This window comes from Armigeres subalbatus, chromosome 1 (genome assembly GCF_024139115.2).
Source record: "Armigeres subalbatus isolate Guangzhou_Male chromosome 1, GZ_Asu_2, whole genome shotgun sequence".
NCBI lineage: Eukaryota > Metazoa > Arthropoda > Insecta > Diptera > Culicidae > Armigeres > Armigeres subalbatus.
Window position 1 is genome coordinate 278,365,672 of NC_085139.1, and position 72,089 is coordinate 278,437,760.

Below are 72,089 nucleotides of genomic sequence, written 5' to 3' on the forward strand. Positions count from 1 at the left end.
CCAACGTAAGAGCATCGCAGATCGTCTTTACTTGCAAAAGAAGTTGCTGACCCTCCGCCATACTGGTGGTTGTTTACAAGATCATTTTCTGATGTTCGAGCGCATCGTCCGAGACTACAAGTCGACCGGCACGAAACTGGAGGAGATCGACATTGTGTACTGCCTTCTGCTCACGCTGAGTGGTCAATCGCGTGAACCGAAAGTCGATGCCGCCGCGTTCAGTGGTAGTGGTGCGGGTAGTGCGAAGCAGCACAAGAAGAAGAAGAACACCAAGTGGAAGTGCTTCGGGTGCAATCGCGAAGGGCACAAAATCGCCGACTGCCCGGAGAAGAACAACGAGAAGAAGAAGGAATCGAAGGAAACCAGTGCGCACCTGGGAAAGGGCGAAAAGAGTGTTTGCTTCCTCGGTGGCGAGTGCGGTGAAATTCCAAAAACGAGCTGGATAATCGACTCTGGATCGTCGGAGCATCTGACGAACGATCGGGAACTGTTGGAAAAGCTTTTTCCAATGAAGCGACCGATGTACATTTCAGTTGCGAAGGAGGACGAAAGAGTCGCCAAGGAGTACGGTAACGTAAACGTGTTTACCGTAGCAAGGGGTAAGTCGATACCAGTTACACTGAAAAACGTTCTCTACATTCCGGAAGCGCTAGTGAATTTGTTGTCGGTTCGAATAATGGAAATGGCCGGATTGAAAGTTGTTTTCGTGGATGGTGTCGTGACGATCGAAGACGATTCGGAAGTGATCGCGATCGGGGAGCGCCGTGGAAAACTTTATGAGCTCGATTTCCATTGTGAAAGGCCGATCGAATCGGTGCTCTATTCGTGTGGTCGAGTGCCAAAAGAACTTGAACTGTGGCACCGCAGGTACGGGCACCTCAGTGCGAAGAACTTGAAAGTGCTGATGGACAATGACATGGTCGACGGGATGAGAGCGAAACTAAAGCATCCCGGTAGTGAATTCATTTGCGAACCATGGCTCGCCGGTAAAAAACGCGTAAACCGTTTTCAGCGCGCGAAGGCAGAAAATCGAAGCGGGTTCTAGAACTCATCCATTCGGACGTTTGTGGCCCTGTGACGCCGGTGGGCATTCATGGCGAACGGTATTTCGTGACCGTCGTCGACGACTTTAGTCGTGTCACTGTCGTGTTTGTCATGAACTCGAAGGATGAGGTGTTGGACAGTTTCAAAGAATACCAAGCGATCGCGAGTGCGAAATTCGGTACGCGTATTTCCCGATTGCGTTGCGATAACGGTAGCGAGTATATCAGTCGAGAGTTCAAGATTTTCTGCAAACAGAAGGGGATCCAAATCGAGTGGACCGTCCCCTATTCCCCCGAGCAGAACGGCGTGAGCGAGCGAATGAACCGTACGCTCGTAGAAAAGGTTCGTCCCATGCTCGGCGACAGCGGTATCGGTAAGGAGTTTTGGGGTCCTGCGATCCAGGCAGCAGCGTACATGGTGAAGCTCTACCCGCGTGGTGGGCGATCAGGAAACCCCGTACGAAGTCTGGGAAGGCTGGAAGCAGGAAGAAGCTGGATGCGAAGTCCTGCAAAGGGTTTTTCGTCGGCTACGCTTCCTGTGGCTATCGTATATGGGACCCGGAGCACAAGAAGATCGTTGTGGCGCGAGACGTCGTTTTCGTGGAAGACACGAAGGCAAGCACTTCGGAAGTGGATCCAAAGCCCAAGTGCAGTTCCGACAAATTTCCGATCCGAGTGATTCCGAACGATTCCGATGCGGAAAGTGATGCAGAGGACGAAGCTGGTTCCGAGAATTCAAGCGACAATTCGGATGGACCGGATGAAGATTCAGTTGGGTCCGGTGGAGAATCGGATGAAGGCACTATGCAAGAAAGTTTCGATACCTGTGCCGACGAAACGTATCGTGAAGAAGCGCAAGCAGAAGAGCAAGCGGAAGCAGAGTCGCTGGGGCATCGATCCGGACGGAACCGGAAGCCACCAGCATGGCATCAAGAGTACGAAATGAACTACACGGGATTTGCGCTCAACACAACGAGTTTCGTCGACAACTTGCCAACTTCGCTAGCGGAAGCAAAGAAGCAGCCGGACTGGGAGCGGTGGAAAGCCGCCGTCTGCGATGAGATGGATTCACTCGAGCAGAACCATACGTGGACGCTAGTCAAGCTACCTTAAGGACGGGCACCGATTACGTGCAAGTGGCTGTTTAAAGTGCAACACGGCGAAGGTGACGGAGGAGATCGCTACAAAGCGCGGCTCGTAGCGCGTGTATTCAGCCAGAAAGCAGGATTTGACTACGCTGAATCTATTCTCCGGTTGTGCAGTTGGACACCGTGCGAGTCGTTCTGGCAGTTGCGAACGAACAGCGGATGGCAGTACATCAAATGGATGTTAAAACTGCCGTCCTGAACGGTCATTTGGAGGAAGAGATTTATATGACTCAACCGGAGGGCTTCTAGCGTGGCAAGCATCTGGTGTGCTGCCTTAACCGGTCGCTTTACGGCCTGAAACAGGCATCGAGAGCTTGGAATGCAAGATTCCACAGTTTCGTCGAGCGATTGGGATTTCGTCGGAGCCTCAGCGACCCGTGCCTCTACGTGAAGGGAACCAAATCATCCTGGTGCTGTACGTAGACGACTTGCTCGTTGTCGGTCGTCAACTCAAGGCGGTGGAAGCAGTAAAGCGATGCCTCTCAAGCGAGTTCGAGATGTCGGACTTAGGCGAAATACGAACGTTTCTCGGCATGAGGATTAACCGGGATGTTGAAAGAAGGTGTCTCCGGATTAGCTAGCGAGGATTTCTGGAGAATCTGCTCCATCGTTTCGACATGCATGACATGCGGTTGAAGCAGGGAGAAGAAGCCGAGCGTACTGACAAACCGTACCGAGAGTTAATCGGTTGTCTCACGTACGTGACGTTGACGTCCAGACCAGACTTGTGTGCGGCAGTTAGCTACCTGAGCCAGTTCCAGAGCTGCCCTACGGAACTTCACTGGGTACATGCGAAGAGAGTGCTACGCTACATCAAGGGAACGCTGGACCTAGGTTTGGTATTGTCTGCAAAAGAATCGGAGCCGGTGATCGAAGCATTCGCCGATGCGGATTGGGCGAATGACTCGATCGACAGGGATACGTCTTCCGAGTATGCGGTTCAAGTGTCAGCTGGTTGACCAGGAAGCAGTCGAACATTTTGCTGTCGTCGATGGAAGCGGAGTTGATGGCACTGAGCACGGCTGTATGTCACGGAATATGGCTAGTGCGTCTCCTGAAGGATTTGGCGATTGAACCGGATTGTCCGGTCGTGTACCACGAAGACAATCAGTCCACGATTCGGGTGGTCGAAGACGAGCGGGATACCGGCCGTCTGAAGCACGTAGACGTCAAGCATCGGTTCGTCCGTGAGGATATTCAGCGGGGGCTTATAGCAGTCCGCTACACCCCCACCGGTGAACAGGTCGCCGACATCATGACTAAAGGTTTGCCGGTAAGTGCGTTCCAGAAGCATCGGGCCAACCTGGGGTTGGCATGTTCCGGACATTGAGCGGGGGTGTTAGGATAGGCAATATCCGAACCCTCTACGTTCGACCTAAGTGGCCGAACCCCCTAGCGATGAGCTGTCACCCACGTGCAACCGTGCGCGTTCAATAAAAAAAATAGAATCCACTTTGCATTACCACGTGTTAAATTGATCTGAATAAACAAGTCGTTATTTCTCATTAATTCCCGTGTTCCGCGTCTTAGTTCCGGTATCACTGCCTTCCTAAATCCCATTAAAAAATGTGTATAAACATACAAACAAGGTTTGAGGCATGGTGCATCGACTTTTCATAATAAAATTAATTTGGCAAACTCCATCGGTTCTTTAAACTGTCTATATTTTCGGAATGTCCGTTGTAATAATTTTCTAGCACAACGATTCTCAACCTTTTCTACCTTCGAACTTTGTACTCATTGAGGTACCTGTGCGGCCCCAAATGGCCGGAGCGATTCGTTATGACAGCAGCTCTTCGTGGGTGCGTGTGCACTAGACTGGCCCAGATTACTATGGGGAGAAAAAAATGTTGTCGAATTCCACGGGGCACCCCCCAGAATTGTGTCTTTGGGTGAGAAAATCAATCTCTGAAAATTTCAGCTCAATCGCTTATTGCATAAGCTGGCGCATTTGATTTGAAGTTTGTATGGGGATTTCAGCCAAAATGTATAGGAAAATACACCTCCGTCACTCATTCGATCTGGAAATTGGTTCTGATTGCTCGATTGACCTCAGAATTGCAAAAACGGCAGTTGATATGCTACAGAACAATTTCACAGAACATTTCATGATGATTAAATGAACTTTTATATAATTTTCGGCTGATTTATTAGGAGCTGTTTTGTGTATTTTTGGGTTTTTTGATCGAATCGCATCAGCCAAAACCTTCCAGACACGCTTTGTAATTTTCAAACTACAATCCATTTTCCAGCGGTCTTCCAGACGCGTTTTGTGATTTTCAAACCACAATCCATTTTCCAGCGGTCTTCCAGACGCGCTTTGTGATTTTCCAGACCACAATCCATTTTCCAGCGGTCTCCCAGACACGCTTTGTGATTTTCCAAACCACAATCCATTTTCCAGCGGTCTTCCAGACACGCTTTGTGATTTTCCAAACCACAATCCATTTTCCAGCGGTCTTCCAGACGCGCTTTGTGATTTTCCAAACCACAATCCATTTTCCAGCGGTCGTCCAGACACGCTTTGTGATTGTCCAAATGACCGGAGCGAACTGTTATGACAGCAGCTCTCCGTGGGTGCGTGTGCACGCCACGGAGGTCAGAGCAGAAGAGGCCGAGTCATGGCTTGCTGCGCACTATTCGACACGCTGAGGTGTTAATGTATAATTACACGCTGATGGTAACTTACTCAAACCCCACATTTCCCTCCTTCTCTCATTAAAAAAAGTAAAAAAATCCTCTAGCATAGAACGCAATGATTTTTTTAAAGTTATTTACGCGAGACAAAGATGAACATATTGTTTTTGGGAAACCGATAACTTCCTTTGAAAACTGAACTCCAAAATAAACTTGTCTGATCATCGTGGCTTTCAATCGCAGAACAACGAAATGCAAGTCAATAGGTTGTATAGTTTAAATAAAATCCAACTATCAGCTTCATATATAGTAATACCAGCAAGCTGACCTTCAACATATCGATGTTGAACTTGCTAACAACCACTTAGAACATGTGTTCCCAAACTGTGGGCCGCGACTCCTAGAGAGGTCGTGGGCTGATCAATTATGGGTTGCGAAAGACGAGTCTTGATTCATACTTTTGTCCCTATTTTGTCCCACAAATCTATCACAGCCATTAGATTTGGATCTATGTAGTGAATAGAGGACAATAAATTTTGAGATTTTGTCAAATACAATAGAATCCAAACAATTTAAATCCAATCCAAATTCAATCCATTTCCAATAAAAAACCAAGCCACATTCAATCCAATTCCAATCAACATCCAATTCTAATCCAATCTAAAAACAATCCAAATCCAATCCAAATCCATTCTACATTCAATCCAAATCCGTTCCAAACCATTCCAAACCCAATCAAATCAAAATCTAATCCAAATTCGATCCAAATCCTATCTAAATCCGTTCTAAATCCAAATCAAATCAAATGCAATCCTAATCCAAATCTAATTCAAAACCAATCCAGTCTAAATCCAATCCAATTCCAACCAAAACCTAATCCGAATTCGTTTCAAATCCATTCCAAATCCAATTCAAATTCATTCCCATCAAATCCAAATCTAATCCAACCAAAATCTAATCCAAATTCCATCTAAATCCGTTCGAATTCCAAATCATTTCCAATCCATTCAAGGTAATATAATGATGGGAGGGATATGAAGCAATTCATAATGGTTTGTTCAATCTAACGCGAACTCATTTTCATCCATATTCTAAAAGTCTAAAATTCTATGCGTCGCAAGCAATATGCGATTCTGCTTGGTGGGTCGCATGTATAAGTAGTTTGGGAACATCTGGCCTAGGATATGATATCTATCTAAAATTTCGCAGTGATATCATACTTAAATGAGATAGCATCAGTATATACCTAAATTTTAGACTTATGTTAACCAGTACCAGTACAATAACTCCAAACTTATGACTTTGTGAATGCTGGCAACGATTTTGAGCTTCGTGAAGGTTGGATATCTCATCCAACGGGTAATTCCGCTACGACTACTAAGTCAGTAAAATCCAAAATAAACTTCAAGATAATATATTAAGCCTTTCAAACAACTTTGTAGCATACGATAGATCTCCATATCTCTCAGATTTCGTTAGAACTAGCTTAACTGGTAGTCTCATGTACACTAAAGTCGCCAAGTTATACATTTCAAACTAAATTTATTTTAACCAAAATCAATACTTCCATGACCCACCTTGGGATTTTGTAGATTGTCAGCCCTTTTCTCGGCAGTCTCCCAAACGCGCCTTGTGATATTGCAAACCACAATCTATTTTCCAGCGGTCTTCCAGGCGCGCTTTGTGGTTTTCCAAACCACAATCCATTGTCCAACGGTCATCCAGAAGCGCTTTGTGATTTTCCAAACCACAATCCATTTTCCAGCGGTCATCCAGACACGCTTTGTGATTTTACAAACCACAATCCATTTTCCAGCGATCTTCCATGCGCGCTTTGTGATTTTCAAAACCACAATCCATTTTCCAGCGGTCTTCCAGACATGCTTTGTGATTTTCCAAACCACAATCCATTTTCCAGCGGTTTTCCAGACACGCTTTGTGGTTTTCCAAACCACAATCCATTTTCCAGCGGTCTTCCGGACATGCTTTGTGATTTTCCAAACCACAATCCATTTTCCAGCGGTCTTCCAGGCGCGCTTTGTGATTTTCCAAACCACAATCCATTTTCCATCAGCGGTCTTCCAGACACGCTTTGTGATTTTCCAAACCACAATCCATTTTCCAGCGGTCTTCCAGACAAGCTTTGTGATTTTTAAAACCACAAACCATTTTCCAGCGGTCTTGAAACACCCTCTTTATAATTATTCAAACCACAATCCATTTTGCAGCGTTCTTCCAGACGCGCTTTTTAGGAATACAAACCCATTGCCTTGTGTTTTTTTAATCATCAAACATTTTAACACATTAGCACATTAATAAATTGAATTCAACTCACCTTTTGAAATAAACGTCAGGATCAAACAAATAACCTGGCAGGATCGCCAAAATGTGCGGCCCCAAATGGCCGAAGCGATTCGTTATGACAGCAGCTCTTCGTGGGTGCGTGTGCACGCCACGGAGGTCTGACCAGAAGAGGCCGAGTCATGGCTTGCTGCGCACTGTTCGACACGCTGAGGTGTTAATGTATAATCACACGCTGATGGTAACTTACTCAAACTCCACAGTACCCCTTCATTATAAGTTCAACTTATAAGATATATGAAAAGGGGAACTAAAACTTTTCAATTCAAATAAAGTTTACTGTTGACAGCCACGCGTCGTCCAGTGCACACGTGCCTGCGTGCGTTATCCACGTTACTTTTTTCAGTTCTATCCCGCGACCAAGTCAGGGTGTCTTCGCAGCTGAGGTGTGTGATACGCTAAAATTACGGTGATCTTCGGTGTTCCGGTGTGTTGGGATCTTCTGTGAAAGAAAAGAGGTCCAAACGGGAAAAAAAAGATACTTCTGGCAGCGTGAAGGCTCCCGACTGGATATTTAAGGTTAAATTGCGCCTGTGGTAGTGTTTGTGATAGACACAGGGAAAAGAGACAAAAAAGGGGATACCGTCACAAGTCCGCACTCTTCAGTCTGCAGTTACTGTAAACCAAAGACACAAAGGTAGGTGGAATTTTTTCACACTTTTCCCTACTGGCCGGCCAGCATCATGCTGGTACCTGGCCGACCACCCCCACCAGGGGACCCAGGGGGACCTGGAAGTGGTCAGAGCGGGCTTGGAAGCAAACTGCTAGGTGATTTCACCGGGCCGCTGCTTCCCAGTTTTATGGATCCAGAAGGTATTGCTGGGCAGTTACAGTACCTACGAATGGAAGCCACCAGCGGATCGTTACCGCAAGATCCGTTTTTATTACGCTTGTCTGTGGAGAAAGCTTTAGGTGGCCCCATATTCGGGGCTTTCAAGGAGAATCGAGGGACCTCCTATGTCCTTAAGGTCCGGAGCCAAGAGCAAGTCAATCGACTGCTCCGTATGAATAAGCTACAGGACAATACGTCAATCCGGATTAGCGAACACTCATCTTTAAATCAGAGGAAGTGCGTTGTCAGCAATCAGGACGTCATTGGGCTAGGCGATGATTATCTCCAGGAACAGCTTGCAGCACAAGGCGTGAAGGAGGTACGGAGGATTACGCGACGAACTCCGGAAGGAACACGCACAAATACGGCCAGTATTATTTTGACCATCCGAGGAACAGTCATCCCGGAGTACATCTCCTTCGGATGGACAAGATGCAAAACTAGGCACTTCTACCCATCACCAATGCAGTGTTTTCGCTGCTGGGAGTATGGACATACTAGCAAGCGATGTACAAATCCTATCCGCATCTGTGGCAGGTGCTGCAAAGACCATCCGAGCGATCAAGAGCAAAGCAACATAGAAGATCAAATTGGAAATAGCATAATCACAAAGGATGCTATAACTAGGACCCCTTGTACGGAAGATCCCTACTGCAAACACTGCAAATCCGGTGACCATCCAGTGTCGAGCCGGAAATGCCCCGTCTACGAAAAAGAGGTGACCATCCAGCGCATCAGAGTCGACAATGACGTATCGTACCCTCAAGCGTGCCGAGAATTCGAAGCTCGTCAAAGTGCCAGCACCAATAGTGCCACATTTTCCGGAATTGTCAACGCTAGCAAAGACGATGAAATTCATGGGCTCAGGAACGCCATCAAGAAGCTCCGTACGGACTCGGACGCCAAGGACAAGCGGATGGCGGAAATGGAACAAGCTCTTCAGAACCGCTCCGTCGTCGGTCGTATCGAGACAGTGAAGGAACACGGAACAATCGGTGAACTAGTAAAGCAGGTATCCAGTCTCACCCAAACTGTTAAGAAGCTGCAGGAATCTTTGTTGAACAGAGACACCTTGATTGCCGAGCAGAACAAAACCATCGCAGAGCTTAGGGCCAGTGGTTTCATCCATGGCAACTTATCTCAGGAAAAGCTTGATATCACCCCATCGGTAGCCTCATCGCTATTCTCGCCCATCAACTGTTCCGAAGACACTAACATCCCCAATACATCGAAGAACACCTCAAGCTGGATCACCGACCTGAATAGTGATCGCCAAAAAGAATGGTCCTCAAAAACGACGGAAGATATTATCAGTGACAATATCTCGGACGACAGCATGAACTCAGAGAAATCTCGAAACTCCAAACTGTCTAATGCGACCCGAAATTCCATTCCCTCAAAAAGACCCCTTACTAACTCTGACAGTGGCGAATCATTGATTATCAAACCAAAGACGACATCTCGCAAACGAGGAGGAAAAAAAGGAAGGTAAAAAAAAACTAACTCCTCTCAGTCCTACCCCCGAAAACGACAAATCTACATTATGCAAAACAACCTTCAACACCATTTTCACTCCAAAAACCACCACTAAAGAAGACATCGCATCAAGTGCGAAGCCGACTGAGCGGATGAGTCCCCAGAATACCAATTCCAAAAAAGAAGCAGTGGATCCCTTGGGTAGCCGGGGCCTCGTCAGAGAGGGCGTGAAAATAAAAATAAAAGGACCATTACCACCTGATACTCCTCAATCTCGGAGTACCACGGATCAACAAATTCAGACTATGAACATCGATAAGCTAGAGAATCCTTCGAAGAACGACATGGCAGGAAAAAAAACCCGAGGCGCAACGTTTACAGAAGTTGCCGTCAGCTGCTTAATCCTTTAAACCCTAGGCCCCAAGTATCCTTCTTTCCTTCCCTAGGACTGGAGGCTACAAACTCTGTCCTGTATGACCAACTTCATCAAATTCGTTACGGTCCCTCTGCCGTTATTACCTCAGGTTGTTCACACTCTTCCTTTGGGACACCTATGCTTTTGGAAGGAAGCCTTCCGCCACCTTCTATAGGTGATTGGTCTTGTTCGCCAAATCCTTCCACTCAAATTCCGGCTCTTTCTTCTGTTGGGACACCCTTGCCTGTAGCGGGTGGTCTAGTGCCGCCTTCCACCGGTGGGGCTCTGTTTTGTTCGGTCAATTCCTTCCTTATAGATCACTGCCCAAATCATAACTCCCCACAATTACCTTCTTCGATTCCTGGGATCTTACCAATGACGAGTGTTACATTACCATCATCCACTGGTGAGTTTCCATCTCACTCAGCCAATCCAACCTTCGCCATCCAGTGGAACATGAACGGCTTCTTTCATAATCTACCAGATCTGGAACTTCTAATCAGGGATCATCAGCCAACAATTCTGGCTATACAGGAAATACATCGAGCCACCAAGGCATCAATGAACAACTCTCTCGGAAAACGATACCAGTGGATCATCAAAGAGATGAAAAATTCCTATCATTCGGTTGCAATCGGTATATCCGCTGATCTGCCCATAGTAGAGTTGCAGTTAGATACCGACCTTCCAATGGTTGCTGTGAGACTAACCTGGCCATTTCCTATTTCCGTGATATCGTTATATTTGCCGAACGGAAAAATCACGAACCTCTCAGATCAGATAGAACATGTATTAGAGCGAATTCCCAAACCGATTCTTTTGCTTGGAGACGCTAATGCCCACCACACAGCGTGGGGGAGCCGTGCAACCAACGCTCGTGGTTCGATTTTAATCGGTGCTACGAGCTCACACCATATGGCTCTTTTAAATGACGGATCTCCCACTTTCATGCGGAGCAATGTATCCTCCGCCATTGATGTCTCATTCGTCTCATCTTCGGCTGTTAGTCAATTTCTCTGGTCCACTGATGAGAACTCCAGAGGCAGTGATCATGTCCCCATCATGATATCTCTCAGCAAACGAAAAGCCCCGGATACTTCCCGGCGCCCCCGCTGGATCTACGGTGAAGCCAACTGGGTCAACTTTCAGGTGGCAGTGGAAAATGAACTAGACGAACAAAATCCAACTACTATCGACCAATTGACAAACTGCATTATTAACGCTGCGCGAAGTACCATCCCGCGCACCAGCCCTAACCCCGGGAAAAGGGCAACCCACTGGTGGTCAGACGCTACAAAAGTAGCCATTAAAGCACGGCGCAAGGCTTTACGGGCAGTTAAGCGTCTCAAAGACGGGAACCCCAATCGCGAAGCTATCATTGACAATTTTAGAATAAAACGACGAATGCCGGCAAATCGAGATCAAAGTGTGCTGTTTTGCAGAAAAGAAGTATTTTTCTCGTGTCAAAATTTTGCTCCACGAATCGTGGGCCAAAAGCACAATTCGGCTGATGCTTTCAATATAGAAAAATAAGTGGTTTTGTGAACTGAACTACATTGCGTTAGAATCTATGTTAGAAAAAAGTAATTGATATGGTGCTGTGACGACTGATTATTAGTGGTAGCAGATTCTTCTTTATAGCATCGATAAAGATTGCTGCTTCAAAGTTACCTTGGGGAAAGAATTTCGTGTTGGAAATTGGATGTCAACATTGCTGGAATTTCAGTTTGCGGATGACTTCAGGAAAGGATCTTGAAACTGTATATCAGGTTTGAGGCATAAATCATCAGAAGGTGGAACTCCTTATCCAGAGGATCAATTAGGATTGATCTTTCAAGTTTGGAATTGGACGATGCACAAGTATAACAGCAGTTTGTCAAGATAAACGATACGCATGTGCAGCGCACATTAAAAGTGGAGCACAATAGCGGATCGCATCATGGACGCTCTTTCAAGATTATTTCCATTCTCAAGATTATTTTATGCCCTTGAAGTTTCTGGTAGCTGGACATGGATAAATTTGGTGAGATTGTTCCAAAATGTTTTTTTTTTTACAACTTTAATATAATGACTAAAACTAAATACGCGCTGGATTTTGAGATCCGGAAGTTTGCTTATGGATCCATTATCCAATTGATAATGGTAGCATAAACAGGCGGGGCTTATTGTAAGCAAAAGTGACCTCGGACTGGTCATGAAATACCAGGCAGTCTGAAATGGGTCACTGGAGCTGCAATAGAGCTAGCACTTTCTAACTCCCGGATTAAATCTGACTGTAAAACTTTGTAAAACAGACAGCTTTCTTCCATAACATCACTGCCAGACAGTGGGGGTTAGTTTGTACACACACACACACACACACACACACACACACACACACACACACACACACACACACACACACACACACACACACACACACACACACACACACACACACACACACACACACACACACACACACACACACACACACACACACACACACACACACACACACACACACACACACACACACACACACACACACACACACAAAACGACGAATGCCGGCAAATCATTCGGGAGGCGAAGGAGGAATCCTGGAAAGAATTCTTAGACGGAATCCACGAAGACCAGTCGGCCAGTGAGCTCTGGCAAAGGGTTAACGCCATCCATGGCAAAAGAAGGAGCCAAGGCATTGCCTTGCTCATCAACGGGACCACCACCAGAGACCCTAGTGATGTAGCCGAAGCTCTCGGGCAATACTTCCAAGGCCTTTCATCAATCGGAAAATACAGCGCGGATTTCCTTAAAACCCACCCCAACCCAGAATCTGGCATAACATCATTCACCGTGCCCCCGGATACTGGTCAACCATTTAATAATCCTTTCACACTCGGTAAAAGCTAAAGGACGCTCTTCTGGTCCAGACGATATCGGCTATCCGATGCTACGACATTTGGGCCCAATCGGGAAGGCGGTCCTACTGGCCGCTATCAACGCCGAATGGATATCGGGAACTATGCCGGAATCATGGAAACAAGCTCTGGTTGTTCCGATAAAAAAATCTGGTGCTCAAGGAAATGCCCCTCAAGGGTACCGTCCCATCTCGCTGACCAGTTGTACCTGCAAAATCGCCGAACGTATGGTGAACAGACGATTAGTTGAATATCTCACCGCCAACCAAAAACTTGATGACCGACAGCACGGGTTCCGCTCGGGATTTGGTACCGGATCTTACCTTGCAACCCTTGGCCACGCTTTAGATGACGCCGTCAACACTGGTGAACACGCCGAACTCGCCTCCCTCGATCTAGCAAAGGCTTACAACCGGGCCTGGATGCCAGATGTACTACGCAAATTAGTCTCATGGAAAGTATCCGGATTCCGGAAATATCCTTCAGTTTATAAAAAACTTTCTCACAGGCCGCTCTTTCAAGGTACTAGTTGGTGATCACCTTTCCGATCGCAAAACTGAAGAAACTGGAGTTCCTCAAGGATCCGTCATCGCTGTTACTTTATTTCTGATTGCGATGGATGGCATTTTCGGAAACATTCCCAGAGGAATTAGGATCTTCCTCTATGCAGATGACATACTTATTCTGGTTACCGGACGACATCCTAAATCTGCCAGGAGGAAACTACAATCAGCAGTTTCAGCGGTTTACCGTTGGGCTAACGCTGTCGGTTTCGACATAGCGGTGGAAAAATGCGTTAGAACACATATATGTAAAGCAGCCCATCGTCCACCTACCAAACCCATCACCATCAATGGCTGCCCAATTGCCACCCGTAAAACATTTAAAGCCCTCGGGGTCACCCTGGACCGCAATTTAAATTTCCAGAACCATTTTGACGGGGTGAAAAAGAGCTGCAAGACTAGGCTAAACCTTTTACGAATTATTTCAAGCAAAAATACCCGAAGCGGTCGGTATGCTAGACTGCGGGTGGCTGACGCCATTATTACCAGCCGACTATTATATGGGGTCGAAATTTCTTGTAGCGCCGAAGCTGAGATGTTGAAACGACTTAGCCCGACATACAATCAGGCAATTAGACTGTGCTCCGGTCTTCTTCCATCCACTCCTGCCCTCTCCGCCTGCGTGGAGGCTGGAGTACTTCCGTTTAACTACCGAGTCCCATTGGCTATTGGATCGAGAGCCATTGGTTTCCTAGAAAAATCCAGATCGGACGGGTCGACGCCCTTCCTTCTTAGAGAGGCGAACCGATCCGTAAGAACAGTGGCCGGTGCCACGCTCCCCCCGGTGGCAGGACTCCACCGGACCGGTCCTCGGAGCTGGCAGGCCAAACCTATCCGGATTGATCACCATTTTCAAAAGATCTTTAAAAAAGGCGGTCAGCGCATAACCAGATCAACATGCTACCCTAACGATGCAACGAACAGTAAAGTCGTGGTCCAGCAAGCCTGGGCAGAACGTTCACAATCCAAATACCGCCTTGCAGATATCCGCTTCTCGGATGCCTCTAAAGCCGGCGGAAAAGTCGGTATTGGAGTCTCCAAACGATGTGGCGACCAAAGCTTCAGCCTGCCAGACTGCGTGTCAATATTCTCAGCCGAGGCAGCTGCTGCTTTCCAAGCTGCCATCAGCCTCTTCAGTGGCCGCACTTTGATAGTCACAGACTCAGCCAGTGTTATTGCGGCACTTAACTCCCCTACCAACCGTCACCCGTGGATTCAAGCCATCCAAGCCATGGCAGATAATCTGGAAAACTGTCCCATCACGTTCATGTGGGTTCCAGGGCATTGCAACGTACCCGGAAACGAGGCCGCCGATGCTCTCGCGTATATTGGTCATTCAAGCACCCGCCTCACAAGGAACGTTCCCGGCACCGATGCCAAAACTTGGCTAAGAAACATCATAGAGGACGCTTGGGCTAACGAGTGGCATAACAACCGAACGCTATTCACCCGAAAAATAAAAGGGATAACGACTCCCTGGAAGGACCGAACCAATCGAAGGGAGCAGGTGGTACTTTCCAGATTACGGACTGGCCACACCAGAATCTCACACAATTTTGCTGGAGGTCCCAACTTTCGACAAAGCTGCGACACCTGCGGAGGGCCTAATAGTGTGGAACACTTTCTCGCGGAATGCCCAGTCTTCCATCAATCAAGAACAAAATATCAAATCAACAGCATTCGCGACGCCCTTAGAAACGATGAAACCGGTGAGAAAATCCTAATTTCATTCCTGAAAGACACGGTACTCTTTCCATCTATTTAAAACCACAGGTAACACTTGATGGAACCCTATGGAACTATCTGACATCAACGAATGAGACTGAACGAAACTTACGGAAAAACAAATCACTTCCCTCATCCTGGAACATGGACTCTTCCATAACGAGACGAAAATAATTACTTACTTAACTAGAAGACTTGAGGACAAAAATTTCCAGCATTTTTCTATGTATAATTACAGTCATATCTATTTGTAACCACGCTCTTGTAACCGGCGAGGGTGACCCTTAAGGCCCCTTTCCATTTTCTTTAATTCCTCAATGAGGAGAACCAGCCAAGGGCTGAATCCTCTCTAATAAAGAAATATATATATATATATATATAATAAAGTTTATACATCGAACTGCGTACAAGACTTTGAGAAATTTTGGAGGCTTCCAAGTCACATGAAAGGAGGCTTCTGAGCATCTTGAAAGGAAGCTGTCGAGCCTCTTGAAAGAATTCGAAATTCACAAAGTGAAAAACGTTGCCAGCGTTCACGAAGCTATTAGTATTAGGTTCTGCAGCATGACGTCACGAATGAATTCGGTCCTCGTCAAATGAACTTTTTTGACAGTTCAGTAGTACTTTCCACTGACTCCGACGAGGACTCCGACAAAGTTCGAGTTCGTGATTGGTTGGCTGCCCCCGAGTCCAACGCGAAGTACTACTAATCTGTCATCAGTTTGAGGTTAGATACAGACGCTGCAGAACCTAATGGAGTTATTGGCCCACAGTTAAATAACATAAGTCTATAAGTCTAAAAGTCATTCAAGTATGATATCTCAGTGAAATTCTAGAAAAATATCATTTTATAGGCGGATGTTCGGAACTTCAACATCGATATGTCGCAGGTTAGCTCCATGGTGTTACTACACGAAAGTAGACAGAACTTGAAAGAAATATTCCAAGCCTGTTGAAAGAAGGATTTCAAGCCTCTTGAAAGTAGGCTTCCGAGCCTCTTAAAAGGAGGCTTCCGAGCCTCTTGAGGCTTCCAAGCCTATTGAAAGCAGGCTTCCGAGCCACTTGAAAGGAGTCTTTTGAGCCTCTTGAAAGAAGGCTTCCGAGTCTCTTGAAAAGAGGCTTCCGAGCCTCTTAAAAAAAGGCTTCTCGTGAAAGGAAGCTTTTTGAAAAAAGGTTTTCATGTCTCTCAAATATAGGCTTCCGAACCTTTAGATTCAACATTTGTCTCGATCAGGTAGATTACATTGAAATTATCTAATTCATTCTACGTTTTGTCCTTTTAATATTCTGTGCCATCCCTTCATACACTATGCGGGTTAGGGTGGGCAGCATTCAGAAGTCTTTGATTTACTAATTGTCATGCACATGATGCACAAAATAAAGTTAGTTTTAGAATAAAAATTACCATAACATTATTGCTCACGCCAAAAATGAGCTACTTAAAATTGAGTCCGACTCATTTTCATTAAAAACGGGACAACTCAAAATTTGAGTAAAAATTTCAATAAATTGATGATTGCACTTAAACTAGGAATCTGTTTGCCGTAAAATGCACTAAGGTAGAGAGATAAACTTGTTTCCCATCTGCTAAATTTCAAAACTATTTAGAAAAATAATACAGAAAACCAACAGAAGATAAAGTTTTATTCTAAACAAACATCAGATGATAGTAATCTAATTCCCCTTGTCGTAGTCCTCTATGATGAGCGTTTTCTGGCGCCGAAGGCTAACACCGATACTTTCGGACTTCGGATTTGCAGCGAGTACTTCCACTCGTGACACTATCAGATGATCCTCGTTGGTTGGACTCACGCCTCGAACGACATCGAGCTCATCTCCCACCTCCAGGGTTGAACTTTTCTTCAGCAATTTCTTACCGTTGACGCGTATCTTGCTCTCGTAGAATAGGGTTTCCACTTTACTGCAAAAAGTTTAATGATGAAAATTTCTGAAAAATCAAAATGAGTTTTCTTACTTTCTGGCTATACCCAGCCCTGCCTTTAGTAACACATCGGCCCGCATGGAATTTACACTCGTCTTCACCAGCCTCACGTGCTTATCCAATTCCAAGTCTTCAAAATCTTCTGATTTTTCATCATCATCGTCTTCCTCTTCATTCTCCTCTTGCTGGCGAGACTGTTCCTTCCGGTTGGATTTTTTAGATTTCCATCGAACAATCTGCAGATTGGATTGATTGTGTAACGTGATGCTCGAAGCCGAATTGAAACTGACTAAACTGCGCCTTGTTTCTGAATTTCGAACCGACTGCTGTATGCTGCAGTAAGAAGCCAAAGGAAAGCTGTTACGCAGTGAGCGAAAAAGACCCCGATTCATCGTTCCACGGATCAAAAACGACATTTTATCACTGTGCTATCAATTTATTTCCTCCAATAAAAACAAACGAATCACAATCATAATAAAAACAATTTTGACAACTGTAGTAGCACACGCCGGTCTGTCCAAGCAGTGTTCCCATTTTGCATCATTTCCTAAAATCAAGCTTCTTGTTGCAATCGAACTCATGTGCCACATCACAGATGGCGTTCTGTGTGCTGTCGATGCTTTCGGAAAGCTTTCGTTCATCCGGAGCTTCGCGTTCCACCTCAGGCGGCTCTTCTACGGTGTAACACTGTTCCTGATGGTGATCTGCTGGCGCAATGTCCCCGTTCTCAGTTTCGTCGTAAAATTCTTCAATTATAATGGACAGTGGATCGACGGATAGTTCAGGTTCAAGTTCATCCAATTCCGCAATGACTGGGAGGTAGAATATTGAACTGTGAGGCACTCCAAAAATGGGATGAACGGTGAATTCTGTGGGAAGTGCCGATAGCGTCCAGGGGAAACAGTAAAAGATTTCCTCCTGTTGTTCAGGGGAATCATCAGGCTCTTCCTCCATAATTTAGTTGTAAATTCTCGATAGTGATTTGGACTGTTGAATAATTTTGGGCGTTAATTGATCTAAGTTATGACATTCCTGGGTTACTAAGTTTTTGTTACGTTGAAGCAGCCAGGGACATGCTTATTGAAAAAAACATCAAAGCATCGCTTTGAACTTGACTTTTTAGATTTATAATGTATTTCAATAAATTTAGAACAACATAAAATAATATGTATTTGCCCGCTTTCCATTCTATTTCGCATAATTTGCATTCAAACTTTACTCCACTCGGTCTCAAGCATCCAGCCGACTATGCGTCGCTTCATGTTCTCGATGCGATTGCCGGAGCAGTAGTTCAGCGCCTTGTTGTTGAACGGTGGCGAGAGGTGAGCGTGGAAAAACAGCGCGTGGTACATGTAGCCGACCCCAATCATGTACGCAAGCTGCAGAAACGGGATCCGCTTGACGCGGGTTGCCCACTCCGGAAGTGGTTCCGTCGTTTTGAACCAGTGGTCCCAGGACATCTGAATATCAACGAAAGATTTTAATTTAATCTGGAGCAACACAAAGCCATCGAACACTTTACCTCGACAAATTTGGTGAACGCCAGCGTAAACACCTGGTACTTGGGATAGATGAAATACGATGCTCCACTCAGGAAGGCAGCAACTCGATTGTGCATGGGATGATCGCGGCCGTGGTGACGACACAGAAGGCATCCCGTCACTCGGTAGATGCCGATGTAGGCGGCCAGAAAGAACATTAGTTTGAAGCTGAGAATTCGTCGCAAGCCCGGTAGGAAGCGGTTCGGTTGTTTGTACAGGAGTGGAAACTTGGCGATCACTGCCCGGGCAAACTCGATGGTGAATCCCACGAAAGAGTATTTTAGGACGCCCTGGAAGGAATTTAGTCATGTACGCCAATGTTTAGTTGTTAATTTAGAAATAAAATCGGGGTTTCATTCCTAAACAACATGGTTATGTGAGCTGTATATTACTGCTGATTAAATATGAAGACCATGCATGATGGACCCTGATGGACCTTTAACAATTAATGTTTTGCCTTTCTCGTACAACAAAGTTGTACCGAAAGGCTATTATTTCACTCCATAGACGTAACTAGAGTCCCGGTCTAGGGGGGCATGGTCCCAGCTGGTGAGATATATTTTTTAAGGCGATATAGGGCACTGCACGCAAGAGTTCCTTTTTTTATGCAATTGCTGCTCATTTGTCACGTTGTTAACATTACTCAATATGCTAACAATCAAACTGAATATGAGTAATGGTGTGATTGAATCAACACGTGTCTAATTTTCATATTAATTGTGCTAATTATAGACAAATGCGTGGTGTAGAATGAGGATTATTATTCGCGATGCCCTTTAATTGTATCTAGTTTTTTTTAGTTGTTAGTTTTTAAACTATTTATGCACAACGTTTTCTTAATCAGTTTTGCAGTTTTAGGGTATTTTCATTTATGTTTGTATTAGAGGTGGGCATCCCGCTCGTGAACGGTTCAAAAGAACTAGTTCTTCTACACGACTGAGAAAGCGCTCGCTCCTTTTTAACGAACGGTAGTTCTTTCGCTCTTTCCACACAAAGCTTGAAACTGCTTACTGCTGGTAGTTTATTCATTGCGCCACACTAACGAACGAATGAATGAGCGTGGAGCGGGAGCGCAAAAAGAGCTACTTACCCAGCGCAGTCTGACTGAGCCGCGGAAAGGGGTTTTTGAACGAACGAACGAACCAAAAAAAGAGCGTGGAGCGGGAGCGCGCTTTTTACACAGTGCAGATCTGGCTATGCTGAAGAAATGGTTCTTTGAATGAACGAACGAACGAACAGAAATAGGTGCACACGAAATAAGAGAGTGGAGTGCGAGTGTGCAGTCGATGTGTTCCAGAATATCGCCGTTGGGGCAGCAGGGACCATGTCCAAGGGCTTGACGACCCCTCCCCAGCTGTCTGTGAGTCAGGGAGAACTGCTTAGAGCGTGGTGGGATTTAGCAGTGGGCTCTGCTAAAATCCCTCCCAAAAAACCACAAGTGCCCGTAAGCAGACTCTATCAAAGCGACTGTGTGCCGCTTCAAAAGCACAAGCCCAGGGAGTGCCATTGGCACATCAGGATTGATCCCAGTAAGATCCTGATTATGGTATACTGGTTGCATGTTATTGGTCTTGTTTTGGATATTGAGATATTGTGAACGCGAGGGCTGGTAGTCTGGTTATTCTATTCTCTTAGTAAGGCCGGGTGACACCGACCTGAAACGGCGAATGGGCTAATGACCAGGCTGTCTTCCGTCCCCTAAAACCGTGGCTGGCCTTGCAGCACGCGGTACAATTCTGTCGCTCAGCTGGCAGCTGAGTGGGAGTAGGCTCAGATGCTTTTCCCTGACTAGCGCTGATCTGGCTCTGAACACGAAAGTGTCAACCCTCGCATGGCCTCCCTGCATGCCGCAAGGTATGTATAGATAACCATGGGATCGCGAAGGCGACTACACCAGCAGGATTCGACAGCAGCCGCAAGGGGGACCCAATAGACATGAGTAATCCCAATAAAATAAAATCGACGAAGGAAGGAGGTGAGGCGAATGGTGCCGTAAGGAGAACGCTTTCACCAGACGTAGCGGCCTGGAAAGGTCTCCCCAAAGATCGCCGGGGGAAGGCGTTGGTGAAGCCCGTGGAGGATCTGAGGAGGTGCCGGTTGAAGTAAAGATGGACGGCCCTACCCTGACCCGCGTCATCAAATCTGTGATGGCGAACCACGAAGAACGCGGTGGTCACACGATGGAAGTAGTCACGGAGGTATCCAACGTGATTATGTCGTTCCTAGACAACCGGGTTAACTACAGCAAGGACTTGAAACTTGCTGTGCAGGCACTCTGTGCCCTAGTAGTTGAGGCCAAAACGGAGTGGAGGTCCCTACTAGAGGCCAGTAAGGGTGCGGAGAGAGAGCTCCGCAAACTCGTCAAGGAGCGGAAGCAGGCGGATAAGGACAAAGAGGAGGCGGAATTGAAAATTCGTCTCTAATCCGAGGGCAAACGACTTGCGGAGAGCCAGGTCGAGGAACTCCGCATAAGGATGGCTGTAACGGGAGCGACCCCGAAGCTGAGTAAGGTTACGCAGGAGGCGAACCTGAAAGCAGCTGTCGAGAATTCCGCAGCCCCGCAGTCAGCGAAAAGGAAGAAGGTCGAGCAGAAGGATGGCCATCCCAAGCCGGTGAACCCAGTGCCTCCACCAGTGAGGACCACTGAAGCTCGCCGGGAGGAAGATCTACCCTGGAGGGAGGTCGTGAACCCCAAGAAGGCGAGACGACAACGACAGCAGACCGCAGAGAAAGCGGCAGGCGGAGCGATACGCGCCACTGTTAAGAAGGGTAGAGCCCAGAAGAAGACGGGTGAGCCTTCCAATGTCAGTGGTAAGCGTAAAGATAGAGGTGAGGCGATTATCGTCAGTACTGACGACAAGAGCTACGCCGAAGTCTTGAAGGCCATGAGAGTTAATGATAAACTCGCTGGCCTAGGAGAGGATGTCAACTGCATCCGAAGGACGCGGAGAGGCGAGATGATTCTCGTCTTGAAGCGGGATGCTGCTCAGAAGAGTTCTGAGTACAAAAAGTTGACGGAGGAAGTCCTGGGCGATGGGGTTCAAGTAAGAGCCCTATGTCCAGTTTCGAACACCCAGTGCAAGGGCCTGGATGAAGTAACCGAGGCTAGAGACCTGGTCGACGCACTGAGAGATCAGTGCAATATCGAGATCCAGGAATCTGCGGTTCGGTTACGCAAAAGCTTCGTGGGAATGCAGGTTGCCTCATTCCAAGTACCTCAGGCTGAGGCCAAAAAGGTAATGGATAAGGCTAAACTGAAAGTGGGTTGGTCGGTATGTCCGCTAAGTATAAGCCAACCGCTTCAGACCTGTTTCAGGTGTCTTGGCAACGGTCATAAGTCTTATGACTGTAAAGGACCTGATTGCAGTAAGCTATGCCGTAGGTGTGGAGCTGAAGGCCACCAAGCTCGCACCTGTCAGGCTGCACCAAGGTGTCTGATCTGTCCCCCGGGTACAGACAACAGACACCTCACCGGTGTCCAGGCTTGTCCGGCCTCTAGAAGGACCCAGACACGCAGGTAACACAGCTTAACCTGAACCACTGCGAGGCGGCTCAATTGCTGCTACAACAGTCGGTTACTGAGTGTAAAGCTGATGTAGCCTGTGATGATGTGATGATCGATGATAAGCTCAATTTTACGAGCCACGTCGATTATGCATGCCAGCGGGCTTCATTGGCGATAAAATCTTTATCACGAATGATGTCCAACAGATCGGCGGTGCATAGTCAAGTGCGTAGGCTGATAGCTGGCGTAGCATTGTCTATCATCTGTTATGGCGTGCCGGCATGGGCCGTAGCACTAAAAGCCGAGTACAATGTAAAGAAATTGATCAGAGTACACCGGCTGATGTGTTTACGTGTCGCGAGCGCATATCGCACCATATCATATGAGGCGATGTGCGTTATAGCTGGAATGATGCCGATCGACATACTCTTAGAGAAGGATGTGGAGTGCTACAACGATAGGGACTCGGTGCAAGTGCGACGTGTCAAGAGAGCAGCTTCGTTGCTCAAATGGCAAAGAGCATGGGACACCGCAGTCAAAGGTCGTTGGACCCACAGACTGATTCCAGATGTGTCCAACTGGGTTGATAGGAAGCATGGTCAAGTCAACTTCCACCTAACACAGGTGTTGTCTGAACATGGCTGCTTTAAGAAATTCCTACACAGGTTTGGCTTCGCAGATTCTGCGGAGTGTACTGAATGTGTAGGTGAGGTAGAATCGGCAGAGCATATGATGTTCGCATGCCCGCGATTCGAGATAGAACGCAATGCCATGCTGCTTATTAGTGGTATGGATACAACCCCGGACAACTTTGTCGAGAGGATGTGCCGGGAAGAAGCTATATGGAATGCGGTGAACACTCAATAGTCCCCCCCTGATGCATTGCTTAATTGCGGGCCGGGGGTACGGACTGGCGAAAGGGTTTTGGTTTTAGTGGGTCGGGTAAGAGTTACATGACATACCCATCCCCACACTACCTGAGTACCTCCTCAGGTGTCTGGTTGCAGATTTCCTTTTACCCTTGCTCTAGAAAAAAAAAAATGTCGCCGTGGCCCACGGCGCGTTGGGTGCTTAGCGGTAGCTTAAGCGTGAATGTGAGTGTATGCGCGTTTCTGTTTCGTATCGGCAAACAGTTCGAGAGCGGCAACGATGGAAACGGAAACAAATGAACGCTGCAAAGTCGAATGGGAAACAGCGCAATGCGCGCAATTTTAAGTCTTCGATTGTAGCCAGCGTGTGCTGTGCGAGTATATAAGACTAATGCTATGTTTAGACAAGGCAGTGAAGTGAAGAACAAGTCGCTTGAATTGAACGTCTAAACGCCTTCATTCAACTCACTTGAACGGAAAGAAAGTTGTTCAACTTTTGGCAAGTCAATAGAATTCAACTGAATTTCTTAATTGACTTGCCCTGTCAAATCGTAGCATAAATTATTGTAATTTATGACAGCGAATAACAAGAATGAATTTTGTAAGAATAACTTTCCGTCAATGATTATTGGTTGATAAATATGTCCTTCATATTATTTCATCTGTCTAATTTATATATGGGTGAAAGTCAATGGAGACATAAGAAGAGGCAGTAAGACATACAGGCGTTTTTAAAAAGAGTTCTGTTGCACTGCAGCTTATTTAGTAAAATGCGGTAAAATATTATAATTTTATTATGGTAATTAAAATGCATGCGTTGGTACGAAGAAATCTCAACGAAAATAATCTATCTCTAATTGTATTAATACCATAAAGTAAATAACCACTGAACTGAACTAAAAAAATCTATTATATTTCGCTTTATTAAATATACTTTATAAAATGTAGTGAGCGGATGAACCGTTCGGATGAGCTAGTTCACTTTATTGAGCGGAACGATTCCGGATCGCTCAATAAGGTGAACCAGTTTGCCCATCTCTAGTTTGTATGATATTCGGAAAGCTAAGAAAACATTTAAATAAAGGGCCGTACTTTATTCTCAATTCCATGATAATTGTATGATTTCTGATATTTTAGAGCACTTGAAGATTGCGATGGTCGTGCACTAATTACGCAAGGGCTCTCGGGGAAAGGAGGAGCTCTGTTGTTTTCTCACTTTCCATATACACAGGATTTGGGGGCAGCAGGGACTATGCCCAAGGGCTTGACGATCCCTCCCCAGGCCATCTGCGAGTGATGGGGCCTGTCTAGGATGTGGTGGGGTTTGACAGTGGGCCCTGTTAAACCTCTATAAAAAGCTGCATGAATCCGCAAGTAGACTCCGCCAAAGCGACCGTGTGCCGCTCAAAGCGCACAAGCCCAAGTCCTGGTGTTAGGTGGGACGCTAAACAGCCCTGACACGACGGCCCTCCGACGAGACAGGAGGTTTGTGCAGGCCCAATAAGCCGCCTTTAAAAACAACTATTACGAACGACATAGAAGATAATACGACTCGATACAATCGGCAACGACCTAGGCGACGAATAAAGGATCATGATTGGAAGCTTGGAAAATGGAACTGCAAGTCGCTAGGCTTCGCAGGTTGCGACAGGATAATCTACGATGAATTACATCCCCGCAACTTCGATGTCGTAGCGCTGCAGGAAATCTGCTGGACAGGACAGAAAGTGTGGAAAAGCGGGCATCGAGCGGCTACCTTCTACAAAAGCTGTGGCACTACCAACGAGCTAGGAACCGGTTTCATAGTGCTGGGAAAGATGCGCCAACGCGTGATTGGGTGGCAGCCAGTCATCGCAAGGATGTGCAAGCTGAGGATAAAAGGCCGTTTCTTCAACTATAGCATAGCATATAGCATCAACGTGCACTGCCCACACGAAGGGAGATTCGACGACGAGAAAGAAGCGTTCTATGCGCAGCTGGAGCAGACATACGATGGATGCCCACTGCGGGACGTCAAAATCGTCATCGGTGACATGAACGCTCAGGTAGGATGGGTAATAGTCTAATAGTCTGCATACCGTATCGAACGACAACGGCCAACGATGCATAAACTTTGCAGCCTCCCGCGGAATGGTAGTCCGAAGCAGGGTTGTTAATCATTAATTTATCGTTATCGCCGATAAAGTTGATTGTGATCAACGTTATCGGTTGCTACGATAACGATGAATCAACTGATTTATTATCGTAGTTCGATAATTTAACGTAAGTTAACTCGATAATTTTGCGATAATGTGGTTACTAAATTACGCGAATAAAGTTGGTGTAAAATTTTGACAGAAGTCGAGAATGGAACAAATTGTTTGCAGCTCGTTGATCAGAGTTAATTTTGATTGAAGCGTGGCACTCTAAAATTATTGCTTAATGCATGATGCTCTACGAAACGATGAGAAGTGAGGTGCTCTATTGGTGGTTAGCGTTTTTTTTTCAGTATGCAGCATAGATGTCATCTGCAATATATTGGGATCCAAGCACATTCATATAACTGGGTGCTCCGGATCTTCAAAACAGAAGTTTTGTTAATAATGAAAGACTAAACATAAGTATAGGTAGACATTAAAAATGCTCTCAGATTCTCTACTATGGAGAACTGCGACTCTGTAAGAACTTTAATGATTGAACGAAATAATCTTTTGGTCAATTCAGTGACCTCCTTGAATACCAATTTAATTCCAAGATTTAAAGGCGTTCTCGAATATTGTAAGGCGATACAATATTTTCAAAATAGATATTGCAAATCCAACTTGTGAATATTTGCACTTCAAACTGTAGTACATGTTACAGTTAACTCGATAATAGGAGATCGTCAGTTGCACTCTAGCAAAAATTCCGCTTGAGGCCCTTCCTAAATATTTTAACAACAGCCACTACACCTGACGGTATAATTGCAATATTTCCATTATCAGGCGATAGGTGGTGTTGCTGTGTGTTTGTATCAATGTAATATTGCATATACACTAGTGACATCTGCTGTTCGATATCGTAAGCTTTCAATGTTTCTTCCACACACACGAGGTGGAAAACAGTCTTGAAGAAATTGAAAGTAGGGTTATGCGCTAATTCGTCTATGGCGCTAGTATCCGTCATATCAAATTATAAATCACTGAATACTCACGAATCGTAAACTGAAATAATGAACTAATCATCTGGCGAGATAGAAAAAAGTGTACACTACGATCTGCATTCATTTAAATTACATTCCGGTGTTACTTACTTGAAATACAGTTAAATTTAACTTTGCGACTGTGACTTTTTTCACAATTTCCTACGATATCCGTGCGACGAAGGAAAATCCAGTTCGTTCACTGCAGTAGAACACGCGCAACACCGTCACCAAAATCAACGTAATTCACTGATTTTCACCGCACTTTTTCACATAAATTCCTCACTGCGCACTAAATAAAAGCAATGTTTATTGCTCAAGTGAAAAATAATTGAAAAATAATTACCGGAAGGCGTTCAAATGATCTGTTTTTTCAAACTTTAAAGCGTTTGAAATTTATTTTCTTCGTCGCCTTGTTTATAGTCGAAAAACGCGTTGCCAAACTGGCGGTTTGAACTGAAAAAATCTTATGTTACACATCTGATAAAACATCATGCAGTCAATAAAAGTGGGTTTTTCAATTATTTTCCGCTAGCGTAAAAAAACTAAAGTCTTCCAAATAAAAATTTTTCATACACACTCGTCATTCATACTAAAATTTTCTACTATTCCAAAAGTTTGAAACAGGAGAAATAATTTCATAATAGAAATTTGTTGGCAGCACTACCTACGTACATGTTAAGCATGTGTGTTAGTTGTTTGACAGACTGAGGCATTTAACTGAATGGCAGCACAATCAAAACCATTTTTATGCGGTCGAAATGGGATTGCACTAGGAAATTTTTGTTAACTGGAATTGAAATAAACTTTCAAATTTGACTTTCAAAATTGACCAAAATGATAGTTATTCTGCATGAAGTCACAGTTAAGTCATCCAGTTATCCAAGAAATGGCTTGAGCTTAGGAACAAAGATTTGCAGTCCTGTTTTAAGTATGGTACCATGCTCCTTGTGGTACAGAGAAAGGATACGTAGATGATCAATTTTCCGATTTCAAATATGGAACATGTTCTCTGTAGTACAAAGAATAGAATGCGTTCACAGCATATGTTCATGGTCATCCAAGAAATCTCTGGAGTAAGGCCTTTTGATCTACACGCGTAACTAAAGATCAATTTTCCGGTTTCAAATATGGTACATACTCTCTGTAGTACAAAGAACAGAATGCGTTCACATCATATGTTCTTGGTCATCCAATAAATCCCTTGAATAAGGCCTTTTGATCTACACGCGTAACTAAGTATTAGTTTTCCGGTTTCAAATATGGTATATGCTCTATGTAGTACAAAGAACAGAATGCGTTCACAGCATATGTTCTTGGTCATCCAAGAAAACCCTGGAGTAAAGCCTTTTGATCTACACGAGTAACTAAAGATCAATTTTCCGGTTTCAAATATGGTACAAGCTCTCTGTAGTACAAAGAACAGAATACGTTCACAGCATATGTTCATGGTCATCCAAGAAATCACTGGAGTAAGGCCTTTTGATCTACACGCGTAACTACAGATCAATTTTTCGATTTCAAATATAACACATGCTCTCTGTAGTACGAAGAACAGAATGCGTTCACAGCATATGTTCTTGGTCATCCAATAAATCCTTGGAGTAAGGCCTTTTAAGCTACACGCGTAACTAAGTATTAGTTTCCGGTTTCAAATATGGTACATGCTCTCTGTAGTACAAAGAACAAAATACGTTCACGGCATATGTTCTTGGTCATCCAAGAAATCCCTGGAGTAAGGCCTTTTGATCTACACGCGGAACTAAAGATCAATTTTCCGGTTTCAAATATGGTACATGCTCTCTGTAGTACAAAGAACAAAATGCGTTCACAGCGTATGTTCTTGATCATCCAAGAAATCCCTGGAGTAAGGCCTTTTGATCTACACGCGTAACTACAGATCAATTTTCGGGTTTCAAATATGGTACATGCTCTCTGTAGTACAAAGAACAGAATACGTTCACAGCATATGTTCATGGTCATCCAAGAAATCCTTGGAGTAAGGCCTTTTGATCTACACGCGTAACTAAGGATAAGTTTTCCGGTTTCAAATATGGTACATGCTCTCTGTAGTACAAAGAACAGAATGCGTTCACAGCATATGTTCTTGGTCATCCAATAAATCCTTGGAGTGAGGCCTTTTGATCTACACGCGGAACTAAAGATCAATGTTCCGGTTTCAAATATGGTACATGCTCTCTGTAGTACAAAGAACAAAATGCGTTCACAGCGTATGTTCTTGATCATCCAAGAAATCCCTGGAGTAAGGCCTTTTGATCTACTCGCGCAACCACAGATCAATTTTCGGGTTTTAAATATGGTACATGCTCTCTGTAGTACGAAGAACAGAATGCGTTCAAAGCATATGTTCTTGGTCATCCAAGAAATCCTTGGAGTAAGGCCTTTTGTTCTACACGCGTAACTAAGGATTAGTTATCCGGTTTCAAATATGGTACATGCTCTCTGTAGTACAAAGAACAGAATGCGTTCCCAGCATATGTTCTTGGTCATCCAAGAAATCTCTGGAGTAAGGCCTTTTGATCTACACGCGTAATTAAAGATCAATTTTCCGGTTTCAAATATGGTATAAGCTCTCTGTAGTACAAAGAACAGAATGCGTTCACAGCGTATGTTCTTGGTCATCCAAGAAATCCTTGGAGTAAGGCCTTTTGATGTACACGCGTAACTACAGATCAATTTTCGGGTTTCAAATATGGTACATGCTCTCTGTAGTACGAAGAACAGAATGCGTTCACAGCATATGTTCATGGTCATCCAAGAAATCCTTGGAGTAAGGCCTTTTGATCTACACGAGTAACTAAAGATCAATTTTCCGGTTTCAAATATGGTACAAGCTCTCTGTAGTACAAAGAACAGAATGCGTTCACAGCATATGTTCATGGTCATCCAAGAAATCCCTGGAGTAAGGCCTTTTGATCTACACGCGTAACTAAAGATCAATTTTCCGGTTTCAAATATGGTACAAGCTCTCTGTAGTACAAAGAACAGAATGCGTTCACATCGTATGTTCTTGGTCATCCAAGAAATCCTTGGAGTAAGGCCTTTTGATCTACACGCGTAACTACAGATCAACTTTCGGGTTTCAAATATGGTACATGCTCTCTGTAGTACGAAGAACAGAATGCTTTCACAGCATATGTTCATGGTCATCCAATAAATCCTTGGAGTGAGGCCTTTTGATCTACACGCGTAACAAAGGATTAGTTTTCTGGTTTCAAATATGGTTCATGCTCTCTGTAGTACAAAGAACAGAATATATTCTTAGCGTATGTTCTTGATCATCCAAGAAATCCTTGGAGTAAGGCCTTTTGATCTACACGCGTAACTAAAGATCAATTTTCCGGTTTAAAATATGGTACAAGCTCTCTGTAGTACAAAGAACAGAATGCGTTCACAGCATATGTTCATGGTCATCCAAGAAATCCCTGGAGTAAGGCCTTTTGATCTACACGCGTAACTACAGATCAATTTTCCGGTTTCAAATATGGTACATGCTCTCTGTAGTACGAAGAACAGAATGCGTTCACAGCATATGTTCTTGGTCATTCAATAAATCCTTGGAGTAAGGCTTTTTGATCTACACGCGGAACTAAAGATCAATTTTCCGGTTTCAAATATGGTACATACTCTCTGTAGTACAAAGAACAGAATGCGTTCACAGCATATGTTCATGGTCATCCAAGAAATCCTTGGAGTAAGGCCTTTTGATCTACACGCGTAACTAAGGATTAGTTTTCCGGTTTCAAATATGGTACATGCTCTCTGTAGTACAAAGAACAGAATGCGTTCACAGCATATGTTCTTGGTCATTCAAGAAATCCCTGGAGTAAGGCCTTTTGATCTACACGCGTAACTAAAGATTAATTTTCCGGTTTCAAATATGGTACAAGCTCTCTGTAGTACAAAGAACAGAATGTGTTCACAGCATATGTTCTCGGTCATCCAAGAAATTCCTGGAGTAAGGCCTTTCGATCTAAACGTGGAACTGAAGATCAATTTTCCGGTTTCAAATATGGTACATGCTCTCTTAATAATGGGTACATTACATATTCAGAACAGGCCTTTAGATGGTTGGTTACGCTTGTAAACCTTAAGGCCTCCACTTCAGGTATTTCTTGGATAACCGTGAAGATCTTTCATATGCAAATTCTATCATATATACCACAATGGGTACATTACATTAACAAAACAGGCCTGTAGACCATTGGTTACGCGTGTCGACCTGAAGGCCTTCACTTCCGGTATTTCTTGGATAACCGTGAAGATATTCCATACGCAGGTTCTATCATATGTACCACAATGTGTACATTACATTTACAAAACAAGTATGTAGATCATTGGTTACTCGTTTAGATCCAAAGGCCCTCACTTCAGGGATCTCTTGGATAACCGTGAAGATCTTCCATACGCATATTAAATCATATGTACCACAACGGGATCTCTTGGATAACCGTGAAGATCTTCCATATGCAGATCATATGTACCACAACGGGTACATTACATTTACAAAACAAAACATTCCATATGCAGATTCTATCATATGTACCACAATGGGTACATTACATTTACAAAACAGGCCTGTACATCATTGGTTACGTGTGTCGACCTGAAGGCCTTCACTCCAGGGATCTCTTGGATAAATGTGAAGATCTTTCATACGCACATTATATCATATGTACCACAACGGGTACCTTACATTTACAAAACAGGCCTGTAGATCATTGGTCATGCCTGTAGACCTGATGACCTTCACTTCAGGGATTTCTTGGATAACCATGAAGATCTTCCATATGCAGATTCTATCATATGTACCACAAGGGGTACATTACATTTACAAAACAGGCCTGTAGATCATTGGTTATGCCTGTAGAACTGATGACCTTCACTTCAGGGATTTCTTGGATAACCATGAAGATCTTCCATATGCAGATTCTATCATATGTACCACAACGGGTACATTACATTTACAAAACAGGCCTGTAAATCATTCGTTACGCGTGTAGATCTGAAGGCCTTCACTTCAGGGATCTCTTGGATAACCGTGAATATCTTCCATTCGCACATTATATCATATGTACCACAAGGGGTACATTACATTTACAAAACAGGCCTGTAGATCATTGGTTATGCCTGTAGACCTGATGACCTTCACTTCAGGTATTTCTTGGATAACCAAGAAGATCTTCCGCATGCAGATTCTGTCATATGTACCACAAGGGGTACATTACATTTACAAAACAGGCCTGTAGATCATTGGTTACGAGTGTAGATTTGAAGGCCTTCACTTCAGGGATTTCTTGGATAACCGCGAAGATCTTCCATATGCAGATTCTATCATATGTACCACAACGGGTACATTACATTTACAAAACAGGCCTGTAGATCATTGATTATGCCTGTAGACCTGATGACACTTCAGGGATTTCTTGGATAACCGCGAAGATCTTCCATATGCAGATTCTATCATATGTACCACAACGGATACATTACATTTACAAAACAGGCCTGTAGATCATTGGTTACGAGTGTAGATCTGAAGGCCTTCACTTCAGGGATCTCTTGGATAACCGTGAAGACCTTCCACACGCACATTATATCATTTGTACCACAACGGGTTCATTACATTTACAAAACAGGCCTGTAGATCATTGGTTACGAGTGTAGATCTGAAGGCCTTCACTTCAGGGATTTCTTGGATAACCGCGAAGATCTTCCATATGCAGATTCTATCATATGTGCCACAATGGGTACATTACATTTGCAAAACAAGCCTGTAGATCATTGGTTACGCGTAAAGATCTGAATGCCTCCACCTCAGGTGTTTCTTGGATAACCGCGAACATGCTCCATACACATATTCTGTTCTATGTTTCACATTGTACACATATCATATTCAGAACAGGCCAATATTAATTGAATTTATGTTATTTTTATTTAACACGGTATGATACCGCATAAAAAACTAATTTGGTGTACTTGTAGAAATCGCACACCAATACCAACAGATTTAATTGACAGCAATCCATCGAAATTTAGACTGGACGAATGAAAATTCTCATGGACGTAAACAGATTTTCATAAGACAAATTTAAAAAATTTGAAGGGTGTTTTTGATTGCCGATTCTCAATAAACTATGATTTGTTCAATGCGCTAATAGTACACAATGAAAACTAGGAACTCTAAAATACGTGTTACATACAACTTAGTTAGAGTAAGTAGTTGGGATACCGTATAAATTAGATTTGAAAACCAAGCACTACCTACTACGACGGGAATTAGCTCACTACCCTATACAGCTAGAATTTAGTATGGAGGTACAATGAAATCTCTTTTATTGTTTAGAACTGTAAAACAAGTCGTGGGAACAAAAAATCTAAAAATTATTTGTTGCTTTTTAACCTAGGTTTCATATTGATGCGATGCGTAGTTAATGAAAATGGATGATTTGTCCATACAAGGAAATTAATTTTACTTTAAATGTTGTGGCGCCATCTCGTTCAAACAGCACCTTTGTCTTTGCCTTATTATCGATAAATCAACGAATACTCGATAACGATAACGTTAATTCAACGCTCATTTTATCGTCAACGAAGCATTATCGTAAAAGTGTTATCGTTATCGAAGTTGGCGTTAAATTAACGATGATAATTTATCGATTAACAACCCTGGTCCGAAGCACTTTCTGCCCCCGCAAGAATATCCACAAGGCCACATGGAAATCACCTAATCAAGTAACGGAAAACCAAATCGACCACGTTCTAATTGACGATAAATTCTTGTCGGACATCACGAACGTACGCACTTACCGCAGTGCGAATGTTGAATCCGACCACTACCTCGTTGCAGTATGTCTGCGCTCAAAACTCTCGACGGTGATCAACACGCGTCGGAGGCGTCCGCCGCGGCTAAACATTGGGCGGCTACAAGACGGTAGACTAGCCCAAGACTATGCGCAGCAGCTGGAAGTGGCACTCTCAACGGAAGAGCAGCTAGGCGCAGCATCTCTTGAAGATGGCTGGAGAGATATTCGATCCGCCATTAGAAGCATCGCAACCGCTGCACTAGGCACGGTGGCTCCGGATCAGAGAAACGACTGGTATGACGGCGAATGTGAGCAGTTAGTTGAGGAGAATAATGCAACATGGGCGAGATTGCTGCAATACCGCACGAGGGCGAACGAGGCACACGGGCGCGGAACAGACAAAACTCGATTTTCCGGAGGAAAAAGCGCCAGCAGTAAGATTAATACCGTGAAGATACGGAGGAACTGTACCGCGCTAATCACGCACGAAAGTTCTATGAGAAGTTGAACTGTTCACGTAAGGGCCACGTGCCACAGCCCGATATGTGTAAGGACATAAACGGGAACCTTCATACAAACGAGCGTGAGGTGATCCAAAGGTGGCGGCAGCACTACGAAGAGCACCTGAATGGCGATATGGCAGACAACGGTGGCGATATGGTAATGAACCTAGGAGCACGCCGCAGGACATGCTACTTCCGGCTCCGAATCTTCAGGAAATCCAGGAGCAGATCGCCCGGCTGAAAAACAACAAAGCCCCTGGAGTTGACCAACTACCAGGAGAGCTGTTTAAACACGGTGGTGAGGCACTGGCTAGAGCGCTGCGCTGGGTGATTACCAAGGTTTGGGAGGATGAGGTTCTGCCACAAGAGTGGATGGAAGGTGTCGTGTGTCCCATCTACAAAAAGGGCGATAAGCTGGATTGTAGCAACTACCGCGCAATCACATTGCTGAACGCCGCCTACAAGGTACTCTCCCAAATTTTATGCCGCCGACTAACACCAATTGCAAGAGAGTTCGTGGGGCAGTACCAGGCGGGATTTATGGGTGAACGCTCTACCACAGACCAGGTGTTCGCCATACGTCATGTATTGCAGAAATGCCGCGAATACAACGTGTCCACACATCATCTATTTATCGACTTCAAAGCCGCATATGGTACAATCGATCGGGACCAGCTATGGCAGCTAATGCACGAAAACAGATTTCCGGATAAACTGATTACGGTTGATCAAGGCGACGATGGATCGGCTGATGTGCGTAGTTCGAGTTTCAGGGGCATTCTCGAGTCCCTTCGAAACGCTTAGAGGGTTACGGCAAGGTGATGGTCTTTCGTGTCTGCTATTCAACATCGCCTTGGAGAGAGTAACACGAAGGGCAGGGATTGACACGAGTGGTACGATGTTCACGAAGTCCGTCCAGTTATTTGGTTTTGCCGACGACATTGATATCATGGCACGTAACTTTGAGAGGTTAGAGATGACTACATCAGACTGAAAAGCGAAGCTAAACGGATTGGACTAGGCATCAACACGTCGAAGACAAAGTACATGATAGGAAGAGGCTCAAGAGAGGTTAATGTAAGCCACCCACAACGAGTTTGCATCGGTGGTGACGAAATCGAGGTGGTTGAAGAATTCGTGTACTTGGGTTCACTGGTGACCGCCGATAACGATACCAGCAGAGAAATCGGAGACGCATCATGGCGAAATCGTACGTACTTTGGACTCCGCAAAACGCTCCGATCGAATAGAGTTTGCCGCCGTACCAAACTGGCAATCTACAAAACGCTCATTAGACCGTTAGTTCTCTACGGACACGAGACCTGGACTATGCTCGTGGAGGACCAACGCGCAATGGGAGTTTTCGAAGGGAAAGTGCTGCGTACCATCTATGGTGAGGTGCTGACGGTACGTGGAGGAGGCGAACGAATCACGAGTTGCATCAGCTGTTGGGAGAACCATCCATCGTTCACACCGCGAAAATCGGAAGACTGCGGTGGGCCTGGCACGTAGCCAGAATATCGGACAGAAATCCGGTGAAAATGGTTCTCGACAATGATCCGACGGGAACAAGAAGGCGAGGTGCACAGCGGGACGATTTGCGGACCCTCCGCAGACTGCGTGGTTGGCGAAGTGCAGCCGAGATGAATGGAGAAGACTTTTATGTATTGCACAGGCAACTCCGGCCGTAGTCTGGTAATAAATAAATAAAAATATTCAAATTATCTTCCTGCCATACAGCTGAAAAAGCTAGTTTTTCTAATCGCTCTATTAGCTTCCAATGTTTGTTGAACTACACGGTTTGTTTGTGAAGATCTAACAGCAAAATACGAAAGTCTCATCTCATCACTCGCTTCTCATAGTGTCAGACTGACAATTCACTTCACGTTTCACGCGCCAACAAAAAATATCAATTTTTCTTCACAAGCTTTTGTTTAGCAGATTTAATAGATCAGAAATTGTATAGGATATCCCTTAACCCCATAATTGAGGATATCCTACAACAAATGTACGTATGAGTTAATATGAAATGATTTCCGTTTTGTATTTACGAACAAAATATCCCAAGTCAGTTAAAAAGCCGCCTGGTGCGGTTTGGCAGAACCCCGACCATATATAACTTTGAAAACATGCCTTACTGGTCTTTTTTGCGTGAAGTGACTTCCGATAAATTATCCTTTGTAACTAACACAATATCCTGTCCTATGATAATCGTGGAGAACCAGAGGTATACTTGGTTTCTAGTAGAACGTAGCTGGCGCCGTTATTGACTGAAAATATTTGAACTTCCGAAACGTGTACATTGAGAATGAATAGCTCACCTAAAGCCCCATTCGGTTGGTTCTCTGTACAATTTCGCAAGTTCTAGTCAGTCATGCTCATGTTCTTAGATAACATTAACTACTCACATCTAAGATGTATGCATCGCAGGATCGCTCATGCGAGCATGCCTTGTATCCGCACGGATAGATACACTTCATGACACAGCTGTCGTCTACGGAACTCAGATCTGTATCCCGAATCTTTGCCGGATGCATCATCCAAAATTGGTTCACCGCTCCGTGCTGCAGGATCTCCATAATTCTGGTGTTGAAAACCATAAACATTATCGTTGCACATAGCTTTGACTCCCGTAGAACCTGGACCAGTCGAATTTTACTCTTTTTCAGGATGACTTCCAACATCTAAGATCGTTTGGACAATTATTTTTGATTGCCTTTATTTCGGTAGAGGTTTAACTCACCATATTGAAGTAGGTAATTCCTTGCAATCGCAGATGAGGACGCGATAGGTAGAATGAAATGATGGTTGCGCTAAAAAATCCGGTTGCTCCCATTATCCAGTAGTATTTATGGCGACCGAATATTTTACTGAAACAAATTTTATTTCCGTATACAAAAAGATCAACCATTTTTCGTGAAACACAACTCACTAGAAGCAGCAATGCATGCTCAGTCCCATCACCGCGATCAGATACGTTTTGAAGGAAATTTCGCTGTAGCTAAGGGTGTGATCCCGCCAGTACTGCCGCGTGTATCCGCCGCCCTTGATCAATGGAGGAATCTAAATCGACGAATATGGACACATCCAAATTAGTCACAGTTTCTCACTATCGCGTAATAATTCGAAATTCACCGCCAACAGTGGGAAGAACAGCTTGTAGCTGCCCGGCAGCAGACTGAACACATTCACCGCCAGTGCCGTCCAACAGGATGCGTACTGCGGGTGGCAAAGGTCGCGGCACGTTTTGCCAGCCGTGGCTTCGTAGAAGTACTTGCTGAGGTGGGCCATGTTGTGGATCGTAGCGCGCTTCGAGTGCAACTGAAGCGCACGTTCGGTTTAGTTTTTTGGGGATTTGAAGAGGTCGGTTAATTTGCATTCGTTCTGCGCTAGAATTTCGGAATTATGACAGTTTGTAGCATGCATATTATGATTAATGAAGTCAGGCGTGTAGCGCCTTCGTGTATGCAGTGCATGACATTTTGGATTTATCGCAATATGATTTCATTTCTTCTGTAAAATTATTTGGAACAGCTGGACGGCAACCAAACATACCTATTAGCAAAATAATAAAGAAAGGAATAATTTAACACGATTCGAATTTGTTTAAAAGTTTTTAATTATTATTCATAACCCACTTATAAACTATCACAACCGCAAATAACCATTAACAATAATTGGAAATAAAATCTAAATTCGAAACTGCATTAGCTCAGCTGAACCCCATTGCAACTTTTCCAAGACATTCGGCGGCAGTTTGTGCTCTGAAATCGTACATAATTTATTAAGTACATTTAGACCGGATTAACTTCATCCGTTAAGAGGATACTCACTGTAAGCCGGAGCAAATATCGGTGAACTTCAAGGCAAACTTCGACATCGCGTATGGGTAGTACGCCCGAGCGTACATGTTGTAGTTCATAAGAAACACCCACACGATCGAACTGAACGAAAGTTTATTCACCTGCTGGATCCACTGCACTTTGTCGTATTTCTCGGTTATAAAATTCCAAGCGTTCTGCGAATTTGAAAAAAAAAATAATTCTCATTTCATTAACATAATTCAAACCCAACCTGTATGGCAGCGGCTACACCCAGATTGAAGATATTGTAGTTTGGTGACAGAGCGTAACTTAGACCACTTATGCAGGCCGCCACGGTGCTGTCACTCTCGGTTACCTTCCGCCTGTGGCGGGCCAACGCACAGGTTGTCAGTCGGAACAGTCCATTGTACAGCGTAAGGAAGGCGACGAACCTCAACCGGATGCGAGAAAACGCTTCCAAAATGGCGGCGGCAGGTTCACTGCTGATTCGGGGAGCGACGTTGATCAATTTCCGGACCAATTCCAGCAGCAGGCCAAATGTGAAACATGTCCGCATACCGTCGAAGATGTAGCTTTGGCAGGTGTGACGATGGTGGCAGGGCTTGTGGTGCTGTTCCGATTCTGGGTTGAGATTTTTCTTCAGTGGTGAGAAAAACCTTGGGAACGAGAAAAGGATTCATTATTAATTTGCCAGGACCATCTTAAAATATTATTGGAACGTTCATTTAGTGTTCCATGGGAGGTTTGGATAGGCAAAATTTGCATGATCATCATGCCTAGTTTTAGGAATTGGTGGGACTCTGAGCAGACCTGAAACATGTGCCTACCGGTGAGGAAGAAGATCTTGGCAGGTCCAATATGCACGTTCTTACAAAAAAATCGAAAGAAAGATACGACAAGGCTACTGATTAACGATTTACATCTACGCAACTTTGACGTCGTTGCGAATGCGATGATGATAGCCACGCGAATTTGATTTGCATTTTCTTTCGGTTGTTTATATTTTGTTCGTGCAAATTAATTCCGCATAGTCAATTATTTTTCGCTGAGGTCGTAGAGTTTTTTGTTTCTTTTCCCGAGGTGGGCATCGTTGATTCACAACATTTGTGTTGGCTGAGAAAAGGTTTTTTTTCTGGAATTCAACTAACAAAGGTATTTTTTGCTGAAGTTTAGTTTTGAAATTTATTAAGCTACTGCTTTACTTGATTTTGACGATCTTTAAAAAGTGAAACTTAGTACACACTCTCTGCTTTGTTCTCTCCGAGGCAGCCAAGTTGGTTGCGACGAGACGGACGCAATGAGAAAACAGAACTGTGCAATAAAAATCCTATTCGACTAAATGCTGATGTCATATTAGAAATTTGGAGACAGTACTCGTCGATAGCAAATCCTTCCGCACGCGATGGCATATGAGCAAGTCAAACCACCTTCCTTTTGCCAGTGGAGATATATCAGCTTCCACACTGATATTCTTCCCTCCCCCTTCATACGGGAGCTTGGCAGAAGGAAGGTCGTGCGATATGTGCCATCACAAATATTGCCCTCCGCTCGCTTTCAAATCGACTTCTATAAAAACATTCTTCATGCCTGCCGTATCCTAACGGAACTATCAATTCTATACTTTCGCCTCTAATGCTATCATGAACATGTACGTCCAAGTTTGGAAGATGATATTAGCATTTCCATATCATTGAAACTTAGTGTTTGTTGACCAGCGATTTTTATCCCTAGATTAAAGTGAGCAGACGTCCCGGATTCAGCCTACTTGTCCCGCATCCCGTCCCGCATTCCATAATGTTTGGAAAATCTATGAAATATATACGAAATGGGTGTCTTGCATACTTAAGGTCACTCCTCACGGAATCCAAGTTTCAAAGCGCTCGCGTTTTCCGGGGCACACCACTCGATACGGAAGCAACGCACGACTGTCATTTTTATTATTTCATGCATGCTGCGACGCAGCAAAGCTAAATCAACAAAAATGACAGTTGTGCACCGCCTCCGTATCGAGTGGTGTGCCCCCGAAGAATCTATGACAAAAGGTCGAAAGACAAAAGGTCGAAAGGACAAAAGGTCGAAAGACAAAAGGTCGAAAAGACAAAAGGTCGAAAGGACAAAAGGTCGAAAAGGACAAAAGGTCGAAAGGACAAAAGGTCGAAAAGGACAAAAGGTCGAAAAGGACAAAAGGTCGAAAAGGGCAAAAGGTCGAAAGGGACAAAAGGTCGATCAAGTACAAGTTGATAACAAGTTGGGTGTATTCCGAAAGAATTATGAAATGCATTTAACTTCAAGTAGAAATAACACACTCATCACATCATTCAAAGTTGAAGAATAAACAATTTTCAAAGAAGGAGTAATTACTATGAAGCAATAATATGAATATCTAGATAGGGTAATTCGCCAAATGTTGAACGACTAATTTCTCCGCCTATTGTTGAACGCACGTGAATTTCTTATGGGCGTTCAACAATAGGCAAGAATTTTAGCCGTTCAACATTTGGCGGTTTCCCCTAGTTCTGTTAGAGATAAAAAGATTGTTGATTTAGGAAATAAATAAAGCTTGTATTGCGCGAGACAGAGTTAGAGTTTCCATTTCCCGGCCATTTTCGATGTCCCGGGATTCGGGATGAAATTGTTCGTATATCCCGGGAAATCCCGGGATCCCGGGATTTTTCGATGTTTCCTTAGAAAACTTATTTTCTGACTAAAAAACGATTTTATTCAATGTTCAGGGGTAAAGTTCATATTTTAGAAAGGCCAGATAATACAGAGCTCAAATTGGAACTCATTCAATTCTAATTTGAAACATTATTTTCGAAAAAGAGAAAGAATTGCCGAGAATTGGACAAATTGAGTGGAGGCTGTTGACCAGAGTTGATTTTGATCGAAGCGAGACACTCTAGAATTAATGCCTGACTCTCTACGGAATAAAAAAGTGAGGTGTTCTGTTGGTTGTTCAGTAATATTTCAAAATGCCGCATAGGTGTTCTGATAAGAACTACCCAGACAGATGTACATCAATACATGTACGCTTCTACCGCCGACGCATGATGAATTTTTCTTTGTCAATCCTTCTTATCGGATAAGCTAGGATAAGCAGCTGGAGTCGGAATCTCTCGGCAACATATTGGGATCCAAGCTCTAAAACAATATTTGATGCAGCGACCTGCATTACTGCATTCTAGAGTACCTGCACCGAGTAAAAATACTCTTAATGAATTGGTGAACTAACCTCGTCTCCTATTCAGTATGATTCGGTTAGGCTGAGGAATGTTGTCCTCACTGTTAGTCAAAAAATAATCGTTTAACTGGATGTTTGGCATCTTCAAAATAGAAGTTTTGTTAATCATACTAAATCAAACAGTTAAGACAATCAAAATATTCTCAGATTATTTACTATAGAAAACTAAGACTCTGTAAGAAATTTAATGATTGGTAAATTCGGTGATCTTCTCGAATTCCAATTGAATCCACGATTTAAACGCGATTCTGAATATCTGAAGGGTATGCAATGCTTGAAATAGGTTTTGAAAAACCAACTTGAGAATATTTGTACTTTTAGTTGTAGTGTACGTTACAGTTAACTCGATAACTATCGATAAAACAACGAGTACTCGATAACGATAACGTTAAATCAACGCTCACTTTATCGTCAACGAAACATCATCGTACAACGACGATAATTTATCGTTTAACAACTCTGGAACAGATTATGGTCCAGGAAGACTTCGGATCTTAAACATAGTATCGATGGATTATCTACAGAAACGTAATCGCAGTCCGAGATCCTTGGATCGGGCGTACACGTCTCGTGGCATCGTGGGATCATGCATTGTCTGCGAAAGTCATGGGTAGCGCCGTACATAAATTAGTGGGAGGTTCGAACTTTCGGTAGCTTGCTAGTAAGTCAGTAGGAGTCCAAGCGAAGCTTTGGTCAGGAGCTGGTCAGCAGCAGGAACCAAACAAATTAGGCAGAGCATCGGGGTCGGATCACTTGTAGTGCGCATATGCTGGAAAGTTTGTTGTACGAACGTCGATTGGAAGGACATGAATTGGATCAAGAATTGTTCTGAAGGCAAGAAGCTCAGGAAGACTGAATCAATGTTGCGCGGCGCGAGGAAATTAGCAAGGCGAAAATTAGCTGGTATACACAACCTTGCTGTAGAAAAAAAAATCATGTCTGATGGGAGGTACAAAAATATCATATGAGTTTATCACCTTAGTTGGGTTTCACGTTTAAAACAAATAACTTTTGTAAGAAGAAAAATTACACTGTTTGCGAACCGGAAATGAAACATTTTTTTTTTATCCCGGGTATCCCGGGATTCTCGGGATTTCAAAAATAATATCCCGGGAATCGGGAAATCCCGAAATTTCCTAAATCCCGGGATTTTTTGTCCCGGGATGTCCCGGGATGGACACTCTAGACAGAGTTGTCCTATACACTTGGCAAAAAATTTGCTCTTTCATTTTAAACTATTTTAGCAATTAAATAAAATTCATTCAATAAGTGATGAACTTCTTATATTTTCGAAAAAATCACTATAATAAAGAAATAAAAAAAAATTCATTCAATGAGTGCAAATAATGGATGAAAATCTAGGTTTTCTGAATGTCGCTTCGATCTGTCAAAATAGTGCACTCCGCAGCTACTCGGGCGCACGCATTGAAAATACACCGGCGTGTAATATACGCCGGTGTATTTTATGTGCGGCGTGCACCATTATGACAGCTCGAAGTGATATTTCGAAAACTCAACATCCATATATTAGTTGTAAAAATAAAAGAGCAGAGTTTTTGTTAATTGTGTAGGACAACTCTGGTGATAGGTTGACTCTCTCCGTTTCAGTTTCTTGTTCATTTCGACCTTTTGATCTTATTGATATTTAGTTTCTTTCGACCTTTTGTCCGTCCGACCGTTCTGTCCGTTTCGACCTTTTGTCCCGTTCGACGTTTTGTCCATTCGACCTTTTGTCCCTTTCGACCTTTTGTCCTTTTCGACCATTTGTCCCTTCAACCTTTTGTCTTTCGACGTTTTGTCTTTCGACCTTTTGTCCTTTCGAACTTTTGTCTTTCGACCTTTTGTCCCTAACCCGCCCCGAAAACGCGAGCACTTTGAAACTTGGATTCTGTCAGGAGTGACCTTAAACAGATTCAAATACTCAGAAAAAGGTTAACGTCGGCAGTCTAGAGGGTCAACTGAATTTAAAGAATGAAGGTTTGAATAATTCTGAGAAAACAGACTATTTCCTTAAGTATTATATAATCTAGGCATACCAAGAATTTCTGAGTTGAGTTTATATATCAGGCTCTGGATAACGCAAAAATCTTAGAAATCTGAAGCATTTGAATATCCTGGAGGATCTAAAGAATGTGAGAATATTAAAAATATCTGAATATAATCTGGAAAGTTTAGGTCATGTCAATAATCTGAATCGGAAGGATCTGAGTCTGCTCTGAATCTGAAAAATCTGTGATATCAGAAATGTAAAAAATAAAACGATGCTAGTTTAATCAACAAAGATCTAGAAAACTGAATATGTAATCAGAAAAACGTCTGAAGCATCCGAAGATTGGAAAAGACAGTTTCACTGTTTTCAGCCAGTGGTTTTTCAGACTGAACACTCACCTACAAAAGTCAACGGACAATACCTAGTAGAATGAAGAAAATTTCTGTTTTTGAAGAGCTTCCATGACTGGAGCGGGAATCCCTCATCTCATAAAGTACAATATACTCTGAAATCGGTTTTTACGTGGGGGAGGCGTTTTGCTTAAAATTAACGATTTCATCGAAAATCAATTTTCTGCGGATCCCACGTGTTTCCGGGGCATACAAATCGTGTAAAAAATGTCTCGTTAAAACCTGGGAGCGAGTTCCAGATACTACACACTAAATAACAATAAAATTAAACGTCATGACCAGTACTGGAATTTCTCATTTTCAATACGAGATGTCACGCGATGTTTACATATCTGCCCCTTTCAAAATCTATTGAAACGCGAAGGATGAATGGCATGCTACAAAAATCTAAAAAAATATTTTTTCTGTGACAGGTCATGAAAGTGTGCAATATCTGTTTTATTTTTGTGTTTATTTTTACTTTCAACTCGGTGAATTAAAGAAGTATGATTAATTTATCGATTAGTCACTATTTTTCGTATTTTTATTTATTATCAGACTAAGGCCGGAGTGGCCTGTGCTGCACATTTTTTGCACTATTTTTCGTATGTATCTATTAAAATAACTTAGAAAATTAAATTTTAAAATAAAGCACAAGATCCTTTCATGCGAAATTGATCAAAGTACCCACGATTCTTTCATTTGGTCGCCTGAAATAGAAAAAGGCGCTTTGCTCTCTGTCTTATGACGATCACGAACTTTTCCAGTACTGAGTCATGACGCAAGCAAATTATCGACGAGCAAAACAAATCAAAGCAAGCGACGCGCGGAATTACCAAGTTTTGTTTTGCGTGTCATCGATGTTTTCGTTGATTTCGTCGACGCCGGTGCACTTACACGTATTTCAGATAACGGTCCAAGTGCGGGCAGTTTAAATATTAAGTATCCCGTGAAATATTGCAGCCGGAGTATTGACAAGTGTCAGGAATATAATCGTTTTTCGCTTTGCTTCCGTTCACAAAAACCCGGTTGTTGGCTTACCATACAACAAAGCAGATTCCGTATTTTTAATCCGTATATTTATTCCAAGGAGGATTATAAAATTCCAAATATAAGGAGGAGAGAGTTTTAAATCACGTTACAATATTTATTGCTAGAAATTCTACTCATGTTTACTACGCACTTGGAGTCAGGCAACAATCGATGCTATTTAAAATTTACATTTTATTTCATGCTAACTTGTAACTTAAATATTCGAACGTAGATGAGTGGTACATACCAACTAACTTTTCGTATAATTTTAAGTTCAGCTAGGCCATAATCCATCGGTTGCTGCTTGTTTAGGCTAAGCTTATTTGAGAGATACACTTAATTAGAAATTCAGCATTCTTCACTCATAATAGTTAATTCTTACCGTACAATGATAAATGTTTCAAGTTCAACTGTTGACTAACACTAGATTAATATTTTACTAACATTAGATATACATATAAATTTTTAGGATAACAAATTGTAGCAATTAGTGCGTTCAATCAAGCTTCATATAATTCATTCTTCTTCAATAGACACTCATTCTTCTCCTCATGCCGCAGGTCTGATAGGTCGCTGTAGAACGAAACATCTAGTTACTATTATATCTATATTATGTGGTAGTGTATGGACAAGCGTTGCCAGTCCAATGGAATTGCGCGCTGACAAGACTCCCCCGGGGTACGCCAACTACCAGTTGGTTTTCAAGGTTTCGCGGTAAACATCTAGGACTGCTAGCTTCGTCACCAGCCTTTCGTACACTCCTTTAGCCGTTTGAACCGTTGTAGATTGGATGCATCCGTCGCGTCCTATATTGACCTGGATGACTCTTCCTTTCGGCCAACAGTTTCTTGGAAGGCTTGGTTCAACGATGACTACAATGTTGCCAACGACGATCGGTTTTGTGTGTGCGAACCATTTTGTCCACCTGGATATTTCCGCAAGATAAATAGTCACTTACCCATCGTTTCCAAAATTGGTTGGCAAGAATCTGGGAGGTTCGATAATTGCGCTGTAACGTGGGGCCACTATCGTCTATGGTTGAAAGTGGCTTAGACCCGTCTGATGACCCAAGAATAAAATGATTCGGGGTCAACGCTGGCGCCGAATCACTGTCGATCGGAAAATGTGTTAAAGGTCGTGTGTTGATGACGTTCTCTATTTACGTAAGCGTGCTCCTTAGTTCTTCGTCCGCGAGTTTAGAAGCAGGACGAATTGCTGCTAGGTTTGTCTTCACCGATCGGACCAATCTTTCCCAACAACCACCCATATGGGGTGCTGCAGGGGGGTTGAAGATCCATTCAGTGTCTGGGCTAATGAATTCCGCTATCCCTGATTGGTTGATTTCTGCTACGGCTACAGTCAGTTCTCGTCTGGCGCCGACAAAATTCGTGCCGCGGTCGCTATTAATCTTTCTCGAAGTGCCCCTGCGCGAGATGAAGTTACGTAGACCCATAATACACGAGTTTGTGCTGAGGGAGCAAACCAACTCAATATTAATAGCACGGACGGTTAAGCAAGTAATCAGCATTTCCCAACGCTTTTCCGTTCGTCTACCGATGACCACTTTCATTGGACCAAAGTAGTCTATCCCACATATGTAAAGGGCGCGTGAACGCCGCGAGTCTTGCTTATGGAAGGTCCGCAATGACTGGTTGTTGGGGAATCGCATTTTCGTTCTTGCAACGCTGGCAACTTTTACGGACCTTATTGGAGGTGACCCGAATGTGGAACTTTCGCCTTAGTTCATTGACCACGGTTTCATGATTACAATGATGGTACTTGTAGTGATAGTGCATAACTAAAAGTGTGGTGATGTGGTGGTCGCGGGGCAGAATAATTGGTTGTTTGGTGTCGTCACTGACGAATTGGCAGCCGCCGATTCGGCTTCGCATTCTCAGAACTCCTTGTTCATCCAACCATGGAGTTAGTCGGTATAGTGAACTGGATTTTGGTAGAAGTTTCACAGACGCAGTTGAACGTGCTTGCGGTAGGGTAGTTACTTTGTCGGAGAAGCCTTCTCGTTGTGCTACACAGAATAGATAAGCCTCAGATTTTTAAGCTCCGTCACATTTAGTGGTCCAAGGTAGATCTGCTGCTGTTTTGCCTTCAGTCGCAAGTTGGAAAAATAACGGAAAACAAATGCCAAACTATTTCGTAGCCGTTTCCAACTTGCCGTCTCGAGAATCTGTCCAGTACACTCGTCGAGTTATCCGTAGTGATAGAGAGGAGATGATGCTTTGCGCAAGTCTTACGCCGAGAACAGCGTCCTGAAGTTCTAATCGAGGTATCGACAGAAACTTTAACGGAGTTACACGAGCTTTCGAAGCGACTATAGAGCACTTCGTAGATCCATTGTAGTCGAACCGTCGAAAAGCTACCGCAGCAAACCCGTTTTCGCTGGAGTCCACGAACTTGTGAAGTTGGATCTCAGTGCAGCTGTTCAGTGCCAACGATGAATTATAACAGCGTGGAATGCGCACGGTTTGGGGTAGAATTTTAGTCCACAGCTGCCATTTTCTGTACAATTCCCCTGCAATTTCTTCATCCCACTCAACTTTGGATCTCCAAACTTCCTGAAGCAGAACTTTGAGAAATATCAGAAAGTGGGCGATAAGTCCCAAATGGTCAAAAATAGTCATCAGGACCCGGAGCATTTCCTGCTTAGTGGGTGGTCGTTGACCTGTCAGTAGAAGTGGGCCGTAGCGTGTCCATCCAACTTTGAATCAAAATTCATCTGTCGCCGTACTCCACCACATTCCCAGCACTTTCTCGATGGCTATTTCTGAAGACAGGTCCATATCCTTCTCCGTCGTGTTGCCTTCGTGCAGCGCCGTGAGCACAGTTTTGGAATTGCACATCCAATTGCGGATTTAGAAACCGCCCTGAGAATGTACATATTTGACCTCCTCTGCTAGGCGTACAGCTTCATTTTCTTCGTCAACGCTTACCAACATGTCGTCCACGTAGTGGCGTTTTGATATTGCCTGAACAGCGATTAGATGAGATGCTTGCAAACGCTCCGCATTCATACTTTTGACGTATTGGGCGCAGCTTGGTGAACAGCTGGCTCCATAGCTCATAACTTGCGGTACGTAAACTGCAACTTCACCATCTTCGTCTGCCCAAAAGAACCTTTGACAATGCTGGTCCTCAGTTCGCATCAAAATCTGATGGAATATGTCTCGTATGTCTCCGGATAACCCGATCCGAAGCGGCCTTGGCGAAATTGTATAAGTATGGCAAACAGTGAGCAGAACAAATCAGGACCCTTCAGTAAGGCAGAGTTTAGTGAAACACCGAATGTTTTAGCTGCTGCGTCCCATTCCAGCCTTATCTTCCCCGGCTTATTGGGGTTCGTAACTGGGAACATGGGGAGATACCAGATGCGCAGATATGACTGATCAAGTTCCTCCTGTGTGAGCTTTCTGGCGTATCCTTTGGCAACAAATTCGACGATTTTACCGTTGAGGGTATCTGCCAGGTCCGTGTCGCGTTCCATTCGCTTTTGGAGTTGCTGATGCTGTCGCAGTGCCATCGTTCGATTATCTGGCAGCCGGGTGTTATCGGGTCTCCACAGTAATCCTACTTCGTAACGCTTATCGAGGAGCCTGGTTGTCGATTCGAAAAGATGTTTGTCACGTTGGTCATCGGAGGAGAGAATAAGATTCCCATTTAGCTTTGTGACACTAAGACTGTCTAAGGTAAAGTATGCCTTCATTGCAAGATGCAGATGTTCGTCCGAATCCTGATATTCTGTGTTGACATGAAACATACTTTTTTTTCTTTTCTTCCTAAACAAAGGAGGGGAAATCTGCTCAACAGACATCCTGGGTTGTCCAGGAAGTGTGGGGTTAGGGACCACCTCCAACAGCAAACGAGGGAGGCAGGACTACATCCCCGACCCGCTAAACCGTTTCCATTTCCGCAAAGCCTATAGTCCCTTCGGTACAACCAAAAGTAATGCTTCAAAGGGGGGGGCAGTGCACAACGCACCCTCGAGGTTAGCTGCGTGCCCTTGCAGCACTGAACATCGTGACTCGCTTTTTTAGAAGAACACCATGGTATCGTGCCAGCGCATTGCTGGCTTTCCAGGTGGCCTTACCACGCCCTATGTCCTCGGAAGGTGGGAAGGGTCGGCTTCGCGCCTGTTTCCCTCTGCACGACTGGTATCAAGAATGATTATGCCGCTTTGTTGTACGAGAAAGGCAAAACGTTACGCAGTGAGAAGGAAAGGGGTTCAAAATTTACAAATTTGACATTACTTGCTTATAGAAGCGAATTATAGATTTCACCATAAAGTGTCATAAAGTGTTGGATGAATAGTGTGATGAATAACTCCTTGCCAAAATAACTTTTTTAAATTATGAAAGAAATCTTAATGAAATATCAAATATATTTTATAATAAATGAAAGTAAATAAAACTCTATTTCGTTGATGTCTATGTCTATTTTCTATCTATGTTTCTATGATGAATTCCACCATTTATTGCAGGATTCACAATTGTGGACAAAAATACCTCCTTTTTTCCTATTGTGCAAGGGTGTCAAAAATCTTTGTTTGCAGATGACACGGGTCTCTCAGCCAAAGGGCGAAGCCTTCGTGTCATTTGTAGTAGATTGCAAAATAGTTTGGATATTTTCTTCCCTTACTTGCAAAAATGGAAAATTTCCCCGAATGCTTCCAAAACTCAGCTTATTATTTTCATGAGAGAGAAGCCGAGAGCTTCTTATTTCAAACCTTCCAGCAGACATACAGAGGGGTTAGGCAAAATGATTGAGATAGGCAAAATTGGGCCAAATTCAAATCCTTATAACTTTTTGAAAAATTGATGAAATTGGACAAAACCGGAAGCATTCGACGGCAAATTTAGTCAAGATTTAGTAACATGCATGGTCACGAATACTGGCTATCGGACACCGGAGATGTTTCGGCCTTTCGGAGGCCATGTCAAAAACACATTTTTTCTGCCGCTCGTATTTTTGTGTGGTTTAATGTTACATCGTTAGGCAGTTGCTCATTTGCTACCGTCTCTGGCAGACGTATAGCAGCACGTTGTTCTCGAACAGCACCATAAAGCGGTTTGTTTTCTAGATTTCTCTCGTTCGTATGCCATGTGCGAAATGATTGTGAATACGGTGCAGTTTCGGTTCCCACCTTCAGCTCCCCGTCCGACATGGGTTGAGATAGCAGCCTTTGTTCGACAACTTGGCACGGATGTATCACATATGGAAACAGTGTATAGAACAGCAATGGATAGATTGCTGTTTATTAAATTCGTTTCGGAAGATGTTATGCGAAATGCGTTGATCAGGAACAAGGAGCCCCGAAAGTTTGCTAATTCGAATGGAAATTCCGTGGAAGTTCATATGGTCGCGGCAGGTAGTAAAATCCAATACATTCGTGTGTTTGATTTGCCGCCTGAACTACCGGACAACGATTTAGAAAAACGCCTTAGTGAATACGGGAAAGTGGAAAATATTATCCGGGAGAAATTCCCACAGGATTTGGGGTTGGACCACATGTTCACCGGAATCAGAGGAGTGTTCATTGATATGAATAAGGAAGTTCCCCCTTCACTTCAACTAAACAATTGGACGGCACGGATATATTATCCGAATTTACGGAATAAGTGCTTTGTGTGTCAAGCAGAAGGGCACCGAAAAGATTCGTGTCCAAAATTGAGGAACAGGATCCAAAAAGAAAAGAAGGATAACAGGCAATTAAGAGAAGGCGAGAAGAAAACCTATTCGGATGTTGTGATTGGATTTGAAGGAAGAGTAGCTGAACAACCAAACGTTGAAGTTTCGGAGAACGACGTGATAGAAGTAGTAGCGGAGGGAGTGGTTGAGTTGGAGTCTAGCCCAGCAAAAACGATAACCCAGCAGGCGGAAATTTCTATTCCATACTCAATGGTAGAGAGGGAGAAGATGGCGGAGACCATGAGTTTCAAGAACAAAACCGATCGGATATGGTTCGTGAAAAAGGCGATATTGGGATACACGGATTACGTAAATTCGCTGAAGACGGAGGAGAAGAAGCAACAAAAGTCATCAACGAGTCAACGGAGGGATCAAGCAGTTGAGGTTACAGCCTTAGACCGGTCGTCTTCGAAAAGACCTCTCATAAGGATGCTTCACAACGCATGCCTGAAACATCTTCAGATTAATATAATGTAAATTAATTGCTTTCGGCTCCGTAGAGTTTTTTTATAAAACAACTGAGCCTACTAAATAAACGATTTAAAAAAAAATGTTACATCGATGAACAATATTTTCCTAGAAACTAGATCTTATTGAAAATTGAATGCGGGTGGTTGCGGTAAGATCCGTTGAAAAACATCCGAGATATGGCCATTTCAGTAAACCTGTTTCCGGAAACTATGGTCAATTATGTATATCCTTCCAATCACATATATATTATCCGGTACCATATCAATATTGGTATCAAACTTCAATATTTTTCATGTAGATGCTTAAGGAAGCATATTCAGGACGATCAGTTACCCTGACCGCTCTGTAGTAGGTTCCAGGTGCCCCGGGGAAGTGGCCAATTTGCAAAATATTCGAAACCATATCGAAATGAGTATCAAAGTTCAAGGTTTTTCATGGAGATGCTTTTGGACTCTCCTGTCGAATAGATTTCGCCGCCGCACGAAGTTGACCATCTACAAAACGTTCATTAGACAGGTCGGCTTCTATGGCCACGAAAGTTGAACATTGCTAGCAATGGACCAACGCGCCCTTGGAGTTTCCGAATGGAAGGTGTTGTGGACCATCTATGGCGGGGTGCAGATGGAAGACAATACGTGGTGGAGGCCAATGAACCACGAGTTGTAACTGTGAGGAGAATTACCCACATGGTACAATTTTGGCGGTTACGGTGGGCCGGGCATGTAGCCAGAATGTCAGACGACAACCCGATTGAGATGTTGCTCGAAAATGATCCGACCGGTACAAGAAGAAGAGGCGCGCTGCGGTCACGGTGAATCATGCTGATAGTGGGAAGCTCCCTTATTCCGGTCATCAAGCGGCAGTGCATCGATCATCAGAATATCCTCTTGATCGGATACCGGGACGCACTCTTGCCTCCAGCCTTGTGGAAGGTCCCTATCCGCTCATCACAGTCGAGCCAATCCAGCCTGCGATCATCAGCCGTCCCGGCCCTGTGTTTGAGGCAGGTGAAGGGACCTTCCAACAACGTTCATCTGGCAAGTTTCCATCCAACGTGTTCAGTTCATCTTCTGATAAGATTCCTGATTCTAGACAACTCGCGACCACGCTTCTTCCGTTTGAAAATGATGCTCCCCAACATTCCAGTACTCGTCACTCCCACATCAGCAACGAAAACGGTGGTCTGCACATCTACTATCAGAATGTTCGCGGGCTTCGTACCAAAATCGACGATTTCTTTTTGGCAGTATGCGAAGGAGATTACGATGTTGTTGTATTAACCGAAACTTGGGTCGACGACGCCATACAATCAGCACAGCTTTTTGGACGCCACTACTCCGAGTTCAAAACTGATCGCAATCCTTTGAATAGCCGTAAAACCCGTGGCGGTGGTTTACTAATCGCAGTTTTATCTAAGTTCAATTGTGCTCGTGATTCCGCTGTCGTTAGTGATACCCTCGAACAATTATAGGTTCGAGTCAATATGCCTGGATTCATTATCAGCATTGGGGTTGTGTACTTGCCACCTGATCGTATGAACAATCTTGATGATATTCAACGCCATCTAGAATCTATCGAAACGGTTAATTCTACACTCAGGGCTAACGACAAGGCCCTGCTGCTCGGTGATTACAATCAATCTGCGATTCGTTGGTGTTCAGCCGAGAGTTCTCACCCGACTGTTGACTTGATACGTTCTCGTCTATCAGAATCCAGTTGCGCATTGTTGGACGGATTCAACTTTCATGGATTGACCCAGATCAACTCAATCGTTAATTCAAATGGTCGTGTACTTGATCTCGTTCTGGCAAACGATGCAGTGCTGCCTAGTTGTGCAATACGCCCTGCTCTTGAACCGCTGACACCTGTTGATGTCAACCATCCTCCGCTTACCTTGGAGTTGTCGTATGCACCGCCAATTACCTTTGAGCCTGGACATGATTCGAGCAGTTATAATTTCCGAAAAGCAGATTACTCTGCATTGAATGAAATGCTACTTGCAATGGATTGGGATTGCATCAATTCATTTGATAACGTCGACGGTGCTGTGGACTTTTTCACCGACAATATCGTTCGTGCATTTGCTATCCATGTTCCGATTGTTGGAGCTGCACGAAAGCCTCACAGATCATCATCACAGATTACGAATACTTAAACGTCGCCGGTCCTCTGCACTTCGGAGATACTGCAATTATCGTTCCACTTACAACAAGCAACAGTTCAATAGTGCCAGCAGTGTATACAGAAGTTATAATCAGTTTTTGTATTCCCGATTCATCAGTCGCACACAACGAAATCTGCGTCTAAATCCCAAGCAAATCTAGACATTTGTTAGGTCCAAACGGAATGAAGATGGACTTCCTACGTCAATGCAACTGAATGGTGTTTCTGCTGACACTCCAACTGACAAATGCGAGCTCTTTGCTGAACAGTTTAAGACCTCCTTCAACGATTTCTCAGCTTCGCTATCTCTTGTCATCGAGGCTTCTCGTGACACTCCTCGAGATGTACTGGACTTAGGCATCTTTTCCATCAGTGATGAAGATGTGTGCCGAGCGATCCGGAAACTGAAATTTTCGTTCAGCGCTGGACCAGACGGGATACCGGCTGCTTTGCTGCGCCGGCGTTCGAGCGCTCTTATTAAACCGTTAGCAAAAATCTTCAATCTTTCCCTTCGAGCCAGAACGTTTCCCATGCGCTTGAAGTCGTCATACCTTTTTCCAGTTCATAAGAAAGGAAACAAATGCGACGTGAGCAACTATCGTGGAATAACCACTCTCTCCGCTTGTTCGAAAGTTTTTGAAATAATAATGAACGACACGCTCTTCGCCTGCTGCAGGCAGTACATCTCTACGGACCAGCATGGATTTTTTCCTAATAGATCGGTCGCGACCAACTTGACAGAATTCACAACAACTTGTATTGAGGCTCTTGACAATGGGCGGCAAGTGGATGCGGTATACTTAGATCTTAAAGCTGCTTTTGACCGAGTGGATCATCGTATTCTACTTGGCAAACTTGAGAAGTTGGGAGTTTCCATTGTGTGTGTTGATTGGTTTCGATCTTACCTGACGGATCGAAAATTGCGTGTGAAAGTCGGATCATCTCTTTCGGATCCCTTCGTCACGCCATCTGGTGTACCACAAGGGAGTAATCTAGGACCATTATTGTTAAATAAATAAATAAACTCTGTTCGACAGGAGAGTCCAAAAGTATCTCCATGAAAAACCTTGAACTTTGATACTCATTTTGATATGGTTTCGAACATTTTGCAAATTTGCCACTGTCTTTGGGACCCCTGGAGCCTACTACAAGGCGGTCATGGCAGCTTATAGTTCTAAAATGCTTTAAAAGTATCACCTCGAAAAATCTTGAAGTCCGATACCCATAGTGATATGGTTCTGGACATTTGCCACTTCCCCGGGGCACCTGAAACCTACTACAGAGTGGTCATGGCAGCTGATGGTTCCAAAATGCATTTAGAAGTATCACCTCAAAAAATCTTGAAGTTTCATACCCATATTAATATGGTTCTGGACGTTTTTCAAATTGGCCACTTCCCCCGGGGCACCTGGAACCTACTACAGAGTGGTCAGGGCAACTGATCGTCCTGAATATGCTTCCTGAAGCATCTTCAAAAAAAAATCTTGAAGTTTGATACCCATATTGATAGGGTCTGAGCGTTTTTCAAATTGGCCATTCCCCCCGGGGCACCTGGAACCTACTACAGAGCGGTCATGGCAGCTGCTGGTTCCAAAATGCATTTAGAAGTATCACCTCAAAAAATCTTGAAGTTTGATACCAATATTGATATGGTACCGGATAATATATACGTGATTGGAAGGATATACATAATTGACCATAGTATCCGGAAACAGGTTTACTGAAATGGCCATATCTCGGATGTTTTTCAACGGATCTTAGCCCAACCACCCGCATTCAATACGATCTAGTTTCTAGGAAAATAGTGTTCATCGATGTAACATTAAACCACACAAAAATATGAGTGGCAGAAAAAATGTGTTTTTGACATGGCCTTCGAAAATCCGGAACATCTCCGGTGTCCGGTGGCCAGTATTCGTGACCATGCATGTTACTAAATCTTGACTAAATTTGCCGTCGAATGCTTCCGGTTTTGTCCAATTTCATCAATTTTTCAAAAAGTTATAAGGATTTGAATTTGGGCCAAATTTTGCCTATCTCAATCATTTTGCCTAACCCCTGTATTATCACTATGAATGGGGATCCAATTGATTGGTCTAGCGAAGCTAAACCTTAGGGCTTCTGCTGGGTCAAAAATTATCTTTTTAAAAGTCATATTGAAGGCATTCAAGCCAAATGTAACAAATATATTAAGTGTCTATATCTGCTTATAAACAGAAAATCAAAACTTTGTCTTAAGAACAAACTTTTGATTTACAAACAAATTTTTAGACCAGCCATGTTGTATGCAGTGCCAATATGGACTAGTTGCTGCAATACCAGAAAGAAGGCACTCCAGAGGATTCAAAATAAAATTTTGAAAATGATTCTGAAGTTGCCTCCGTGGTATAGTACCAAAAAAAGACACAATTCCCGTGTCGAAACGTCGGGTAAATAATAAACTCGTTGTGAAAATTGTAAGACTGAGTAGCCGTTCAATAAATAGAATTAAACATACAGTCGATCCATCACCGGTAAAGTACCAATGAACTTCATAGAATTTCTAATATTGAGATATTGCAACAAATGTCCAACACAATAATTTCTAATTTTAGACAAAATTCGTTGCAATCTTTTATTGCAACGATTAGCTCCTTGTATCCTTAGTATAAATTAGGTTAAGTTTAATTAAAGTTGAAAACATTGTAATTCCTACATGGTTCAATTCAACCAGAGGAAAAATCCTAATTGCCAGAGGCAGTAATAAAAATAACTAAAAATGATACAAGGTAAACGAGGATGATAGTGTTAAGAAAACACGAAACCCCTATACTAAGAGATGAATGCATGTATTAGATAATTAGCAAATAAAATTAGTTAAAAAAAGAAGTCAAAATTTAACTTGGCAACAGATTAAGACGATAGCTGGACCGGAAAAGAGATCTTTCATTTCGGTTCTCTGCACCACTCAGGGCGCACAGTACCCATCAGTAAGTAAGTAAAGAACATTTCACTGGAAAATGTCTAGAATTGTAAAATTAAATTACTACAAAATTGAGTTGTGAAAAAGTGATCATTGCCGTACAGAACAGTTCTACAGTATGGGGCTTTTATCAGCAGATCTTATAATTTAACTTTTCAACAGCCAATCCAACTGGTCGATCACCAAGGTCGAACACGCTCAGCTATTTTTATAAATATTTCAAAAAGTCATTGTCCTTACTTTATCACACTTTTGGACACTACCTCATTTATGCTATAACATGTGATGGTGTTCGTTTATGATCGTGATTAATTATGAATCGTTTGATTTGGTGATCGGAAAAAATCAGGTTTTGCTGCTCTGCTTTGTGCAGTTGCTTGCCATGGTGGAACAGTATGGGCTTGCAATAATTATTGTTGCGGATCTGAACTCTTAAGACGGAGACTGAAAAGCTACCAAACTTGTTCGTAGATTGCACCCTCCAAGGAGGTGATATCATTATATCTCTATCAACCAGATCAAGAAAGTAGCATGTAATAGTGGTTTAATGTTTTTTGCCTTTCTTGTACTGTAATGTAATACAAGCTTCAAATAGCATGCGAAAAATTATACAATCAAATGAGCTTAAAATTGAGATGGCTCCTGAAATGGCAAATGCAGTCGAGCATGAGGGAGTCAACTTTGTGCACGTGTAATAATAGAAAAAACGGGAAAATAGTGATCGGTCAATTTGTTTGCGAACACGACTGACACAGGATTTGAAAACAGTTCGGTAATATTCGCATTGCCTGAATAATTTCTCATCAAAAACTTTCAAATTTTCCCAAGCTTACGGTACATACTTTTCAGTTATCACCTAGCACTCACCAGAATTCCATGGCCTTGGTCCGCTGTGCAAAATATCCAATAGCGGCACTAATGGCCATGAACGACACTGTTCCGACTAGTCTCGATTCCCGTGCATATTCCACCAGCGGATGCTCTCTCGATTTCATCCAGCACTCTAAAAACTTCCAAAACAGCACATCAATAAATCAATCACCCCAAACTCGTTGATCGAAGATCGTTTAATCACTTCTTGCCAGCAGCAGCACGCGGCGGAACTGGCAAGTCATTTCGGTCATCACCGCGCGCACCGTCACCACTCTTATTTACCCAATGCACACAGAACATACCACATTGAACATCGCCCGCGAGTGGCTCATCTTGACGTAAGCCGGCATTAGGAACATCAACAGGGTTCCCGGCGAGCTCGGCAGTGACACTGAGTAGTTGTTGATGAAGCCGAACCAGCGATACATGGCACAGAACCCGGCACTCCAGCAATTAGACACTGCCCACCCATTGAAGGCTTCACTGAACAGCTCGAATAGGGCCTGCAGCAAAATTTCAACCGACACTGCCTTCCGCGTGTAGCACAGCATGAACAACCGAACGATTGATATCGGCAAGAAGAACTTCAGATTGCCACCGATGGTGACACGCATCTGTCGGCGGATATGGTCCTCACAGGTTCTACCGGGATGTGACAGAGTGGCACAGGTCACCCCCGGATGTATGATTTCGTTCCAATATTTACTGATGGCTGCCATTCTCTGTGAATTCTAAGAATCTCGGACACGCGACCACGACCAACGATAGCGAAACGATCCAAACCGCTGAGCCAGCCGCACTGTTCTGAGGACTGGATCGCAGCGCGCAGCGATCCTCGCCTAATTGTTTTGCACAAATGAATTACCATGACTAGCGCGCTCGGCTCGGGCGTTTGTTTGCGATGAATCGAAACGTATCGATCAGCACAAACAAAAAACCACCAAGAACCACAAATACGCTTACGGTGGACGATCGGCTTAACCATGGCTTCATAATAGGTTGGATTTTTTGTCTATGCCCTACGACATCCGGAGCAAAAACTTCGGATTAATTCACCTAGCGGGAAAGAAGTTTGACTTTCGGAATCACTTCATAGGAGTTATATAAAGACTTAGTGTGTGATTTATATCCAAGGTCAGATGTAATAAGAAGGGTATTTATTAGGGCTTAGTTAACAATTGATAATTTAATGTTCATTAATTGACACAGAAACTCTTAATTCGACCCTGTTTACATCAGCGGTAGTCAAACTCACGCATATCCATCGAACCAGATCTCACACAAGTATCTCGGAGGAGGCAAAACGTTGAGTCTAGTGAGTTTTAAACCGGTTGAGGATGGTATCAAAACAACGTCACTGGAAACCAGCCGGACTAACCCGTTTCAATAGTATTCCGTCATTCACGCTGGTCGTATGAAGACGCACGTAGCAAAATTATGTGTATCATTGGTGGATCGATAAATAAAACTTGATTATGTTAATTCCAAAGTCAATCAGAGGATCCGGATTGAGATCTGCATAAAATGAAGAGACTGCCATGAATCTGATAAGATTTACTGAGGGTGTGTTTCTTAAATTTGATGAAAATTTTGTATGTTCTCTGTTTTTATTTCAATGAGAATTTTAGGACGCTGCAGTAGGTTTTGATTCCCTAATGGATTTATATTTCTATAGAAATCTAGGGATTAGTACTGGATGATCCTTACCAGGCCATTGCGTGTTGTGGGGTTGCCTATGTTGTAATGGGGTCTGATAAACTTCTAAAAGTAAAAAAAAACCGTTTGTCATCGGACAGTCTGTAGAGGCATGTGCTGGTTCGATTGAGAATGCCAAAACCGAGGCACAAGGGACCAAGTACACCCTGAGTGTCCGTGATCTGGCTCAAGTTGTCAAACTACTAAAGTTGACGAAATTATTCGATAGAACCGAAGTAGAAATTTCCCCGCACCCAAACTTGAATGTTAGCCGGTGCGTAATCTCGTGCTACGACTTGATTCATATGGAGGAGAAGGATATACTGGTGGTGCTTACCAAGGAAAGGGTTGTCCGTGTACAGCGAATCACCAAGAACGAGAACGGAAAAAGAGTGAATACGCCAGCTCTGATCCTTACGTTCAGTAAGATAACCTACCCGGAGCATATCAAAATAGGTATTTTGCGTGTTGCTACTCGTCCATACTTCAAGACAAAATTTTCAAAACGACTTATCTGCTTTTGTAAACAAAGATTCAAACGACGATTTGACGAATCGGATAGCTCTCCCACGCAAACCAACACCATCAACAGGTAGCGTAAACCTTCATCTTTCTATTGGTGGTGTTGGTTTGCGTGGGATAGCTATCAGATTCGGTATCTGGCACCCCCAATCCTACCAACTACGTTTGACAATAGCCAACTTCTTTGAGTTTCCCATTGTTCGGTTGAAATTGGGTTTCCCACTGACAATTATATTTTTTAAACAAACCGCTATTCCGAACTGATTTTTTCTAAATAGACGTAATTATTTTTCACCATTTTTCGAGAACTTGTGCGAAATTATGAAAGCGAGGTGTGATTTAACAAGAATATTGATGCTTTTAATAAATTTTCATATTTCGATCGGCACCATGCGCTCTATTTCGCCAAAATATCACGGTATTTGAAACATATTTTCAATGGGATGTTTTCGATAACTATAATTACGCCTTCGTGTTAAATTAATCGATGATTTTGATGCTGGCATCAAAAACATGGCCGCTTCGCAGATCCCTGGATTAGTCAAATCGTCGTTTGAATCTTTGTTTACAAAAGCAGATAAGTCGTTTTGAAAATTTTGTCTTGACTTCCCAAATCCAATGCTCCGTTATGGATGTTTTAGCTAGCTACCCGGTAAAAATCGTTTACTCATTAATGGGTACTTTTTCTCTGCTATCTCTTTCTCTCTGCTGAAAAATTTACCCATTTTGGGAGAATAAGTAGATTTACTCATTTAAATGAGTAGATCCACTTATTCTCCCAAAATGGGTAAATTTTTCAGCAGAGGAAAAGAGATAGCAAAGAAAAAGTACCCATTAATGAGTAAACGTGTTTCTCCGTGTATGGTCACACTCAAGGGCATAGCCAGAGGGGGGCTCTCCATGGGAACTTCTGAATTCCTCCGGAAAGTTATCCACAAATTCCTCTGAAAATCGTTCGAAAATCCTTCTCATGTAATTGTAATTGCTCCTTATCTAGAAACCCCTCACTAATTTTTTTAGGAAATTCACGAGGAAATTCCTTGAAGATTTCTTTTCTTCTCTCCAAGATTTACTTCTAGATATTTCTTCGGCTATTCTCTCTTCAGGAAGAATCCGGCATTTCCTTCAGGAATGCATTCGAGAGTTCCATCAAGAATACATACGGAATTTCTTCCCAAAATTCTACCAGAAGTTTCTTCAAAAAATTATGACGGAAATACTCCGATTTAGCTCCATAATTTCACTTGTAAATCTATAAGAAATTCCTTAGGAAATTCTTCTAGGAACTTCTCCGGGCATTCCTCTCGGAACTCTTCCTTTAATTCCTCCGGGATTACTTCCAGGAAATTTTCCGGGAATACCTCCTGTAACTACCAATGACGCCCATGCGTCTGTGGCATGGACGTTCTTACGTCCCGAGCCAGCTCACCTTTTATAACCTCTCAGGGTCGGCACAACGTGCTGGGGAAAGACTCACCTGTATAAATTTTTGCTCTCAACCTGAAAATAACTTTTCTTTCGGCGCATGCAATAACTTAATCGTTAAATTTGAGATTAACACCAAGCCCAAGAAAAAGCTATATTTATTCTCAATCAAAATTATTTAAGAAAAAGAACTAATACGACTCTCTCACTGCCCGAAGTTTTCACCTACTTGTAGCGTTGTCGTCGTCACCGAGACTGTCACGGTTCCGGCGACCGTTCTTCCGCCGCGCTCTGCTTCTCTGGATCGCTTCACTCGTCGCAGGGCTGGTGTTCGATTATCGAAGTTGGTGGTGCCAGGTCGTTTGTTAACGTACGACCAGTTCGCATCTGGGAAGGCTTCACAATTCACTTCACTTTTCTTCGGGAGGAATTAAACCTAGCATGCAGTGCGACACCTTGTCTAACCGGTCAAAACTCGCTGACAGTTCCCACTCGTATCGACTTAAACGTACTAACCGGAAGACGACCTCTTCGACTAACTGGCCTCAACGTTAGCTATTAGGAGGACCAGGAATGCCACTAGGTGGCCACTAAAAGCACAACTTGCACTGCACTTTTAATATATGTGGCATGCTAGGTATCTTAGAAGTAGTCACACTACTAAAACGTCTTTTGTGAATCCACCGTGTGATATATTTCACTATCGGGTAAAACTTTCCGAGCGAATAAACGTGGGTCAATAACCACCGGTAGAGAAAACGGATTCACACTTGCTGAACACTGTATATTAAAATACACAGACACCGTCTATCTTGGCTTCCCAGGATCTAAGAGACCCATGTGGGGGCTGCTTGTCCCTTATATAGCTTCTAGGTACCACTATCAGCTCATCAGTAACGATCATGCGATTTTCAGGGTTCTTTCCATCCATATCATTTTGGGTAGGGTGTGATAGTGAGGCACGTGAGCTTGCCTCCACGAATACTCTCGTGGTCCAGTGGGGTGGCTGTGCTTAGATACATATCGAGCAGTGGAGCCTATCTACGAGAGCAATATTCAAACTTATCAAACGATATCTCTCAATCTAGTACTTCAATTAGATTCTGGTTAGGGTCGTTGGTGAAATTGTGGCAATAAAGCAAAATTTAATTATATAAGGTACACTGGGGGAAGTGGAAAAAGGGGGTAAGTGTAAAAATCTACTCAAAAAAATGGAATTGTACATACTTTACAGTTTTTACCACATCATAACATTATGCAAGAATATACTTTGATGCTCACACTAATACTATGTTGAAATTTGTATATACATACACTAACATGATTAACGCATGAACTGTATTTTTAGGTTTCTCGAAAAGTTGATTTTTCCATTCATAAAGTCAATTCTTATTTGCACCAACTGTCCCTTTTTCAAGTGAATTTATATCACAGGTGACCATTATAATACTATTAAACTAATCCCCTTCAATTGGTAATGGTTTGTACCAAGAAAGGAAATAATTCAAAGATTTTACACTTACCCCAGGTATCAAACACTGCGGGGGAAGTGGATAATGTTCTAATTACGCATTTTTTCTCTTCCCTTCAGGGTTTATTTCGATAGCTGTGAATCTTAATATGTTCCTTCTTTGTTATCATTGTGATTCCAGTGGTGATTGGACTAATATAAATGAGAAAATGCCTGATTAATCCACCTGATGCCTTTCACATAATTTACATATGCAAAAAAATGTATAAGAAAGTTAAAAATAGCACTGATAGGTAAATATATTGTATAATTCACATTAGTTTTTATTCATAACAAGTTTCGCCGTTGAATGCAATTTTTTTGCGAACAAATTGGTTAAGCACAAGTGCTTAAGAATAGCTGATAATGTTGTACGTGCACAAACATATAAATACGCACACACAGACATCATCTCCATTCGTTAAACTAAGTTGATCAGTTTACTATCCTATAAGGTCCATTTTTCCAATAAAAAGTTTATCTTTGGGACGAACATATAGATTTTACATACACTTAGTGTTCGAGATCGCAACACCAGCCCTGCCCTAGCTATTACGAGAATTCTTTGAGGATATATTCCGTTAAGATAATGAAATTATCCCACAAAAGATACTCAGAGCAATTATCGTATTGATTTTAGTTATATGTAGCTACTCATCACTATTGAAGGTCGAGGTAACATGGGTTTTCCACTTACCCCATCCCACTAGGATAAGTGGAAAAACAACTCCTAATTTTAAAATCTATTTCCATAAATTTCAAACTACCAAAACGGTATGAATTACCGAACAGTTGGTGCAAAATTGACTGTTTTTGATAGCCAATTTTGATTGAATGCATTTAGATCATTTAAACTGGTTTTACACTCATTCAAACATGCACTATCGATTTATCCTTTTCCACTTCCCCCAGTGTACCTTAATACAAGTGTAGTTATTGCATGTAATTTAAATTTACTGTCACTAGTATATTATTTTAGGCAAAACTGACACCAAAATGAAGTATTTTGGGTTGTAGCATTTTGAAAATGTTACACTCCAAACATTCAATAGCGAAATCATCTAGCATTCCAATCTGGAATTCTTTTCGCAATTACTTCAGAATATCCTTCAAGAAATCCTCTAGAAATATCTTCATGAATTTCTCCTGGAATTCGTCCAAGTATTTCCCCAGAAATTCTTACAGGTATTTTTCGGGAGTTTCTTCAGGTACTTCTCCAGGAATTTCTCCGGGAGATTTTCCGCGGAAGTGTACTAGAATTCCTTCCGGACTTCACTCGGAATTTACTCGGATATCTGCCAAGAGTTCTTCCAGAAATTTCTTCGGAACAATCCGCAGGGATTTTCTTCAGCAATTCATCTGGGAATACTTTCAGGATTTCATCTGGGAATTTCTGCATAAATTATTTTTCTGCATATTTTATTTTTTCTCTTCCTATAGGGTATTCCACCGGATGTTCTTTTGAAGTTCCACCAGTAGTTCCTTCGGGAATTCAATCAGGCTTTCTTCCAGGAATTCATTTAGCATTTCTTTAGACATTTATCTACAAATTCCTCCAGAAGTTCCTCGAAGAATTTCTCTGGGTGTTCATACGGGAATTCCTCCGGGAGGTTCTTTTAAGAATTTTTCCAGGAGTTCCTCCTGGAATTTCTTACGGAAGTTCCTTTGGGAGTTCATCCTGGAATTCTTACGAGAGTTCCTCCAGGATTTCCTCCGGAAATTCTTCCTGTACTGCCGCTAACCGCAAGTTGTGCACATCTGTATATGGAGGCCCATATACAGATGTGCTCGACTTGCGGTTAGCGGCAGTGTAGTTCTTCAATAAATTCCTCCAGAAGTTCCACCGGCAGTTCCACCGAGAATTCCTCTGATAATTTCTCCGGAAAATCCTATAGAAAATCCCCCGGGAGTTCCTCCGGAAATTACTCTGGGATTTCCTCCGGGAGTTTCTTTTCAGAGAAACACCATGAGAAACTCCCGGTGAAACTCCCGGAGGGATTCTCGTAGAAACTGCTGGTGGATCTCCCGGAGGAATTCCCGAAGGAACTGCCGGAGGAGCTCCCGTAAGATCTCCCGGAGGAATTTCAGGAGGAACTCCTAGAAGAATTCCTAGAGGACCTCCCCAAGTAGCACACGCAACATCTTCCTAAAAGCACCTTGTTTCTATTCAGTTTCATAAAAGGCATTGGAAAAACATCAAAGCACGAAAAAGTTGCATCAAGATGTCAAAAACGTTCGAATTGTGATCAATGTTTCATTAAAATTGCAATGCAGTACGTGTTTGACATTTGGAAACAAACAAACAAAGAATACTGCACCTTATGTTGCAAATACGAAACAAAACCATCAAGTTGCATATTTTTTGCCATGTAACTTCAATGCGTCTTTAAAAATTTAATTGTTTGTTTAAATTAAGTTGCAGACAAGTTGAATGTGTCTTCATGTTTAATTTAGCATCGTTCAACGTTTTGACAACTCACATTTTTTTTCCTGTGATGGTGCAATCAAGTAACATGAAACTCGAGTACAAAACTTCATAATCGAATGGTTTTTATTGTGAATCAACATGCAGTCCCTTCGAAGTGTTGAATCGTGCTGTGGTAGAGTGAAGGACTATCAATCACAAGATCCATAAATCGAATCCAGTTTTATATTTTTGGTTTATTTTTTTTCCGCTGTAGTATTTTGCAACATTATTGAAATTTTACTGCAATCCAAGATGTTTCCATAGGCTCCACCTCTTGCGCTGTTTAGATTGCAAGAGAGTTATATTTGATGGCACATACGCAAAGATTGTTTCTTTCCGAATAGTTGCAACACAGCGAAATGTTCAGTAGTGAAACAAATTGTGCTGCTTGGGTCCCGGATGAGCTACCAGAGAAACTATCGGAAGAACTTCGGGAAGAATTTCCAGCTTAATTTCTGAAAAAAAGCCTAAATGATTTTATGAAAAAAAACCTGAATAATTTCATGAAATAGCTTTGGTGGAACTCCCGGAGGAATTTCCGGAGAAACTCCCGGATGAATTGCTGCTGGAATTCCCGGAGGAACTCTCGAAGGAATTTTCTGGAAGAATTTCTGAAGAAACTCCCGGGAGAATTGTCAAAGGAACCCCGAGGAAACTACCAGAAGCATTCTCGGAAACAAGAGAATTCATCTTATAGACAAATCTCGTCTAGCTGAAACCTTTATTGGGGTTTGTAGCTGGACCATCATCATCATCAGAGGACCTCCCGGAGAATTCCCTGAGGAGCTCGCAGAGAAATTCTCGGAGGAGCTTCTGGTGGAAAATCTATATAAATTCCTGAAGAAGCCTAGATAAATTGCAATTCTGCCGAAATTCCCGGAAGAATTTTCAGAGGAACTGCCGATAGAACTACCGGAATAATTCTCGAAGGAAATCCTAGAGAAATTCTTGGTGGAAATGCCGGTGGAACTCCTGGAAGAATTCCAGGAGGAATTTTCGGAGAAACTCCCAGTGGAAATCTTGAAGTTTCCACCGGAACTCTTTCAGGATTTCATTGCGAATTAATCTAGAAATTCCTCCGAAAATTCCATTGTTGATTTCACTTTCGGTATAATTTCTGTATAAATTTCCGGTGGAATTCCTGGTGAAATTCTTTGAAATTTTCACAAGAAATTATTCGAAACAATTCACGGAAAATTTTATGGAATTTACACAAGAAATTCGAAGATTTTTCGTGAAATTCTCAGGAATGTTTACTGGCAATTCTGCGGAATTTCCACGGAATATTCTTATTCTTAAAAATTATGGGAAACAGCATGAAATTATTTGAATTATTGCAATTATGGAGAACTTATAAAGAAGTTCGTGAAGATTTTCTTGGAGTAAATAATGGTGGAATTTTTGGATCAATTCCCGGCAAAATTTATGGTGGAATTCGTGAAGACACTGCCGAAGAAGTTGCTGGAGGCATTCCTAAAGAATCCCTGATAGATAGAATGTCAGGAGCAATTGTTGAAGGAATTCGTGGAGAAAGCTTGCATATTGATTTTTCTGCCTATTTTGTCATAAATATTATTTCAGAGAGGATTTGTTTAGAAATTCAGATGTATGGTTCTAGTTTTCTTAAACTTATGGAAGAATGCAGGATTTTTATAATATTTTTTTTAGCCGATTTTATATTCTTTCTGAATACTAAGTTCGTAAATATAATTCTCACTTTATTTAAAAATATCTGATGAGCAATAAATCACGCATTTTTAAATCCATTATTGTTTTAATCATTATTGTTTCGATTTGGTTTCATGTGTTAATATTCATGTGTTTTTATAAAACTACTATAAAACTACGATTTAGAAGACCAAAAGTTGCCAAAGGTTGCCCCCCCCCCTCCTAGAAATCCTGGCTACGCCCATGGTCACACTCGTGTTCGATGCCCTGGACCGCAACGCTACTTAACTGTTCTGGTGACTATCACGTGGAAGAGGAGTGCAGCGAGGCACCATTCTGCCATAATTGTAAGGGAAACCATCGTCCGACCAACGCCAGTGTCCGGTTTGCAAAAAGGAAACAGAGGTCATTAAAATAAAGGTGGCAGTAATGAAACGAAAAGACGATGAAATCACCAAATTGCGGGAGGAAATCAGGTAAAATGATGAGCGCAACGATCAAATGATGGCCTTCATTAAAAAAAAACGTAGCATGCCGTCCAAGTAAAACAGAGCCATACCAATGAATCCATTAGCCAGGAAAAGCCGTATAACCGTGAGCAACGACCACTAGCCTACACGACAACAGGTCTCACCACTCGATCCAGGAATAATTCCCCCGCCGTTCAGGAGACTAAGCGAGGACGAAATACAACCCTCCAAAATCGGCCACCTCACCAGATCCAATTCCGCCGCCAAAAAAACGCCATCACCCACGACCTCACGGCAATGGGCTTCTCCAGCGAGGAGTCGGAGATACCGGAGACTAACCCTAATCAAGGTCTTCGATAATTTCACTCCCCAACATCGCATGGAATACAATGACGACCAAGGCATGAACACGGATAATGAGTTAAATCGGTTCGGGAGTAGGGAAAGTGTAGTACCTCTTCCAATGCAAGTACGGCAGGTTGAAGGAGTCATCCGGGACGTCTTACCCCAACCTGTTGATGGCGAATTTGCCTCCGTAGCCGATGAAAACATTGATCACACTACGACACCGGAAACATGGGATAGACGGCAGGGGGAAGGGGTAGCCCTTCTTTGCCCTGGCCGCCGCCCTTTACAATCGAATACTCCAACGCCATCGACACCCCGGGATAGAGGGCAGGGGGAGAAGAGGCCTTCCTATGCCCTCGCCGCCACCGTACCCCAGCAAGCATGGCTGTTGTCGGTATTGGAAATACTAGTGTAATGGTTTCGACAGCGGCAAAGCGTCCCACAGGCAAGTCTAGGGGTTCCATTTTTCCCGGGAATCAACTTAACGGGAAACAGGAAATAAAATGTTAACTTCCCGGAATTTCCCGGGATCCCGGGAAATAAAACATTTGTGCGAAACTCAAAATCGTAACGTGAAATAATAACGTAGGATAAAAACATACTCCCGACCTCAAGGGATTGATGATTAAAGAGTTGTTGAAAAGTCTGAAAAATTTGCTCTCTTAAGTCACTCCTGACGGAATCCAAGTTTCAAAGTACTCGCGTTTTCGGGGGCACACCACTCGATCGGAAGAAACGCACAACTGTCATTTTTGTTGATTTAGTTTTGCTGCGTCGCATCGCAGCATGCGTGAAAAAATAAAAATGACAGTTGTGCGTCGAGTGGTGTGCCCCCGAAAACGCGAGCACTTTGAAACTTGGATTCCGTTAGGAGTGACGAGTGACCTTAAGTTCGTTAAGTGTTACCTTTGTCTGCAAAATGTTCGCTGTATCATGAGCATCAGATGGCGGAGTTTCAGCACCTGCTTTCGTTAGAGAGTAAGATCGGCTGTGTCCAGATTATTCATGATTTTTATATTTTCATAATGCAAACAATATTCTGGTCAAATTTGATTTATAATACGAACCTTGATATGAACACTTGAGCACATTTTGCCTTTGAATTTGAAGTGTGTTAGCATTATTTTTTTTTTCAAGAGCGATAAAATACTTTAAGACGAGCGTTTTATGGTCGTACCTTAAAAATCCTAACTATCAATATTAAATGATTCTTTCTTTCAAACTTTGTTTGAAATTCCGAGCAGCACCAGAAACGCATAAAATGGAATAAGTTTGGTGAGTTTTTGTTATTAAACTGTTGTAATGACCTTATAGTAAAGACTAGGGATCCTACATTCAGAGATATGCGAAAGCGGCCATCTTGAGCCAATCGAACATTGAGAGATGTCAGAATCTGAGCCAAATGAACATTGTTATCGTTGCGGATTGAGAGGTATTGCGATTGTAATGAAAAAGATTGTACGAAAAGTTTCGTCGAATAAACAATTTGTTTTACAATGGCAAGTACACGCAAAAAAATATCGCAGTCGAAACTACCATTCCGAGGGTTATTTTAAGAATATGCACCGACGATTTTCAGCAGAAAACAAACCCGTTTGATTTTACCATGCGCGCAGTAAAAATCAACTGTGGCCCCAGTGGAATGTTGTCACTTGAACTGAAACAGTGGTGAATTTGTCCGAAACCATGGTAAAATTTACTGAAATTCCATGGTTGTTTTGAAAATAGAGTGTAGTCTACGAAATAGTAGTTTCTACCATGGAATTTTTTTCAGTGTAGAAGTAGTCTAGTTTATGAATGGTATTATTGCGATTCTCTTCTAAAATTAGCATATTGTCAGTTTCGCTGGTAACAAAACGCGCCGATCACTTTTTAAGCACCTTTAAAATCGTCGCCAATATAATCATTTTCAATCTGTGTTAGTTCAAAGCCAAATTATGAAAATATGCATGAAAAATAGTACTAAATTTCGGGAAATAATGTGATTATTGAAATCAAACAATTTTGTTCACAGTTGATCTGACAGATCTTATGGCCATTTTTGCTGGCGACGATTTGCTTTGCGACGATTTCAAATCGTCGCGGCCGATAAGGTGGGAAATTGATAATACTGACTTCCTAGTTACGCGCCGGGTCTCACGCGCCGAGTTGTGCGCCATGCAAAAAGTAAATAAACCAATGTTAAAAATATGTGAGCTTTCGGTGATCTTTTCCACATTCGCTTCTAAGGTATGCAGCATTTTATCGTCCCTTTACAAAATATATTCTTTGATGTAATTGTTTGAGTACTAAACTGTTTTTGACTTCATTAAGCCTGTGTTGGGTTCTGTATATTATTGTGGTGGATCTTGGTAGTGTAAACAGTGTAATGTGCTATGTAGTATTTTACATTGAAAATTGATGAAAATTGTATAAGTACCACAATATACTGAAATACCTTAGAGGCGCACTACTAAGCGAGGCTGAGGTGACTGAGCAAAATGCTAAAAAATCTCGAGAACCACAATATGTTCATTTGTATTGCACATTTATTTCAGTGATAATGCATTGTTGGACGTTAGATAACAAAATCGAAAGGTACCATCATATGCAATATGTTCGAGCTCCAACATTTTGTGCTGCGGCAAGTGCTGGCAGCGTTTGTTTACGAAAGTACAGCGTTACTAAATCGTCTGGAAAAGTATTCGCACATCTCTTAATATAGGATCCCTAGTAAAGACCTAAAAAATGTTAACTTTTGTACTCTGACATATCCAGACAGTAAATTCTCTTCATTATAATTTAGAAAAGAAGACATATATCAAAACAAAAACGTGTTCGGAACATAAGTCTGTTTGGAAAACGTATCGGGGTATGAATCAAAAAGTATTGAAAGTCTGAAAAATAAACCTCTGACAATAAACCTACCAAAGCCGTCACTGCTCTTGCTTAAATATCTACGACTTGGAGAAAATTTGTCTGCACAATTAAATAACTTTGTTCTTGCTATTAAATTTTTTTATCAAATACTATATTTTTATTTCGACTTCGTAATGCCCGGTGATTGGGCATCCTCCCTTCAACACGCTTTAGGGTTGAACCGTGGCATCTACAGATAAAAACTTATTTTTTTATAATATGGGGAGTAATCTACTTTGAAAGCGAAATATGCTATTAAATAGAAATCATTATGGGAACAGTGAGAAGATGTTAGTCAAATATGATTGATACTCGCTAATCAAATTTGCAAAATATGATAAGGATTTCCAAATACTTTAACCATAGAACACAGTCGTCTCCAAAAATTAGTGAATACTTTAAAAAAATAATTTCCCAGGAAATTCGGGAAACTAAAGTGTGCATTAGGGCAGTTCAAATTTAATTTTTTTTCGAAAGTCCAACTCCCATATGTCTATTAGCATCATTTTGATAATATAGGAGTCCTGGCAAAATTTCAGGCAATTCGGTGGCCATTTAGGGGTGGCGCGAAGTCAATTTATGTTTATATGGAAATTTGTATGGGAAAAACTTAAAATTTATTCAAATCACCCTACAACTCTTAAATCGTGATGAATTCAAATACACATTCCCAACCTCCATTTTTGGAATCTATTTGAGCTCAACCAGTGGGTAACTCATTAATTTTGATTTATATTTCCACTGCTACGTTGAGGCTAATTACACCATTTTAGCCATTTATCTCATATTTACACTGTCAATAGAACCGTTCAATTCACTCATAACTAATGTGTTATCCGGAGGTCTAATTTATATAGATTCCAAAAAGGGAGGTTGGGAATGTTCATTTGAATTCATCACGATTTGAAAGTTGTAGGGAGACTTGAATAAATTTTAAGTTTTTCCCATACAAATTTCCATATAAACATAAATTGACTTCGCGCCACCCCTAAATGCCCACCGAATTGCCTGAAATTTTGCCAGAACTCCTATATTATCAAAATGATGCTAATAGACATATGGGAGTTGGAATTTTCGAAAAAAATTGAAATTTGAACTGCCCTAGTGTGCATCCCGAGAAAAATGATTTCCCGGGAAATCGTTTCCGGAAATGGAACCCCTAGCCAAGTCCCAGTATAACACAAACACCTGCAGAAGTTTCCGCGACAAATTTCTCTTTTACAGCCGATTCATCAACGCGTAGGGCATCATCATCGTCGTGCGGATCTGTCACGGATAATCGCTCCGATGGCGCTTTTGCCCTGCAGTGGAACCTACGTGGTCTGAGGGGCAATATCAGCGAATTGAAGCTCCTTATCGCCGAGCCTTGCGTTGTGGCACTACAGGAGACCAAGGTCAATCAATCCGTCGTCGCACCAGATTTCGTCGGCAAGCACTATACGTTACTTTTGGAGTCGAACAGCGTACACTACTGGCAACACGGGGTTGGCCTAGCCATCCGAGAGGGCATACCGTTTGAGCGTGTACGCATCTACGCTCCGATCCAGATAACGGTAGTATATATCTACAGTAGACCTCTTCATGTTTTCAAAAAGTATCTAAAACTCACCCGGTCAGCCCAGAATCCCCATTCTTATGCTAAAATGAGCCTCCTGTCAATTTTTCAGCTAATTCGGATTAAATTTCGAGGTGGCTCAAATCGATTTAGTGTTTTTGGGCTATTTTCAATTTTGATAAAAATCTAAGAAGAGATACAAACGCCGAAAATCATCGCAACAACCTCTAAACGGAAGCTTATGGTGTGCTCTATAAGTGTTGTGAACATTGCGATTCGTTCCGTTCGAACAACTTGTTTGAAGAAATCCTAACGTCCTAAATCCTAAGAACGCGCTTGGTTGCTTCATCGCCGAGACGACTTTGGCCCATCAGTTATTAATTTTAAACGACGGTTCACACACTCGCATCGACCCGACCACGGGCAACACCTCGGCAATTGACGTGACCATCTGCTCCGAGAGTCTGGCTCCTAGGTTTACTTGGCGAACCCTATCGGACACTCATAATTGCGACCACTACCCGATCGTCTTGTCCATCTCCGGGTGGACGAATCATCGAGCAACACGACAAAAGTGGCTGTACGATCAAGCTGATTGGGCATTGTACGAGCGGCTTAGGGCTGAAACCGTCCGGCCAAATGCCGAGTGGGACGTTGACAGTTTCACCGAGAAAATAGTAGCAGCAGCGATGAAATCTATCCCCCCAACCAGCGGCCGAATTGGACCAAAAGCGGCACCATGGTGGTGCCCCGAAGCGAAAGTAGCGATCCGACACCGGCGAAAGTGTCTCCGATCCCTCCGACGCCTGAAGCAATCTGATCCGGGCCATCCTGAGGCATTGGCTAAATTCCAGGAAGCGCGAGCAGCGGCACGAAAGACGATCTGTAAGGCATAAGAACAGTCATGGGAATATTTCGTGGCGAAAATATCACCCTGCAGCACGACAACCGAGCTGTGGCGGACGGTGAATACTCTACGCGGTAATCGGCAACAGCGCCCGGTAGCCCTCAAGCGAGAAGACGGATTCATAGACGATCTCCCAAAGAAGCTGCAGAAGAACGGGCGAAAGTGTATTGCGAGAGATCGGCGACCTCCAGCTACCCTTCGACGTTCCAGATTGCGAAAGTGGCAGCTGAACGATGGCCCATAGATTTTTCGCACTACAACAATGATGCGTATAACATCGATATTACCCTGAGCGAACTTCTGTGGGCCTTCAACAAAGGGCGAGGTGCTTCAACAGGCCCAGATTCATCGGGTACCCTCTACTGCTACGTCTTCCGCTTGCCGTAAAAACGACGCTTCTCGAGCTACTGAACGATATCTGGCGTAATGCCATCGTCTTTCCTATCCCCAAACCAAACTGCCACGATTCCAGACCAAAAGCCTTCCGGCCAATCTCGCTCACCAACTGCATGGCGAAGCTCCTTGAGCGGATTAT

The 72,089-nt window shown here is 43.0% G+C and overlaps 4 protein-coding genes across 4 annotated transcripts; 1 reads left to right on the top strand and 3 right to left on the bottom strand.

Annotated features, from left to right (window-relative positions):
- Positions 1 to 10,287: 10,287 nt before the first annotated feature.
- Positions 10,288 to 15,159, top strand: LOC134207356 (uncharacterized). Its single transcript, XM_062683074.1, has 5 exons — positions 10,288 to 10,318; positions 10,397 to 10,549; positions 12,825 to 13,270; positions 13,335 to 15,084; positions 15,149 to 15,159. The coding sequence occupies exons 1-5, from the start codon at positions 10,288 to 10,290 to the stop codon at positions 15,157 to 15,159; spliced, it is 2,391 nt and encodes a 796-aa protein (XP_062539058.1).
- Positions 15,160 to 16,702: 1,543 nt separating this feature from the next.
- On the bottom strand, positions 16,703 to 17,467 carry LOC134207639 (mitochondrial transcription rescue factor 1). The gene is made up of 2 exons (XM_062683389.1): positions 17,076 to 17,467; positions 16,703 to 17,021 (listed from the first exon to the last, which is right to left on the bottom strand). Exons 1-2 carry the CDS (start codon positions 17,456 to 17,458, stop codon positions 16,775 to 16,777), a joined length of 630 nt encoding a protein of 209 aa, XP_062539373.1. The 5' UTR covers positions 17,459 to 17,467; the 3' UTR covers positions 16,703 to 16,774.
- A 699-nt stretch (positions 17,468 to 18,166) lies between these two features.
- LOC134207637 (transmembrane protein 135-like) lies at positions 18,167 to 36,833 on the bottom strand. Its single transcript, XM_062683388.1, has 6 exons — positions 36,580 to 36,833; positions 36,377 to 36,507; positions 36,188 to 36,314; positions 35,853 to 36,128; positions 18,565 to 18,873; positions 18,167 to 18,502 (listed from the first exon to the last, which is right to left on the bottom strand). The coding sequence occupies exons 1-6, from the start codon at positions 36,733 to 36,735 to the stop codon at positions 18,251 to 18,253; spliced, it is 1,251 nt and encodes a 416-aa protein (XP_062539372.1). The 5' UTR covers positions 36,736 to 36,833; the 3' UTR covers positions 18,167 to 18,250.
- Positions 36,834 to 37,054: 221 nt separating this feature from the next.
- On the bottom strand, positions 37,055 to 56,932 carry LOC134207641 (uncharacterized). Its single transcript, XM_062683395.1, has 5 exons — positions 56,392 to 56,932; positions 56,084 to 56,226; positions 37,519 to 37,924; positions 37,278 to 37,462; positions 37,055 to 37,208 (listed from the first exon to the last, which is right to left on the bottom strand). Exons 1-5 carry the CDS (start codon positions 56,806 to 56,808, stop codon positions 37,157 to 37,159), a joined length of 1,203 nt encoding a protein of 400 aa, XP_062539379.1. The 5' UTR covers positions 56,809 to 56,932; the 3' UTR covers positions 37,055 to 37,156.
- Positions 56,933 to 72,089: the final 15,157 nt, after the last annotated feature.

Coding starts and splice junctions, on each gene's coding strand:
- LOC134207356 (XM_062683074.1), top strand. CDS start 10,288: ATGACGAGTGTTACATTACCATCATCCACTG. Junction 10,319..10,396: donor TACATTACCATCATCCACTG/GTGAGTTTCCAT, acceptor ATAATCTACCAG/ATCTGGAACTTCTAATCAGG. Junction 13,271..13,334: donor GCAAATTAGTCTCATGGAAA/GTATCCGGATTC, acceptor CGCTCTTTCAAG/GTACTAGTTGGTGATCACCT.
- LOC134207639 (XM_062683389.1), bottom strand. CDS start 17,458: ATGTCGTTTTTGATCCGTGGAACGATGAATCGGGGTCTTTTTCGCTCA. Junction 17,022..17,075: donor GGGCTGGGTATAGCCAGAAA/GTAAGAAAACTC, acceptor AACTTTTTGCAG/TAAAGTGGAAACCCTATTCT.
- LOC134207637 (XM_062683388.1), bottom strand. CDS start 36,735: ATGGCCCACCTCAGCAAGTACTTCTACGAAGCCACGGCTGGCAAAACG. Junction 36,315..36,376: donor AGCATGCATTGCTGCTTCTA/GTGAGTTGTGTT, acceptor AATTTGTTTCAG/TAAAATATTCGGTCGCCATA. Junction 36,129..36,187: donor GAATTACCTACTTCAATATG/GTGAGTTAAACC, acceptor AAACGATCTTAG/ATGTTGGAAGTCATCCTGAA.
- LOC134207641 (XM_062683395.1), bottom strand. CDS start 56,808: ATGGCAGCCATCAGTAAATATTGGAACGAAATCATACATCCGGGGGTG. Junction 37,925..56,083: donor ACCAAGGCCATGGAATTCTG/GTGAGTGCTAGG, acceptor CTCGTTCCCAAG/GTTTTTCTCACCACTGAAGA. Junction 37,209..37,277: donor GATATTTGCTCCGGCTTACA/GTGAGTATCCTC, acceptor GTACGATTTCAG/AGCACAAACTGCCGCCGAAT.